We start from the raw sequence: 72,089 nt of genomic DNA, 5'->3' as shown, positions 1-72,089 counted from the left end.
TACGTCAAACATAACCCAGAAACCGTGTTCACTTCCCGGACTCCGCCGAGAAGAGACCATCACGGCTACACACGCGGTTGATGCGTTTTAATTAAGGTCAAGTGTCAAGTTATCTACAACCGGATATTAACAAATTCCCATCTGCCACATAACCACGGGCACGGCTTTCGAAAGATAATACCCTGCAGGGGTGTGCCAACTTAGCCCATTATAAGCTCTCACGGTCAACGAAGGATATTCCTTCTCCCGGGAAGACCCGATCAGTCTCGGAATCCCGGTTACAAGACATTTCGACAATGGTAAAACAAAACCAGCAAAGCCGCCTGAATGTGCCGACAAATCCTGATAGGAGCTGCACATATCTCGTTCCCAGGGCACACCGGATTGTCCAAGCTTCCGATAGGCCAGCCCAGAGTTGCCCCTGGTGGCCACCGGCGACTGACAGGTTGGACCAACACTCGGAGGAGCACTGGCCCCGGGGGGTAAATAAAGATGACCCTCGAGAGCGCGACTCCCAAGGGAAAAGAAATAGGCTGAGCAAATGGTAAAACCAAGGTTGGGCCTTGCTGGAAGAGTTTTATTCAAGGCGAACTGTCAAGGGGGTCCCATAAATCACCCAACCGTGTAAGAAACGCAAAATCCGGGAACATAACACCGGTATGACGGAAACTAGGGCGGCAAGAGTGGAACAAAACACCAGGCATAAGGCCGAGCCTTCCACCCTTTACCAAATATATAGATGCATTAATAATATAAGAGATATTGTGATATCCCAACATAAACATAATCCAACATGGAGCAATCTTCATCTTCACCTGCAGCTAGCAACGCTATAAGAGGGGCTGAGCAAAGCGGTAACATAGCCAAACAATGGTTTGCTAGGAAGGGTGACAAAGGTTAGAGGTTCATGGCAATTTGGGAGGCTTGAGGAACAAGTGAATAGGTAGCGCAGCAAAGCGATAGAATGAAGCAACTAGCATAGCAATGATAGTAATGAGATCCAAGGTGACGGTCATCTTGCCTGAAATCCCGCTAGGAAGAAGAACGAATCCATGAAGAAGAAGCCACGAAGACGAACGAATCCTCACGATCGCAACGACACGGGAACTATCGAGAAGAAGCACACAACAAGGTAAACACACCACGCATGAACAAGGCATGATGCTCAACCAAGAATGATGCATGACAAGGCTAAACGAAGCTACTCATGACAAGAGATGATGCATACAAGAACAACACGTCAAGGCAAGTTTAAATGAGGCCGGAAACAACACATAACAATTCCGGTAAGTCCTCATATGCAAATTTCGAAATTGGTCCAGAACTGAATAAACCTTATGTTCAAGTTATTAAACAGCAAGTTAAAGAGCACCATGATGATCTACACGAAATTCTAGTCAAGTCACATATAGAGTTCATTAGATTCGGAGTTACGGCCTAGAAGATATGAGCAAGACAAGATAAACATGGCATTGATGCAAAATGCATACAAACATCAAGCAAACACCTCAAAACAAGAATGCAACATGATAATATGAGACTACATGCAAAATTAAGCAAGTTTCATATAGAGCATGCTCAAAACGGAGCAACGGTGCAACACATACACTCCAAACAAGACATAGCAACAATCTGTCCAAAACAGCAAATATGCATCTAGCAAACATCAAATCAATATGCTACAGCAACTCAACATGAAAACAAAAGGCATGGGCATGATGTACAGGTAAAGCACAACAAAACATGAACACTGAGCTATCTCCAGAAATCACTAGAACATGCTCAAAAGGACATGACAAGATTGCAAATAATAACAGGTTCACAGACTTACTGAAATTACTGGACATGGCAGAAATAACATCAGGTTGCAATGTTCAGAGCACAAAATCAACATTTTACAGGAACTTAACATGGCAAAAAAAGGCATGGCATGAATCTACTCAAAGCATATAACAAAAGTCCCTTAGTGACCATAAGCCAAAAAGGACCAGAAGATATGATGGCAAGCAAGTAAACATAGCAAGTTTCGTTATCAGGTTTCAGACTTAGCAGAAAACAGAGCATGGCAGAAATAATAATATGTAGGCCTCTTTGTGAGCTTGATGCACTCACTACAGAGCAATGCACTACAAACCAAGCACACCTAAAGCAAGATGGCATGTTTATGAAGCTATCCATGGCAAGAACAAAAGCATACCATGTATGGATCAACTACAATAAGCTTGGCAAAATTGCATATCATGTTAAGAATCTGCCAGAAATATTTTATAGCAGAAGTAGAGCAAGATTTAGTCATGCTATGGCACTCCATAATTGCAAACAATTGTAGGAATGGATCAATTACAACAATATCTACAAAACATACTTACTGAACATCTTCAAAATAAGCATGGATCTCTCTGTAGCATCAAGTTTACATGGCAACAAAATTACAGCAGACAAGGACTTAAGAGAAATCACAAAGTCCCTGAAATCAGAAATATTACGGGGCCTACTTTGCATGCTTGTGCTAGTCACCACAGAGATCACAAAAATACATGGACTACACCAATGGAAAGATGGCATGGCATACTTCAAAACACATGTAGAGCTCATGCTCATAAGATGCACAGATTTAATGATACAAAAATGACAAATCTCCAAGTTCTGTTAAGAACCAGAGAATAACAGCAACTAGCCCTCTTCCAACAGAGATTTGGGCATCAATATGACCTCTAATGAACATAGTGCAATTGAACAAAATGAAGAGCATCACGAGACGAACAATATGACATATTACACGCACGAATCGGAGCTACATGAAAGAAGTTACACACAGTTGAACATACACACATAATAATAAAAAACTGGGGACTTGGGAATATTTTCGGGGGTAAGGGAAAAAGTCAACGTACGGGCTCCGTTCAGATCGGGCTCGGGGCTCGTGGCTCGTCTCGCCGGAGAGAGGCCGGAGCAGAGGGAGGCGGCCGGGGATGGCGCGGCGCCGGCGAGGGGCAGCGGATCCGGCCGGGGCGCGGTCGAGGGGCGGCGAAGGGAGGCGAGGAGAGGGCCACCGGCGGCGGGGCGGGCGGCGCACGCCGGCGGGGCGGCGAGGAGCGGCACGGCCGGGCGGCGGCCGGCGCCGGCGAAGGGCGGCGGGCGCGCGAGGAGGCGGCGGGGCTGGAGCGCGGCGGCGCGGGAACCAGGCGCGGCGACCGCGGGCGGCGGCGGCGGCTCGGGCCCGCGCGGGCCCCGGATGGGCTCCGCGGGCCGCGGCGGCGGAGGAGAGAGAGAGGCCCGGCGGGGCTGACGTGGCGCCTCCGGATTGGCCGGGAGCGGCGGCGCGGACGTCCGGCGGCGGGTCGGACATGTCCGGCGCGGAGAGGGGAGGATTTTAGGGTTCATCTGCGCGAAAATCTCGGGAGAGACACACATATATAGGTAGAGGGAGCTAGGAGAGTCCAAACGAGGTGCGGTTTTCGCCCACACGATCGTGATCGAACGACCAAGAGCATGGCGGAGACTTAGAGGGGTTTTGGGGCTGTTAGAAAGGGGGTTTTGCTGCAACACCCAAACGGACTTCGCGGATGCCCGGCTAACCGTTGGAGTACCAAACGACCTCCAAATGGAACGAAACTTGACCGGTGGTCTACCGGTAGTATACCAAGGCCACTAGACAAGCCTCGGCCCATTTCGAGAAAGTTTGACGCCCGCACACGAGAAGAGGCAAAAGGGGGCGCCGGGTGACAACGGAGTGCCGGATTGCAAAACGGACAACGGGGAAAATGCTCGGATGCATGAGACGAACACGTATGCAAATGCGATGCACATGATGGCATGATATGAAATGCAGATGATGACATGGCAAAATGCAACACGCAAGCAAAAGACATGGCAACGACAGCGAAAAACTGGCAGACACCTGGCGCATCGGATCCGGGGCGTTACATTTCACCTAATGATTTAACAACTCATTATAATGTAAAACAATCACTAAATTAAATTGAAAACACAAAAATAAAGGAAAAATAAAAATTAAAACCAAAACACACCCAAACATTTAGTACCGGTTGGTGTTACCAACCGGTACTAATGTCCTACACGCACCCGGGCCTGGCTCGTGCCACGTGGTGGCACGTTAGCGCCGGTTCGTGCCAAACCGGTACTAAAGGGGGGGCTTTAGTCTCCACTCCATAGTGCCGGTTGCAGAACCGACACTAAAGGCCCTTACGAACCGGTGATAAAGGCCGGTTCTGCAATAGTGTGAGTTCCCCCACCACGTCATCTTTCAGACCGGGGCAAGAATAACGGGGTCATTTCCGTCTTGTTCCCTCCATGGAGAAGATGATCGAACAATGGCAGAAGGAAGGGTGAAGGCAAATGGAGGAGGGAGGAAGATCGTGCGACAGCAGTTCCAAATCGAGAGGGAAAGGCGAAGAGTCGGTGGGCGGTTGCCAGTTTTCCACGGTAAAGAGGCGCCCCGGCCTACACGTCCTTTCAGAAATTGTACAAAAGGACTCGCCGTCATCTCACAGACATGTTGGAACGGGACCACATGTCAAAGAAACATGGTGTGTAATTTCTCGTGCAAAATGCGATCTGGCCGCGTTGGCCCGAGGTGCCGCATTAGTTATCGACCTTTATTTTTTTTAATGGCGTGCCGTTCAGTTTTGAAGCACGACTAACTGGTACTGTTTGCAGAGAAAATATAAACTACTCTACCACTACTCCACCTCTAGTACTAGTAGTATAAAAGAGATATATTGGCTGGAGCTTCAGAGCTTTCTTGCTAAGGGCTGCCCACTTGCTTCTCACACTATCACCCTCTCTCCAGATCTAAAAAAGACGGCCTCTCTCTCCCTCCTCACCGGTGGTCACTGATCCGCCGGGGAAGAAAAGGACACGCAGCGTTGACGCACTCGTCATCGGCGAGCGAGGTCATGCACTGACGACAAGGCCGTCCTCTCAGACCTAGCGCCCGCACGGGATGGCCTCCGTCCCCAAGCTCGATGCCGTAGTGCGTGCGGAGGACGACGACCACGAGCGAAGCCACTTCCCGCCGACCCTCAGGTATGCTACCTCTTTTCGAACCATACCCTTGTTCTATTGCCCCATCTGCCACGTCGCTGCATGTGGATCTTTTTCCACTCCACCATCTTCCCAATTTGCTATCCTCTGCTCTACTGGTCACGCAGAAGAAAACCTTAATTTGCACTATTAAAGGAAACCCTACTTCATGCCGACTAATCCATGTTTGGGTTGAATAAGGAAAGGAAGGGAGACTGTACTGTCCAAGAGAGTAGGCATCAAACCCGCATCTAGGTTGAAAAGGGGAAATCAGTAGCTAAGGAACGAGTCTCGTGTCTCTTGGTTGAAGAAGGGTAGAAAGGCATGACAACGCAATAGAGAATGACCAGGTCGATCGGTTTGTTGTCCTCGCATAGGAAAAAGGTGGCTAAACAGAACAAAAATGGGACGTAATCCACATATGCTGCCTGGATATTTGTTGCTCTGGGCAACCATACCTCCCTCACCACTCTATGCGTCCGTGGAGGTACATCGTACTGGTGCGCCCACTATCCGAATGGGCCTCCCATGCTCTTATTGTCACTTTTTTGCTGTTAATATAACGCCAGCAGTCAAGTCAAGCAATGCTACTGCTAAAGTTATGCCACATTTAACTGATGCCGCACTCAGTCTAATGCCACCGATAAATTTAAGCAATGCCATTTAATGTCATTGGATTATTTCAGGGTTAGTTGTTGATTGTGGATGTATTAAAGATTTTTCAGCTAAGGCATTCTAATGATGTTGCACAGCCAGTATACCAACGATGAAACTTGTTACTACCTTCAGGTTTTTGCACTGTTAATGCTTATAGATTACATACCTCACTTTCATGAGATAAGTTAATTTTTTATACAGTGTCACCAAAATGCCAAGGCGTTGATGTCATTTTATTTTGGTTAAACTGCACAAAAAATTATGAAGACAAGAGGAAAGGTCAAGAGTGGGCACCTCCTCCTCCGGTTGTTCTCTTGATTCGTTCGATCAAGTTTTTATGTTTGATCAAATATCAAGATTGGGATAGCAATTTTTAAGGTCCCCCCGAGTTCGAAATGATATTTACCTTGGAGGTACATGGTTTGCAATTTTTTATACTGTCATTAGTTAATAATGCTAGTTACCTTCAGACTTTTGTATTTGGTTTAAGGCTCATGCACAGCTAGTATACCAATGCTGAAACGTGTTACCTTTACATTTTTGTATTGTTAATTCTTATAGTAATCTTCCAGTGCTAGAGTTTATTGAAATCTGTTCAGTAAAACCATTGTACTGTACCCTGTAATAAAATAACTACTCTACTATTGCACTAGCCACTGGATTAGTGTATATTTGTAGTATTCGAAATTTCGAATGGTGTTGCAGTAGCGTATGGACATAAATAAAGTGTGGCAAGATTTCCCATATATGTGCTCAAGAAAACTACTACCTGTTTTTCTAAATACTAGACGTTTGGGTACTTTAAATTGAACCGCGAAAACGTCTTATATTAAGGAACAGAGGGTGTAGAGTTCACTCAAATTATCCTGGTAAAGCTAGTCACACCTTTGTTAAAATTAATGTTCATTATGTTATCGGAGGAGGTCTGTAAGTTTGTCTCTAATGCCTGTCGACTACATACCTAACATCATGATGTAATGTTAAGTCATTTCCTTTTGTACAGTGTCACTGAATTGTCAAGGCGGTGATGGCATTTTATTTTAGTTGAACTGCACAAAATATGCTTAAAAGAAGAGGAAAGGTCAGGAATCGATCATTCTTTCAGAAAGAACTATATATGCCTTTCTGACTTCAGCCGCCGTTGTCTTATTTATTCCTTCAAACAGGTGGTTAGAAACAGTCTTGCTACCTTTTCCCATTAAGAAATTGGAATGCTTATATTTGTGAGTCTATGCTTCAACTAGTGCCACTTTTATAGTAACCACACTTTCAATATTTATGCAAATAGGGATGCTCGATTTTAGTGGAACTGCACAAAAAGTCCAACTGGTTCAACATTAGGAGCATGTTTTCTTCCAAACCTTTATATCCAATTGGTGGCCCTATGAGCTGTTCATTACGAAGGTACATGGTTTGCTACTATCTTGCTACTCTTTTTGTACTGTCATTAGATAGTAATACTAGTGGTTTGCATGTGAATTTATTGACAGGGTGGACCTACATTGGAGGTGCAGGACATGATTCAATGATTGGATGCTCAATTTCGGTTGTATCGATTTCACCTCTTCCATCATTGCGAACATGGATATCCTTGGTCTAATGAAGAATAGGCACTATATTTCTGCTCTGAACCAGCAAATCAATTCAGTATGAAATTTTCCAGGGCAAAACATGACTGTATCAAATTGTCAAGTGCAAAACATGACACATGCTAACCGGAAGAGACATGTTTAAACTGAAAATACAAGGTGGGATATATGTTTACTAGCTGCTTGATATTTGTGCAGACAGAGATGTCTGCCCGTTGCTATTTGGCAAACACACAAAGTGACCACAATTTTGGTTGAACTGCACAAGAGAATAGTATAGTCACTGCATGCAGTGCCATTTGAAAATAGACACAGAAAGATTGGATAGTCACTTCATGGACTGCAGAATAGTAGTACTGTACTATTTATTGGACAACACTAGGTGCTTCATTGCTTTGGTCTGATTATATAATGGGCATCATTTTGCCTAAGTTAAAGTTTGTATTCCGAAAATAGTCTCGCCGTGTGATCGAGAGAAGACCAAATCATATTGCAGTGGATGTTCCTCCATCATGTGTGGTTCATTCTCATGGTTCCAGATGTTGGTGAAACCACTTACGTTTGCAAGAGGAATTGTAGACTTCACAAACAAATTTGTCTTTCAGTCTGTACTGAATGTGCCAAGAGAAGCATCCATGTTAGTAGGAAGAACAGATGTTTTTTCTAGATCTTTGCTTTTGGAGCTACATATTTGTATATGATTTGTGAATCATTGAGATGAATTAACATGTTGATCTTATGTATGGGAATTGTACTAGTTGGTTTTAGTTGCGACGCAAGATCCGAAGTGGCTGATCTTTGCTTTTGGACCTACATATTTGTATATGATCTGTGAATCATTGAGATGCATTAACAGTTACTTATTTCTGTTCGCTCAGTGTTTACAAGTTACTGATCGATCACTAGCTAGCCTACTAATGCGCTCCTGGCAGTTTTAGTTGCGACGCAAGATCCGAAGTGGCAGTTTTTTGAATAAAAATGCCTACCTCTGAAGAAACTGACAAGTTGCTCTGAAGAAAATGCCATGCGAATCTGAAGAAACTGCCAGCGAAAACGTTCGCAAATGCCTTATCTCCCAGCTAAAGTTCATCAACTAATGCCCTCGGCTGCGACTCGTTGCATGCTGCTCCGCGTACTAGCTGCGAGCGATTTTGAGTGCCTGCATGCAGCCGGCCGTAATTAAGGCAGCTAACCGATGCGAAAAAAGATGCGCTTTAATTGTTGCGGGCCTTTAAATCCGTGGAATCATTATTGACAAGGAGGGAGATGATTCGAGTGAACTCGTTTGACCGTCATGCCGGCGTGCGACCCAGCACGGACGGGACGGGACGGCACAATCATAATTTCAGTTTCTCTAGTTTTCCACGGCAAGCTGGCGCGCTAAGCCATGCTGAAAGTGCGTTATATCGACTAGAGGGGGTGAATAGGCGATTTTTATGAATTCTTCACTGAGGAATTTGCTGGTGAGGAAATTCCTTAGCGAAGAACTACTTGCAGCGGAATAAGTACTCAAGAGTAAGCATATCATAACATAGGCATGGTCATCATGATGAAATGAAGACAAACACAGAGTACAGAAAGCATAAACACGGGATAGCACAGGATGATGACAAACAAACTGAATAAATTGAACTGAGGAAATTGAGAAAGTCTTCAGTCAAAGTCTTCAAACACAGATATGACAAGCACACAACATAGTAATGAGGAAATGAAAGAGTTGAGGAAATAGAACCAGTAGGCTTGGTGAAGACAATGATTTGGTAGACCAGTTCCAACTGCTGTCTCAGTTGTACATCTGGTTAGGGCGGCTAGGTATTTAAACCTGAGAACACACAGTCCCGGACACCCAGTCCTGAACACACAGTCCAGGACACCTAGTCCTCACCGTATTCTCCTTGAACTAAGGTCACACATACCTCGTCCAATCACTCGTGGTAAGTCTTCAGGTGACTTCCGAACCTTCACAAACTCGGTCACTCGGCGATCCACAATTTCTCTTGGATGCTCTAGACCATGACGCCTAACCGTCTGGAAGAAGCACAGTCTTCAAAGGTAACAAGCATCGGATCCACGCAAGATCAATCTCTTTAGTGATGCTCAATCACTTTGGGTTTGTAGGTGTTTGGGTTTGGGTTTTCCTCACTTGATGATTTTCGCTCAAAGCCCTCGGAGGATGGGATGCTCTCAAATGACAAGTGTCAGTTTCTGTCGGATCAGCCAACCAGCTAGTGGTTGTAGGGGGCGGCTATTTATAGCCTAGGGAGCAGACCGACATGATAAGACATAAATGCCCTTCAATGATATGACCGTTAGGTGGGTAGATATTTTGGGACAGCTGGCGCATAGCGCAACAACGGTCGGAAATTTGAGTATCAAATTCCTCAGGGCTATCATGTTCCTCACTGTGTAGGTAATCCGCACTGGCGAATTCCTAACTCCTCAGTCAGAACAAATTCCTCAGACACCAGAAGAACTTCGTCTCTATCACTGAAGAATATGACTGAACTGTATGAGATTTCCAATGGCTTCACTCGAAGGGATTGGTAGGTGTAGGATTTTGAGTTGAGCATCACATGGAAATTTTTCCTTAGTATTTCCTCGACCCCCTTTAACAGTACGGTGTTTCCTATGACTCAAGAAAGGGAAAATGAAACTACGAAAACAAAAGTCTTCACGCTTCATGTTCCTCAAACGAATACCAAGTCTTCAAGGTCACACCAATTTCTTCACTTTCAAAGTCTTCAGAAAGTCTTCGGAAATCCAAAGTCTTCAGTCGAAGAACTTCATTTTTAGGGGTCGACTTTCTCTGTAAATATCAAACTCCTCGTAGACTTATAGACCTGTGTACACTCATAAACACATTAGTCCCTTAACCTATAAGTCTTCAATACACCAAAATCACTAAGGGGCACTAGATGCACTTACACATGCCTGCTTAATTATGCATTGAATTCCGATGACCGTCGTGCTACCTTCCGCCTATAAGTATTGTTTCCCGGACTTCTCCGGTGGCACCATGACCCAACTCGCCCTATCCTCATAAGTCCCCACCGGCCCGACGTCGCTCGCCACTTATCCTCGCTCTCGCCACGTCCGCCATGCCCCCGCCCATCCGCGATAGGCGAGGCCGGTGAAAGTGCGTTATATCGACTAGAGGGGGGTGAATGGGCGATTTTTATGAATTCTTCACTGAGGAATTTGCGGGTGAGGAAATTCCTTAGCGAAGAACTACTTGCAGCGGAATAAGTACTCAAGAGTAAGCATAGCAGAACATAGGCATGGTCATCATGATGAACTGAAGACAAACACAGAATACAGAAAGCGTAAACACAGGATAGCACGGGATGAAGACAAACAGACTGAAGAAATTGAACTGAGGAAATTGAGAAAGTCTTCAGTCAAAGTCTTCAAACACAAATATGACAAGCACACAACACAACAATGAGGAAATGAAAGAGTTGAGGAAATTGAACCAGTTGGCTTGGTGAAGACAATGATTTGGTAGACCAGTTCCAACTGCTGTCTCAGTTGTACATCTAGTTAGGGCGGCTAGGTATTTAAACCTGAGAACACACAGTCCCAGACACCCAGTCCTGAACACGCAGTCCAGGACACTTAGTCCTCACCGTATTCCCCTTGAGCTAAGGTCACACAGACCTCGCCCAATCACTCGTGGTAAGTCTTCAGGTGACTTCCGAACCTTCACAAACTCGGTCACTCGGCGATCCACAATTTCCTCTTGGATGCTCTAGACCATGACGCCTAACCGTCTGGAAGAAGCACAGTCTTCAAAGGTAACAAGCGTCGGATCCACGCAGGATCAATCTCTTCAGTGTTGCTCAATCACTTTGGGTTTGTAGGTGTTTGGGTTTGGGTTTTCCTCACTTGATGATTTTCGCTCAAAGTCCTCGGAGGATGGGATGCTCTCAAATGACAAGTGTCAGTTTCTCTCGGAGCAGCCAACCAGCTAGTGGTTGTAGGGGGCGGCTATTTATAGCCTAGGGAGCAGCCCGACATGATAAGACATAAATGCCCTTCAATGATATGACCGTTAGGTGGGTAGATATTTTGGGACAGCTGGCGCATAGCACAGCAACGGTCGGAAATTTGAGTATCAAATTCCTCAGGGCTATCATGTTCCTCACTGTGTAGGCAATCCGCACTGGCGAATTCCTAACTCCTCAGTCAGAACAAATTCCTCAGAGACCAGAAGAACTTCGTCTCTGTCACTGAAGAATATGACTGAACTGTATGAGATTTCCAATGGCTTCACTCGAAGGGATTGGTAGGTGTAGGATTTTGAGTTGAGCATCACATGGAAATTTTTCCTTAGTATTTCCTCGACCCCCTTTAACAGTACGGTGTTTCCTATGACTCAAGAAAGAGAAAATGAAACTACGAAAACAAAAGTCTTCACGCTTCATGTTCCTCAAATGAATACCAAGTCTTCAAGGTCACACCAATTTCTTCACTTTCAAAGTCTTCAGAAAGTCTTCAGAAATCCAAAGTCTTCAGTCGAAGAACTTCATTTTTAGGGGTCGACTTTCTCTGTAAATATCAAACTCCTCATAGACTTATAGACCTGTGTACACTCATAAACACATTAGTCCCTTAACCTATAAGTCTTCAATACACCAAAATCACTAAGGGGCACTAGATGCACTTACAATCTCCCCCTTTTTGGTGATTGATGACAATATAGGTTAAGTTTTCAACGGGGATAAACATATGAAGTGTAAATACTGATATTGAGGAATTTGATTGCAAGATATAGAAGAACTCCCCCTGAAGATGTGCATAGTGAGGAATTTGCTTTTGAAGCAATGCACACTTGAAGAGTTGAATCATGGAGATCTCCCCCTATATCTTGTAATTCATACACGCATTTGACATAATATATGAAGAATTTGAAATGCATGATGAAATATGGTGACTGATGTAATTCAGCATGCGTGCAATAACATTAACGAGGAATAAGCATGCAGAAGAAACAGCAAAAGTATCAGGCCACCATAGAGTTTTAAGTTTACAACTCGATCCAACAAAGTCATCAGAAGAACGAGAGTTGTAACTTAGAAAAAAACACCCATATAGATAGACCCGCTTGAAGACTAACTCAAATTTCTCCCCCTTTGTCATCGAATGACCAAAAGGTTCAAAAATGAGGACTAACGCCCCTGAAGAATATCAAGTTGATGAAGGAGCGCCAGCGTTGTTGGGGTCGTTTGTTGATGTAGGGCCTGCCGCAGTGTCGTCCAAGTCTTCATGCTCGTCGGTGTCACACGATGAAGAATAGGAGCTGGTCACCAAGGACGGAACCTTGACCTTCTTGTATTTCTTCGGTGGAGGAGCAGACCAGTCATAGTCCTCCTTGAGACCCATTTTCTTCCGATCTTCTACTCTATAAATGTGCGACAGAACAGGCCAGGTGCGGTTGAGGGTTTCGTGAAGGTAGTAATGGTTTTTCTTCACTGCATTGTGGGTAGCAGTCATGTTGTGAAGAATTGAACCAAACTGACGCTTGACCCATTTGTGATTGCGATCAACCTTCTGGAGAAGATTGAGGAGAAGCTCACGGTCAGTCATCACCCTGGGAGCTGTGCCTTGAGGATTTGGCTTGGTTGCGTTGGCAGCAGAGTCATGGGTGGCAGAGTCGTCATTGGTGGAGTAGGATGCATCCTTGCAAAATTGACCATCCAATGGACGAATGCCTTCATCAATAATTGCAGTAGCCTTGCCCTTTTCATCAGCTGAGGAAAATGTCCATTTGAGGACTTCAATCGGGGGCAAGTAGCTGCAATGGTTCAGTGTATCAGCTTTGTAGTTGAGTGAAGACCTTGTTCTGATGAATCTCATAATCCACGGAGCATAAGGCTTCAACTCAAACGGTGACATTGCGACATTGGCCAGAGTCCTCATGAAGAAATCATGGAAGTTGACGGGAACGCCATGAATGATATTGAAAAGCAGATTCTTCATCATGCCAACGACTTCTTCTTCATTCGAGTCGTGGCCCTTGATAGGACTCAATGTCTTCGTCAGAATGCGATAGACAGTCCGAGGCAAATATAACAATTCCTTCACAAGAAATTTAGTTCTTGGGGCCTGACCTGGCTTCAAAGGCTTCATCAGCACTTGCTTATAGTGATCTGTAAGCTCAGGTTCACTGTAGACGCAATGAGCAGCTTCAAGGGGAGGACTGAGAGGCAAAGCACGAAGCAATTCAGTAGCCGGTGCCTTGTAGTGAGTATTTTCAGACATCCAGTCCAGCACCCATGAATTCACATCTTCAGAGTCTCCGGTGATGTGCAGAGTTGCATAAAATTGAAGAATGAGCTCTTCATTCCAATCACATATATCAGTGCAAAAATTTAACAGTCTAGCATCGTAAAGAACACTGAGGACTGGCATGAAGCACGGCAGAGATTCCATATCCACGTGAGGAATGTGCTCATGATCGAAGACTTTGTCTTTGTTGAACAGCACTGAGCAATAAAAATTTGCCTGGCTGGCAGTCCAGAAACGCCTCTTCCTAATGCGAGCAGAGTCATAGGGGTTGTAATCAGTGAAGAATATGTGCTCGCCGAAGAAATCATTAGCCTTGAATTTTTGCTTCCTTGAGAATGGATCCTTTGGTTTGGGCAGAGGAGTGTCAGTCGGTTGCATTACAACCTCTGGAATCGCAATCTCAGGTTCGTCAGGCTGAGGAATGTCTGGTTCCTCTTCAGTGGCAGCCTGGGTCTTCAATTCTTCATTTTCATTTTCTTCAGCACTAGTGGCTGGAATTTCTTCATGAGCTTCATCAGATCCCATTTGAACTGTAGTTGCTGGGGACTGAGGAATTTGTTGCAATGGTGTGAAGAGTGGAGAGTTGGGGTGCTGACTTTCCCAAAAGTCATCATTCATCACTGGTGTGGTACAGCCAATGTCCACGTCTTCGTCTTTTATTTCTTCAACGCCGGCCTCTTCAGCAGTAAACTGAGGCATAGGCGAGGAAACTGTGGGGGTTGAAGGGATTTTATCCACTTCAATTTCTTCATCCATCTGCTCTGACGAAGCAGCAGAAGGATTTTCTTCATCAGATCCGCTAGGGATCACATATTCTTTATGAAAAGGGACGATTTCCTTTGATGGCATGGAGGAAACAGGAACAGCATCAATTGGATTAGCAAATGAGCTTGTCAATTTCTTCATCTTCTTTGGTGCTGAAGAATCTGAAGGAGCTGATGCTTTCCTTTTCTTTACTGCTGCACGCTCTACAGCCTTGGTCTTCTTCACATCTGATGCAGATGGAAGGATTGGAGTTGGAGTAGGCGCAGGAGGAGCAGAGGAATGTGGTTGATTTTCTTCAGGCACAACTGATGCAGTTGCCCTGACCTCTTCATTTTCTTCAGGCGCACCACTAGTGGATGCCCTGGCAATTTCATCAGCGGCTGGAATGTAGTCATCAGCCCTGGAATTCACATTTTCTTCAGCAGCCTGAATGTCACCAGCGGTGCTGGCATGTTCTTCAGTTGGCGGAGCAGATGCTTCAGCCTGAGAAATTTCTTGTTGCGATGGGGCTGCAACATTGGAGGTGAACTTCTCAGTCAGTTTAACAAACCTGACCTTGGCTCCTTTCCAATCAGCATAGTAAGCATTGAAATCATTCGCTGAGGACTTTGATTTCAGACTGGATCTTCACAAGTTCATCGGTTGTCATAGAGACAACGTTGTTCTTTAGGAATTTCTCCTTCCTATACTGCGCTTTCTTGAGCTGCCTGGCCTTCTCAAATTTCCATTTCTCTTCTTGGATGAAGGCAGTCATCATATGACTTTGGCCAGGAGTCAGCTTGAAGTTAGGCATAGGAGTGTTTGGGTCCTTGTGCCAGAGATCAATGTAATCGAGGATCAACTTTGGATCCAAAAGCAGAGGCACATTTGTGCCCTTGGCTCTAGCGGCCCTGACTTGCCTATCTCTGATGATTTCAGCAAGTTCTTCATCATCAGCTTTGTCTTCTTCAGACGACACTTGGAAGGCAACCTGCTTCTTGTGAGGACTTTGGCGAGAGCCTCGTCCAGCAGTGGTCTTTGTTTTCAACAGAGAGGGTCCTGTTGAAGAATTTGGTGCAGCTGAGGAACTAGCTGAAGCTCCTGAGGCAATAGAGATGCTTGTAGTCCTTTGGCACGTGGCAAGATGGACAGGTGCTGAGGATTTGGTCGGAGCAGCTGAGGACTTTGGAGGAGCAGGAGCAGCGTGAGGAATTGGCCGTGAGGACATTGACGGTGAAGCACTTGGCTTACGCGCAGGCTTCTTTGCCATGGATTTCTTCGGCTTGACAGAGACCTCAGCGGCAGGAGCAGCAGCAGAGTCTTCATTGAATTTCCTCACTGCTTCTCTAGCTTGTTTAGCCAGCTTGGCCTGGTGCTTGGCCCATTCATCAGGATAATCCTCACCATGCTTGAGGCTGGTGAGATCAGCTTCTTGGCCAGGTGCCAACGGAGGTCTTGAGCATGGACGATTGAGTGCGAATTTCTTCATGTACTTGGGAGTCACATACCTGTACTCCCTCCACTCTCTTTCCCATCTCCTCTCTATCTTCTGAATGCGCACCTTGCGCTGATTTTTTTCTTCCTCTTGGAGTGTGCAGTACCCAGCATAGATGTCCTCAGGGATTTCAAATGCAGTGTTGATCTCAGGCCTCTTTCCTCCTTTATGTGGCTTCTTTCCATCAACCATTTTCTTCAGATGATGAATTTGAACAATTGAATTCTCTGAAGAAGTATGCAACCTTTCTTCGAGGAATGCTGCAAATGAGTTAAGTTGATGAGAACCTAGTGATTCAGCAGCGGACATGAGTACCTGTGAACAGAGTATAGTTGCGATGAATTTGAAGAGGTCATATGCGTTCTCAGAAGATTTTTCAAAAAGAACAAGTTTGAGGAATTTGACCAGATGAGTCTTGAAGAATTTCACTAAGCGTTCTTTGTCTTAGGTTCCAGAGTTGTATAGATTAGAAATCCACACAATTGAGGAATCTTGAAGAAAAACGTAGCTTAGGGAAATGAATCAAGAACAGATGACATGTGAGGTGTTTAGTGTGTGAAGATTTGGAGAAAAACACCTTTGAAGATTTTGTAGAAATCATTTGAAACAAGGAGGGCAGTAAAAGTAACTTTTAATTACCCTGAATGAAGAACACGACGAACTGTGAGGTGGAGAAGTGAAGTTCGTGTTTGCAGATCTTCCACGCCCTAACTTGGCGGAGGAAGACGGCGGCGGCGGCGGCGGAGTGAAGATTTCCACGGCCGGCGCGAGTACGGCGGTGACGAGGTCGAGGCAGTGAAGCTCTTCCTCACCGGCGACGATGAAGTAGCGGCGGCGCTAGGGTTTGAGAAGCTCGAGCTGGAGAGAGGTCGAGCGGAGTAAAGGAAGTGAGGAAGGGGAGAGGGGGTATTTATAGCCACGGTAAAAAACTGTTCGCCCGAAGAAATTTGACAAACGTACCCCTGACCCTTCTCATTCGCTTGACATGTGTCACCCACGTATTGAGAAGTGGAGATCATGTTAGATCATGGGTGAATAGATAAGTATTTCATGGGATGCGGAACGGTTTGAGCGGCAAAGCCAAAAATTTGGATAAGATAAGTTAAAAGTTTCATTCGCAAATTCTTTAGCTGACAAGGACACAGTGAAGATTTTGAACGAGTTTCAAATAGAACGCACATGAATAATTTGTGAATAGATTGGGTTGAGTATAGCATAGAGGGGGAAGGGTCCGATCAAATTCACTAAGCAAAAAAACCAACTTGAAGAATTAGCCATAAGTGAATGTTGTAGAGGACATAAACTCACATATATATATAGCCAATGAAGAAAAACGATGGAGAAGGTGAAGACAATGCAAAGTTGAAGAACATGAACATCTGAGGAATTTCATCTGAGGAAAAACTCAAATTGAAGATTTTCAACTTTTGTGGTGGCGTGACCCACCGTATAAGAATGATGATTTCAGACACCGCGTACAATTGTCGTGGGGCTCTGAGAATCAAATTCTTAATTAATTTCTTCACACTTAGAGTGTTATTCTTCATTGATTGCAGAAAAACGTTTCTTCATGTGTTGCACATCTAAGTCATCAATTTTGCATAAGTGTTAGGATGAGTGTCCTTTTTGATTTGAAGATTCTAGGATATTTAGCTCACACCGCAACTTGCTAAATCTCTTCTCATCCAAGGGCTTTGTGAAGATATCGGCTAGCTGTTCTTCAGTCTTCACATGCTCAATAGAAATGTCACCCTTCAACACATGATCGCGAAGAAAATGATGACGAATCTGAATGTGCTTTGTCTTCGAGTGCTGAACTGGGTTATGAGAAATCTTGATGGCACTCTCATTGTCACAGAAGAGAGGCACATTCTTCACGTTGACGCCGCAGTCCTTGAGAGTTTGCTTCATCCATAGCAATTGAGCACAGCAAGAACCAGCAGCAATGTACTCAGCTTCAGCAGTAGACAGTGATACGCAGTTCTGTTTCTTCGAGGACCAACAGACCAAAGATCGTCCGAGGAAATGCCATGTACCAGATGTTGACTTGCGGTCCACACGATCACCAGCATAGTCAGAGTCAGAATATCCAATGAGATCAAAAGCCGAGCCCTTGGGGTACCATAATCCAAGTGTTGGTGTGTGAGCTAGATATCGAACAATATGTTTCATAGCCTTATGGTGTGATTCCTTCGGTGTAGCTTGAAATCGGGCACACATGCAAACACTAAGCATAATATCTGGCCTAGATGCACATAAATACAATAAAGAACCAATCATGGAGCGGTATACCTTTTGATCGAAGTCAATACCATTTTCATTAGTGCACAGATGACCATTTGTGGGCATCGGCATTTTGACGCCTTTGCAATCTTGCATGCCGAATTTCCTCAGTACATCCTTGAGGTACTTCTCCTGAGATATGAATATGCCATTGCGCTGTTGACGAATTTGAAGACCTAAGAAGAATTTCAACTCTCCCATCATAGACATTTGATATTCTTCACTCATCATATAGGCAAATTCATCACTATAATGTTGGTCAGTACAGCCAAAGATAATATCATCAACATATATTTGGCACACAAACAATTCACCATCATAAGATTTAGTGAAAAGAGTACGGTCGAGTGAACCGGGTTTGAAGCCTTTCTTCAGGAGGAATTCCTTCAAAGTATCATACCATGCCCGAGGGGCCTGCTTTAGGCCATAGAGGGCCTTATTGAGTCTGAAGACTTTGTCAGGATGCTTTGGATCTTCAAAACCTGGGGGTTGAGCAACATATACTTCTTCCTCAAGCTTACCATTGAGGAATGCACTTTTCACATCCATTTGATATAAAGTGATATCATGATGGTTAGCATAAGCAAGTAATATGCGAATAGCTTCAAGTCTAGCAACAGGTGCAAAAGTTTCATCGAAATCAATTCCTTCAACCTGTGTGTAGCCTTGAGCTACAAGTCGTGCCTTATTCCTCACCACAAGGACATTTTCATCTTGCTTGTTGCGGTAAATCCACTTTGTGCCAATGATATTGTGCTTGCGAGGATCTGGACGTTTAACCAGTTCCCAGACGTTGTTGAGTTCGAATTGATGTAATTCTTCTTGCATGGCCTGAATCCACTCAGGCTCCAGAAATGCTTCATCTACCTTAGTGGGCTCTGTGATAGAGACAAAAGCATAGTGCCCACAAAAGTTAGATAAATGTGAAGCTTTTGAGCGTGTGAGAGGACCTGGTGCTTCAATGTCATCGATGATCTTTTCAACTTGCACTTCTTTTGCAACGCGAGGATGAGCTGGTTGTCGTCGAGGAATTTGATCAGCATTTTCTTCAGCACCATTTTCTTCAGCATTTTCTTCAGGTGCATTAGCTCGACGTTCTTCACGTTCTGGAATGAATTCTTCAGCAGATTCTTCGGTAGGAATGACATCCTCAGTAGCCTTGAACTTGATAGTTTCCTCAGGTGCTGGTTCATCTATCACAGAGGGTAGGTGCTCTCTTTGCGAGCCATTAGTTTCATCGAACCGCACATCTACAGTTTCAACAACCTTGTGAAGAACGTTGTTGAAGACTCTGTAGGTGTGCGAGTCCTTTCCGTAACCAAGCATAAAACCTTCATGTGCTTTCGGTGCAAATTTAGCATTGTGATGAGGATCTCTAATCCAACATTTAGCACCGAAGACTTTGAAATAACTCACATTGGGTTTCTTGTCAGTGAGGAGTTCATAGGCAGTCTTCTTGAAGAATTTGTGAAGATATACCCTGTTGATGATGTGGCACGCAGTATAAATTGCCTCAATCCAGAAGTGACGAGGCGTCTTGTACTCATCAAGCATAGTGCGAGCCATCTCAACAAGAGTTCTGTTCTTGCGCTCCACGACGCCATTCTGCTGAGGAGTGTAAGGAGCAGATAACTCATGAGTAATACCAAGTTCATCAAGATAGTCATCAAGACCGAAATTCTTGAACTCAGTTCCATTGTCACTTCTGATGTGCTTGATCTTCACACCAAAGTTGGTTGAAGCCCTCGAGGAAAATCGTTTGAAGACTTCCTGCACTTCATGTTTGTAAGTAACAATGTGTACCCATGTGTATCGAGAGTAATCATCAACAATAACAAAGCCATAGAGAGATGCGTCATTTGTGACTGCTGAGTAATGGTTAGGACCGAAGAGATCCATATGAAGCAATTCAAATGGTCGAGTAGTGGTCATGATAGTCTTCGCTAGATGCTTAGCCTTGGTCATCTTTCCAGCTTCACAAGCTCCACACAAGTGATCCTTGAGGAATTTGACATTCTCAATGCCAATGACATGCTTCTTCTTCCCAAGCGTGTGCAAATTCCTCATGCCTGCATGACCAAGTCGTCGATGCCATAGCCAGCCTTCTGAAGCTTTTGCAAGTAGGCACACGGCTGGTTGCGGTCCTGTAGAGAAATCAACAATATACAAGTCTCCTCTCCTAAAGCCTTAGAAGACTTTCGAATTGTCAGCTTCCATAACCACAACACAACGATACTTGCCAAAGACAACAACCATATCAAGATCACAAAGCATTGAGACAGACATGAGGTTGTATCCTAAGGACTCGACAAGCATGACTTTGTCCATGTGTCGATCCTTTGTGATCGCAACCTGTCACGACCGGATTTTCGGGATATAATTTCCCAAAAAACGGCCTTTGTGCTCACCAGCCCCAGGATTACTGTTAGCTGATGAGGCACCAACTTGATACAAGAATTCCAAGCAGGGTACAAAAATATGTAGTACAAGACCATTGTGGCCTAGGAGTACAACACTTGGTTTCTAATGGTTGAGGGCGGAAGCGGTTGGGTACATCTGTGTCTATGGGACTCCATTTCCCACAAGAACAGCTGACCAGGATAACTCCTATCTTCGCGAGGCTGCTGTCATCAACACGTAGGTTCCGAGGCTGTCATCGCGATGCTTATCTCCATGCGCGAGAATCTGGCCAAGACAATAGCCAGGGACAAGCCAGTGAGTACGTTTGAATGTACTCGCAAACATTAAGAACACGGGTATAATATAATAAGGGACAATCATGCTCCGAAATAAATATGATCACAACGTCTGCCACGAAAGTCTGCGTTACTCGCATGCAGAGATAATATGAACATGCAGTACGTGGGTGAGTATTATGAAAGTACTCGCAAGATAGTTCGAACATAAGATATAACAAATGTAAACACGATGCATGAGGACAGATTTACAAGTGCAATCAGACATAGAGGTAATGATGCATGGGAAAACAACAGAGAAGTCGGGCGGTAGTCCTCCCGAAATCCCAAAAATAAATACTGGGTGCCAAGCGAGGGTCTGAATGACTCCTCGAGAGGAAAATGCAAGAGTAACCATGCCGCAGTCGGGCGTCTGAGCGACACCACAGAAAGGGCTTATAAAAGATAAATAAACGACAAGCATGCCGCAGTCGGGCGTCTGAGCGACACCACAGAAAGGGACTTATAAAAGAATAATCACAGTGAGTATCTAGGAGGTAGAACCATCCCAGGGATACTCAATAATATACATAATGTAAATGTTTAGTCCATAATAATAACAAAATTAAAACATGATCCTCAGATGTCACAGGTCATAAACACAAATCTAGTCTAGCCGTTTCTCCATCCGAAGACCGTCACTGAGATCTAGCTAATTCGTTCTCCATCCGAATACCGTTACTATGATCAAGTTAGCCGTGTCTCCATCCGAAAACCGTCACTGAGTTCTAGCTAATTCGTTCTCCATCCGAATACCGTTACTAGATTCAACTCAGACTGTGGTCCTTACTCAAGAACATGGCTATCCAACAGGATATATCCTCTGCAGAGGGAGTACTATTTTCCCACGAGTAACGGATTTACTTAGTCCATCGGGACTAATTCCGCCTACGGCCTTTTAATTGAAAACACGCCTGACCTGCACACACCAGCTTAACTCACCGATGTCTAGAATCACCCACGACACCTGCCAAGCAAAACTCTAAGTGGGGAGGCTACAACCTCGACGTAGCATGGGATCAAATTTCTATGTGCACGCTCTAAGGGGTGCCCCCCTCTCGGTCCCAACCGGAAACACCCATGCCCCCGGACCAAGTGGCATGCCTACCGGAGGCCTCCGGTATCTTCCACTATGGCCTCTCTGTACGGTGTGTGCTTTGGTAAGGGGTTGACAACTTACTGAACCATACCCCGTCTGCGACAGGGACAAGTGGTGGTACCAACAAATAGGGAAGCTACTGACCAAGACTCGACCTACGACCGACTCAGGTGGTCCAAGAATCCTCCGACAATATTACCATTAGTGGAACAAATCACCACTCATCAGGCCTCACCATGCCATACCAGACATACTCGTCTCGACGAGGGACTAGGGACAAGCTCGTGTCTACCCAAGATCGCGACTTTCCCGGCTTCCTTCCGGTATGCATGAGGAGCTCACGAGGGTGATACAAATCACTAGTGTATCTGACCACAAAAAATATCTCCAAAAAGCACTCATGCAAGAGACTTTATCGTTACATAGAGATGACACATACTCCAAGTCAAATGGTGTTGTAATCGTATCAGAACACCTCAACAAAATATTATGCCAGAGTTCAGAAATGCTTTCCTTCAAGAGTATGCAAAGGATGCACTTTTTGAAAGCTTTCTCCCCTCTCCAAATTCCTATTTTGGAAAATATTCAAATAACAAATATTTTAAACACAGTACAAAAAGTTGCCTCAAATATTTTTGAAATAAATCTTAAAATAAACTAGATGAAATTTGAGAGAGGTAGGAAAAGGAATCAACTCATTTGGAGTTTTATTTTAAAACTTATAGCCAGTCAAAGATCAGTCAAACTTATGTTTTTAAAAAAAACCATAAAAGAAAACACTTCGGGGGAGAATACGTTTTCGAAGCAGAGAAGGCGTACTTGGGATTTTGCGTTATCCCTTAACCAGAGAGGGTGGGCGTGCGAGTCACTGACAGTGGGTCCAGGGGCCCACTGGTCAGGTTTGACCGTTCTCCCTCTCCCTCCTTTCTCTCTGCCCGAACGGTGGCGGGCCTCCGGCGATCGCCGGCGATGGACGGCAGCTCCCCACGGGGCCCCGAGGGCAGGGATGGATCCGCCAGACCGGGGCGGTCCTCTCGGTGGGCGCTAGGCAGGTGGGGACGGAGGAGGTCACCAGCGGCGAGCTTCGCGGCGGACGGAGGTTCGGTAGCAAAGTGAGTTTTGGGCTCCGGTGGTCTCCGATCGAGGTTGGGTTGCTGGGCAGCTCCGCAAGGACCAGGGGAAGCTACTGGTGGCGTTGGTTGGGCGAGGGGGTGGCTGGCTGCGACGAATCGCACCGGAGCTCGGCGGCGGCCGAACTGGCCGGAGTTGGGGAAGATGGCTACTTCGGGTCGATCCACTGCTTGGGGAGAACTAGGGGGGAAACCTGGGGTCGCCTGAGTGCTCGGAGGGGCTCGGGGTTCCCTTTTATAGCGTGACGGGGCTGGCTCCGCGGCGGAGGATAAGAACGACGACGAGTAGCCGTTTCTGTAGCTGCAGGGCGTCGTGGCGGCGACGAACGCGTGCCGACGAGCTTCGGGATAAGATCGAGCTATTCACAGGGGCAGCTGGCGCGCTGGTGTGGTTTGGGCGGTGCCGAACATGGCAGAGGCCGCTGCCGATGCCGGCGTGCCGCCAAGGGCTCTGCTAGCGGCGCTGCAGGGCGCCAGAGATGGCGTGGAGAGGGGGCGAGCTAGTGCGCGGTTCAGTGGTGGCGCAGGGGCCAGGGACGGGTCGCGTCGAGTGCGGCAGTGCGGCGCGGCGGCTCAGTGCGCGCGCGTGCAAAACGTGCGCTCTGGGCGCGCCCAGAGCACGCACGGGACCTGCTCGACGAAATGCCAGGGCGGTCTAGAGCGCGAGGGTGGGGCTGGCAAATAACAGGACTAGGATAGAGGCAGCTAGGAGTCCAGTGGACAAGGTTGTTGGGTCATTGGAGCAAGTTCACAGTGCAAACTAGGAAACATGCCCAAAACTGACTGTGCACACCAAGTGCTTGACAGAATGCCAAGTGCACTTAGGCAACTCTTGGAGTGGCCAAAATCTCCAGATCAGGGTCTCTTTAGATGCAGATGATGAAGGCAAGATCATAAGTGCAAAACCAGAAACTTGTTAGTGCAAGTTTTGCAAAACTCCAGTTTTGGACAGAAAGAAAAAGGGTTTATTGCATGCACTTAAAAACCTCCAATGAGTCCACTCTCCTGGACTTAAGGGTTTTGAAGGGAGGGCTACAAGTAGGGAAAAGCTCAGGGTCACTAGAGCAAAATAAAATAAGGTTGCAGTACAAATCACCAAATTGGACCAGAATGCAAAAGAGGTTGATTCACTCAAATTTTTCAAAGAACATCACTGGGTTTTTGCATAGAGTTGAATTGTATGCATCCACTGACATCTCCAAACACTTGGAAGAATTTTTAAAGAAATATTTAGATGGGTTGTAGTACAAAAGTGCCTACTGGACCAGATTGGAAAAGTTGGTGTAGAGCTCAAAATCTCCAATGTCCAAGAGATATTTTTGCATAAAAGTGATGTGGAGACATCACATGACATCCCCAAATTTTGGTGGAAATTTTAAATGCATTTGTCAAATGGTTGTAGTGCAGAACAGGCTCCAAATTCAAAAGGAATCATTTTAAAAGAATAAAGCTCTGAGAAAACAAATCTTGCAATTTAAATCCACTGATAAAGAATTGTTTTTATAAAGAGGGCATATAAGTCCCAACAATACTCTTTGAAGGTTCTTCCCACTGGAGGTAAAAATCCATAATAACAAAAGGGTAAATCTTGACAAATGGAAAAAATTTATTTCCTGGCAAAATTTTAAATCAATAAATCAAGGTCAAAATTTTGGGGTGTCACACAACCTTACCTAGACCCAATACCTGACTTTTTCCTTTGTTAGCGAAGATGATACGCTTCAGATGCGATGGTGATAAGGGAGCATCCATCAATAGATTCTTGTCACCAGTCATGTGATTTGTACATCCACTATCGAAGACCCACTCAGTGGCTTTGGGTTGATCATCCTGCAGATGAATTAGTGCAGCTTACGAACTTCATATACTTCATCAGTGAAGAATATGACATCACAATTCATCAGACCAATTTCATCAAGCAATGCAACAGTTAAAACAGTATGAGGACGTGAGAAATGAAAGTTCATTTCTTCATGATTAGCCTGCGTCCTTTCAGGCACTTTTCAGGTCTCCAGCAAATTCCTCAGACGTTAAAGTACGTCTGGAGACCTGACCCTGCACAAAAGATCAGTTCTTTTTCTTCACCACTCACATCTGAAGGGGTGGCAAAGAGTTCATCACTCTGCGAGCTCCATACGAGAAAGGTGGCATAGAAGCCAATCCATTTTGTTTCACATAAGAGGAGTTAGGGTAAGCATATGAATAAGCAAAGAAATTCTTCGAGGACTTATGAACATAATGATTAGAAGAATAATGCTCATATTCATAGCCCTTAGCTCTTCCCTGCGAAACAGAGTTGTTAGCACGATGATGTTCATATGAGGACTTTGATCCTTTTGAGGAATATGATCCACGTGAGGAATTCGATCGTATGAGGACTTGGATCCATATGAAGAATTTGGTCCATATGAAGAATTTGATCTGGAGTTCCTATTCTTCACAGGTGGTGTCATGAGGACATTCACCTGAAGACTTTCAAGGCACCTTTTGGGAACCCAGATTTTCTTCATAGGAGAACAGTTCCTGCAGTTAGTGCCAACATATCTAGCAAATATTTCACCATTCTGATTTTTAAACAGTTTATAGTTGGAGTCAAATGACTCATCAGAAGAATGAGAAGATTCACATGTAAAGCCAGATAAATTAGATGGATCAACTGGAGGTCCCTTTGCAGCAACCCATGAGGTTTTGGGGTACTGCTCAGGCTTCCAATATGTACCATCAGCATTGAGTTTCCTCTCAAAGGCAATACCCTCTTTCCTAGGGTTCCTGTTGAGGATCTGCTTTTTAAGCACATCACAAAGAGTCTGATGCCCTTTGAGGCTTTTGTACATGCCTGTCATGTACAATTCCTTCAGCCCTGCATCGTCAGTGATACTAGCAATGTCCTCAGATGAGGAATTAGTGATAGCAGAGACAGTTGAAGAATTTGTAGCATTAGAAGCATTTGAACATTCAGGTGAAGAATTAGCAGATTCACGTTCAATGCATTTCAAACATGGAGGAACAAATTCTTCCTGAGCAGCGCTGATTTGTTGTGCAAGTAATGAATCGCGCTCCTTCTGAAGATCTTCATAACTCACTCTTAGGTTCTCAAGATCTTGCTTTCTTTGAAGAAATTCATAAGAAAGCTTCTCATGATCAGATAAGAGAGTGTTATGATGACCTTGAAGGTTGTCAAATCTAGACTGAAGTCTCTGAAGATCTTCAGTCAAGGTTTTAGAGCGATCCATTTCTTCACCCAACATATCATCACTTTTATCTAGCATGTTTTGAAGCTTTTCCAAGGCCTTTTGTTGTTTAGTGGCAATACAAACAAGCTTGGTATAGCTAGGTCCAAAATCATCATCCGATTCATCATCACTAGACTCGGATGAGGAACATTCGGTTACCTTGGCACCTTTTGCCATGAGACATGGTGCAGAAGATGATGGTTCAGGTTTTGAGTGATTCCTTGAAATCCTCAAACCAGGGATCATGACAAGTCCGATGACCTTCATAGACGTTAGAGATTCGGTCCCAGATAAGCATCACATTGCAAAGATGCATAATGCGCCTGAATTCATCTCTGGACAGGCAGGAACAGATGATATCCTTCGCCATGATGTCAAGTAGAGTGTACTTGCGAATATCATCAGTGTCCGCCATCTTGCATAGATCGGTAAGACCAATCTCAGTGACGGTCCACAACTCGCTGTTCATGGCCATGAGGCGCTTCCTCATCATGGCTTTCCACTTGGGATAGTCATGACCGTCGAAGATGGGGCATGTCACTTTCTTCATACCTGCGGTCGACATAACTAAAACTCCAGGCGGTTAAACCAAAATCACACAGAACAAGGGAGTACCTTGCTCTGATACCAATTGAAAGTGCGTTATATCGACTAGAGGGGGTGAATAGGCAATTTTTATGAATTCTTCACTGAGGAATTTGCGGGTGAGGAAATTCCTTAGCGAAGAACTACTTGCAACGGAATAAGTACTCAAGAGTAAGCATAGCAGAACATAGGCATGGTCATCATGATGAAATGAAGACAAACACAGAGTACAGAAAGCGTAAACATAGGATAGCACAGGATGAAGACAAACACACTGAAGAAATTGAGAAAGTCTTCAGTCAAAGTCTTCAAACACAGATATGACAAGCACACAACACAGTGATGAGGAAATGAAAGAGTTGAGGAAATAGAACCAGTTGGCTTGGTGAAGACAATGATTTGGTAGACCAGTTCCAACTGCTGTCTCAGTTGTACATCTGGTTAGGGCGGCTAGGTATTTAAACCTGAGAACACACAGCCCCGGACACCCAGCCCTGAACACGCAGTCCAGGACACTTAATCCTCACCGTATCCCCCTTGAGCTAAGGTCACACAGACCTCGCCCAATCACTCGTGGTAAGTCTTCAGGTGACTTCCGAACCTTCACAAACTCGGTCACTCGGCGATCCACAATTTCCTCTTGGATGCTCTAGACCATGACGCCTAACCGTCTGGAAGAAGCACAGTCTTCAAAGGTAACAAGCGTCGGATCCACGCAGGATCAATCTCTTCAGTGATGCTCAATCACTTTAGGTTTGTAGGTGTTTGGGTTTTGGTTTTTCCTCACTTGATGATTTTCGCTCAAAGTCCTCAGAGGATGGGATGCTCTCAAATGACAAGTGTCAGTTTCTCTCGGAGCAGCCAACCAGCTAGTGGTTGTAGGGGGGCGGCTATTTATAGCCTAGGGAGCAGCCCGAAATGATAAGACATAAATGCCCTTCAATGATATGACCGTTAGGTGGGTAGATATTTTGGGACAGCTGGCGCATAGCACAGCAACGGTCGGAAATTTGAGTATCAAATTCCTCAGGGCTATCATGTTCCTCACTGTGTAGGCAATCCGCACTGGCGAATTCCTAACTCCTCAGTCAGAACAAATTCCTCAGAGACTAGAAGATCTTCGTCTCTGTCACTGAAGAATATGACTGAACTGTATGAGATTTCCAAAGGCTTCACTCGAAGGGATTGGTAGGTGTAGGATTTTGAGTTGAGCATCACATGGAAATTTTTCCTTAGTATTTCCTCGACCCCCTTTAACAGTACGGTGTTTCCTATGACTCAAGAAAGGGAAAATGAAACTACGAAAACAAAAGTCTTCACGCTTCATGTTCCTCAAATGAATACCAAGTCTTCAAGGTCACATCAATTTCTTCACTTTCAAAGTCTTCAGAAAGTCTTCAGAAATCCAAAGTCTTCAGTCGAAGAACTTCATTTTTAGGGGTCAACTTTCTCTGCAAATATCAAACTCCTCATAGACTTATAGACATGTGTACACTCACAAACACATTAGTCCCTTAACCTATAAGTCCTCAATACACCAAAATCACTAAGGGGCACTAGATGCACTTACAGCCGGAGGCGGTCACCGCCGGAACTAGTGTTTGGTTTTTCACCGGAAGACAGACGGAGGGAGGAGGCATTCTATTGGTCTTTAGATGGCAATGCGGAGATCGAGGACTTGTTGGAGCGCGACCGCCTGGCGGAGGAGCAGGAGTTGTTGGAGCGCGACTGCTTGGCGGACGAGCAGCGTATCGCCAATTTGCGCCGCCAGCGGGACATGGAGCAGCAGCGCACCGATGCTTTGAGTCATGAGCAGAGCGCCCACAACTGGGCCGACTACATGGAGGCTGGCGCCCGGCAAATAGCCCTGGAGGCTGTCGGGCATGCACGCGTTTGCGACGCCGATTTTTACTACCAGCTCGTCAAGTGGGTTTCCCGCTTAGAAGCCGACGCTTCGGTGGACCACGCCAGCATGGAAAGGGCCAACGCGCGTGAGCAACGCGCCCTATCACACCTTTGGCAAGTCCGAGGCGAGGCGGAGGACGCCGGTGCCTGCTTTTAGCGTGTACTGCAGTTGGCGGCCGGCATCGTCTAGTTAGCTAAGAGTAAGTTAGTACTTGTACGCTACTAGAGTATTAGTGGGAGTAGATAGTTAACTTGGCTATGAAGGTTGTCAACGTGGAAGTTCAGTACTCTATATGTGGATCAGACCTGTTACTTTGCTCTGAATGTTGAACTTTCCGTTTGAACGTATGGAATAGGCTGTTATTTTTTTAAATGGGTTGTATTTGTCCTCCACGGGTTTAGAGGCTGACTTGTGGGCCTACCAAGTTGACGCGTACACAATTAGGAGATGATTGTACATGGAGAGGATGACAGCAGGGACCCGCCAAGGTCATGGCAGTACGCAAGCAAGTGCCTCCTTATTTCAAGCCAATAAAAAAATGGCTCCTCCTAATGGATTTCTGACATCTGGGTCCCATGCCATTGTCAACGTAGTCAATAAACGAGAGAATTGCACAACGAGCGGCTGACACACGGGACCCAGCAGCTCGCCCAGTTATTTTTGTTTTGGGTTAATTTGATAAATGCCAGTCCAAATCTGGTGTTTCTGAGAAATTCCACTACAATTTCCAAACTTTAAAAAATGCCATTTCATGCCATTTCCTGTGGCATTTTTCGAAGTCTGGAGTGGCGTTTTTCAAAGTTTGCAAATTGCAGTGGCGTTTTCCAAAGTTTGCAAAAATTGCAGTGGCATTTTCAAAGTTTGGAAATTGCAGTGAAATTTTTATGAATCGCCATAATTGGAGTGGTATTTATCTAATTTGTTTTTGAGACGGAAGCAGGGTGTCAACTGGGCTGTGCGGGGCACTCTGGCCTGTCTAGACAGCCTTCTCTTTTATGTTTACCACAGACCAGGCGAGTAGTTTTTTTTCCTTTCTGAAAATGGCTAGCCCAGTTTTTTGTGATTTGCCAAGTAAGTCGCTTTGTCAGGCCTGTTGGGCTGCCAATTTTCCAAGACGAGGAGAGCTTTATTCGGCTGGCCGAGAAAATGGCCTATCAGTAATGAGAAATGGGTTGTACATTTTTAAAACACGTCAAACCGGCAATTAGTTTCAAATTTCTTTTTTTCATTTTGATATTTTAAATTGCATTAACTTTTATGCGTGGACAATTTCTTGGATTTTATAATGATATACATTTATTTTAAAATCAGTTTGAATGTGACTCGAAATTTCAGGATTAAAAACAGTTCGGACCGCACCGAAATATCCAAAATTTCGTATAATTTTTTAACCATGGCCACAATATGGGTTGTAATGCTAAAAAAAGAATATGGGCTCCAAAAAACCTTAAGAATTAGCAAATGGGCTGTAAATTATTAGAAATAATGGTAGATGGGTTGTATGTTGTTTTCCACAGATTTGTGGCTTTCCTAAAAAAAGGTTGACGCACAAGCAGTGACTGTTGGATGTCCATCCAACGGCCGTCGTGCTTCTTCAATCTCTGCTCTTCCTGCTCCAGCCGCTCAAACAAGCGCCGGCGGGACTGCCTGCTCCCTCCTCCCCGCGGCCGGCTGTGCTGCCGCGCAGGCCTCACCGCCCCACCGTACTCCCATCGCTGGCCTAGCCATCCCTCTACTCACCCACACCTGCTGTTATTCTCCGGCGACGGTAGACGAACCAGTAAACCCTCGTACAGTCGTACTCCCCTTCGCGTGGGAAACAACTGCCGAGTCTTCCCTGGCTTCATGTCGTTCCCTTCCTAGGCCTCGCCGTCGTCCACCGTCCTGGTGCTCTCGGCGCGGCTGGTCAACGTGGTCAACGACCGACATGCATCTGAAGTGGATTGTACGTGGAGAGGCTGACAGCTGGGTCCACGGCCGCACGCAAGGAAATGTCTCCTTATTACGCGCAAAATAATGATTCCTCCACCTGACAACTGGGACCCACCAAAAGGGCCTCTGTATTTCACGAAAAAATGTTACCGCCGCTGATAGCTCGGACCCACCAGCTATATCTTCGCACGCAAGGAAGTGCCTCCTTATTACGCACCAAAAAAGTGAATACCCCCTGCTAGCTGGGACCCAGTATAGTGGGAGGCTGACTTGTGGGCCTACTAAGTTGACGGGGATGGAGGGCTTTGTCAACTTAGTCAATATGCACGATTCTAGCTCCAGTGACCGTACGATGTCCATCCAACGGCCGTAGTGCTTCTTCAACCTCTGGTCTTCTTGCTCCAGCCGCCTAAACCAGCGTCGGTCGTGTCGCGTGCTCCTGCCTCCCGTGGCAGGCTGTGATGTCGCGGAGGCCTCATCGCCCCCTACTACTCCCACCGCTGGCCAGGCCATCCCTCCACTCACCCACACCCCCTGTTATTCTGCGGCGACGGCAGCCTCACACCGCAGCCGAACCAGTGAACCCTCGTACTCCTCTCCGTGCGGGCTTCCACTGCCGCGTCTTCCCCGGCTCCGTGTCGTCCCCTTCCTAGGCCTCGCTGTCGTCCACCGCCCTGGTGCTCTCGGCGCGGCGTGGTCAACGTGGTCAAGGAACGACTTCCATCGGAAGAGTACTGTACGTGGAGAGGCTGACAGCTGGGTCCGTGGCGGCCGTAAGGAAGTGCCTCCTTATTACGCGCAAAATAATTATTCCTCCACCTGACAGCAGGGACCCACCGGACGGGCCACCATATTTCGTGAAAAAAGTGTTTCCCCCCTGACTGCTGGGACCCACCAGCTACATCTTCGCACGCAAGGAAGTGCGTCCGGGCAAAAAAATGATTCGCCCCCCTGACTGCTGGGACCCACTAGCTACATCTTCGCACGGAAGAAAGTGCCTGACAGTCGGGACCCACCTGGTCGAAGCATACGTAGCATTGTCATTCTGGTCGCGAACGTGTACGTACATACTAGTCGATGTAGAGGCGCGCGCGTGTCGTAGTAGAAGCGTGCACGTAGCGTGTACACGTACTTACAGCGGCCAGGGTGCAAGAAAGAAAATACGGCCACGTACGTACATACGGGCGGGGTCTCCAACGCCTACTCGCGCATACGTACGGCCAGTGCACGTGTACATGGATGGGTCGGAACGGAGAAACAACGTCATCGTCGTGTTCATGGGGATCCAACCGGCTGGGTCGGAACGGAATGCGTCGTCGTGTTCATCGGGAGGGCTTGGACGGAACAGCCGATGGGAACGAGGCCTGGCGTACCGCAGAACGGAGGAAACGGCATTGTGTTCGACCGGACACGTTCGAAGCGGGATCATGTTCATCGGGAGGGGTCTGGCGTACCGCAAAACGGAGGAAATGGACCTCCTATGGTCGAAACGGGGGTCCTCTTGATCCGGAGGGTGTGGCGTACCGCAAAACGGAGGAAACGGACTTGTGTTGGAGCGCTACAGTCGAAACGGGGGTCCTGTTCATCGGGAGGGGTATGGCGTACTGCAACACGGGACTCCACGGGATACTGTCATCTCCACCGTCGACCCCCTCCAGCCTCCACGGGCTACTGTTCATCCACCGTCGACCTCCTCCAGCCTCCACCCGTGACTCAACCTGGCAATCCGACCCATGGGCGGTCACGCCCATGGGCACCCGACCCGAATGGGTAGGGTATGGGTCGCCATCTTTACCCATGGGTAAGCCCAATGGGTAACCTGATTAGTCATGGGTAGGGTATGGGTGCGAGTTCGTGCCCGTGGGTTACCCATGGGTCGCCCGATTAATAATAATTACATATATGTTTTATTTTACATGACTTGTGAACATTTTTGGTGAGATTTTTTAGGACAGCATGCACCCACGTTGCTTTGTTAGTGCTATAGACAGACAAAAACATGAAATAGAAAAAGCTTATCTCAATAGCATCAAAGCAACATGTTCGGCTTGTTGGGCCTCCAAAGCCAGCCCATGTGCTGCTCTGCATGCACGTAGCAAGCAATATACGCAACTTGCCAGCTGGATTAGTACCACCTCGCCTAGCAAGTGTAGAGGAAGTGGGGCGCTGCCTATATAAGTCAATAGAAGAAGTAGTTGGCCAGTAGAAATCCTTGGTTCCGTGGAAGTGCATGGCCCGACGGGGAGCATATAAATTAAATAATAAAAAATGAATTACGGCCGATGGGTGCCCGATTTAGTCGGGTAACCTGATGGGTTCGGGCATGAGCATGAGATTCGACCCATGGGTAGGGTCGTGGGTTTGTGGCAGACTCGATAAGTGTTTCGGGCATGGGTCTGGTAAAGGTCGACCCGACCAAACCCGACCCGATTGCCAGGTTGACCTGCGACTGTTCATCCACGGGCTCCTGTTCATGCAGCCTTCACCGTGCACTACTCCACCGGCTACTGTTCAACCAGCCCTCTCCACGGGCTCCTGTTCAACCACACCTCCACGGGCTACTATTCATCCAGCCCTCCACCGTCTACTGTTCATCCAGCCCTTCACGGGGTGGTCCTGTTCATCCAGCCCCAACTGGCTCAATCGATCGGGGTCCTGTTCATCCAGAGGCAACACCACGGGGTCCTGTTCATCCACCCCCACCGGGAACTGTTCATCCAAACCCCACCAGCAACGCTCACTGTTCATCCAGAGGCAGCATCGATCGGCTTCAGTTAGCAGCAGTAGCGAAGAAATCGCTCGATCGGGTTCAGTTAACAGCCATCAATCGATCGCTCGGGTTCAGTAACGCGTAGCCTGCAGTGCAATCGCTCGGGTTCAGTTAGAGCCCAACGCCTCGCTCGGGTTCAGTTAGAGCCCAACGCCTCGCACCCACGCGCGTTCTTGTATGAGAGAAACGCGCATCGCTCGGCACCGACCACCCACCGTAACCGGGAACACCCCGATATTTTCCTCGCCCTCGCTTCTACCATGGTTTTTTCCGTCATGGACGGCCCAAAGAATGTCATGCAGCTGCGTCTCCGGCCCGCCCAGGACGAAAAGCCCATTTTCTGTCATGATATTTTGTCATAGTAGTAGGAGCCCACCACAACTATGATGATACTGGGTTTTGTCACAATTATCGTCATAGAAGTGTCATAAGTATGACAGAAAAAAATTCATTTGGCTCAAAATGTCACGGATGTGTCTTTTTTTTGTAGTGATGCCAACAGATGTGGGTCACTCGAAGAAAGGTACTTTTAAATATCTAAGTGATAGAGTTTGGGACAAATTGAAAGGTTGGATGAGTAAGTGCTTGTCGGCAGGCGGTAAGGAGGTACTCATCAAATCTGTGGCCCGGGCGATCCCAGTATATTTGATGTCCTGTTTCGAATTACCAAGGAGTTTGTGTGACCATATTAAATCCATCTTACGGAAGTTTTGGTGGGGATGCCAACAAGGAGAGCGCAAACCGGCGTGGGTATCATGGGACGTCATGACCAGACCGAAATCTTTGGGTGGACTGGGATTTAAATACCTTGAGCTTTTCAACTTGTCTTTGCTAGCAAGGCAAGCATGGCGGCTGTTGCAGGAGCCGACAACATTGAGTGCTGGAATCTTAAAAGCTTCTTATTTCCCAGAAAGCACGATCCTTGAGGCCAAGCTGGGATCTTGTCCATCCCAATATGGCGAGCAATACTAGATGGCAGGGATGTGCTGAAACAGGGAATCATTCGCCGCATTGGGAACGGTCAAACCACAGACATTTGGGAAGATAATTGTATCCCTAAAGAGACGACACCAAGGCCAATTACCTCGATGGTACCGGACCCGCCCAGGAAGGTTTCCGCGCTGCTATCTTCAGCGACGGTGTCATGGAATGAAGGATTGGTCCATTCAGTGTTTCTACCCATTGATGCCAATGCGATTCTGGACATACCCGTGTGTACTCGTAACATGGATGATCTTTGGGCATGGTTTTCGGAGAAAAAAAGGGAGGTTTACAGTAGGTTCGGCCTATAAGTTTTTGCTCGAAACTAAGCTGCAGAGGGAGGATTGGCTAGAAGGAAGAAGTGAAACTTCAGCGAATGCCAGGGAAGAAAAGGACTGGACAAAACTATGGAAGTTGCCGGTGCCATCAAAACTCAAAGTCTTTTTGTGGAGGCTGGCTCGGCACTCAATTCCTATGACGGATGTACTGCACAATCGGAATATGTCAACTGAGAGTGCATGTCCGTTGTGTGGATGTCATGATTCATGGAGACATGCTCTACTGTCATGTACGATGTCTAGATGCATTTGGGCTCTTTCCAAGGAACCTCTAGTTTCTAAAATGGCAGAACACGGAGACGAATGCTAAGATCTGGATGTTTGAGCTGCATGAGGAACTAGAACAAGCAAGTTTTACAAGGATGGTGGTGAATTTGTGGGCAATTTGACATGCGAGGCGCAAAGAAATATATGAAGGCATCTTCCAGAACCCACATCATACTGCTTCCTTTGTTAACTCATATCTTAATGAGCTCAAGCAGATTACTACAAGGGTAGAGCACGTTACTGTTCCTACTGCACCGGTATAGCAACAGCGTTGGCTGCCTCCACCGCCCGGTCTCCTAAAAATTAATGTGGATGGTGCACTAGCAAAGAATAGATATGGGGGTGCAGTTGCAGCTCTATGCCAGGATGAGCATAGCACCTATTTGGGTTCTTCTACAGCGGCCTTCCGAGGAACTCGTCATCCAATGATGCTCGAAACTTTTGCATGCAGGGAAGCTCTTGCCCTAGCAGATGATCTTGATATTCAAAATATGGTAGTAGCATCAGACTGCCTAGAAGTGGTAGAGGACATCAACGAGGGGACGGGAGGTCCTAATGCGGCTACCATCCAAGAGATCGCGGCACGTAGATCTTATATGTCCCGCTCTTTTATTCATGAGCGTAGAATTTTAATTTTGAGGCTCATAATCTCGCCAAGTTTGCTTGTAATTTAGGATTAGGTAGACATGTGTGGTTGGGTAACCCTCATAACCCGAACCGCGTACCTATGAACATTGTTATGAATCAATAAAAGTGGGCGAGATTTCTCAAAAAAAAATCAGGAATGGGCCGGCAGCGGGTGCTATGTATCGCTTATAACGATCACACCCCTCCGGAATCGCTCGCAATGATCGCTCCCATCGCCTACAACACTTGACTGTGGGCTAGCCCATTATAGCACTAGAGCTAAATATCAACTCTTCGACCGTCCTGTAGTGTTTTTTCTGGTGTTTCTTCAAATATTCGAACTTTCTAGAGTTTTCAAATTCATGGATAATTTTAAAATTCATGAACTTTCTCCAAATTCACAAACATTTTTTGATGGGCAATTTTGAAATCTCGTCCACTGAACAATTTTCAAATTAGTGAAGTTTTTCACTGATTGTAAAAACTTTATGAACATCTTTCGCTGAACAATTTTTAAATTTTCAAAAACAATCAATCAACATTTTTTCGAAAATCTCGTTCACAAAACATTTTTCAAAATCATGAACAATTTTCACATAATATTTTTTAAATACATCATCAATTTTCAAAATTCAACAAACTTTTCCAATTTCAGGAACAATTTTTGCTTCATAATTTTCAAATTCATGAAGTTTTCATGAATTTGACAAAAACCATGAACATTTTTCACCAAACAAACTTCCTATATCGTTCACAGAATTTTTTTAAAATTCATGAATAATTTTCAATGTCACATAACATTTTTCAAAAATCTCTTTCATTGAAAAAATGTTAATTTTCTGAAAAGTTTTACTAAACTATTTTTGAAAAGTGAATGAGTTTTGTAATTTTAACTATTTTGAACAATTCTAGAAATTTGTGACTTTTTGTAAAAAAAAAGAAGAAAAGAAAAGAAAAAGAACACGTAAAATTGAAAAGATAAAAGAAAGGAAACGTATTAAACCAAAAAGGAAACATTATAAACCTGTAAAGAAAACAACTGAAAAGAAAGAAAAACAGCCGGAAAGCTTCCTGAAGAAGCTTCCCAAATCTTCCCGAAACAGTTCCCAACAAAAATGTTTGTATCAGTTAAATGGGCCGAGCGCGCGTAGGCGATTGGACGCTTAGTGCTCGCAGCGGGCAATACACAAAATTTGCGGTATCACAGGGGAGCCCCTATTTGACGCGCTTTGCGTCAAATTGGTGGCCTAACGCACAGAGAGGGACCTGAATGGGCCGGCCCATTGAGTTGTACCGCGGGACGAAAAATTTAGCACCTAAAAGGAAACGCGCGCGGCACAGGAATCGAACCTGAGACCAACCGCGTACTACCACGCACTACTAGCCACTAGGGCTAATGAGTAGTCCTAAGCACTAGGCAGTGCGCTACCTAAAGAACTAACCATAGATGTGCGATTTTATTTTGAATGATTTTATTAGAAAAAGCTGAGTGTTTTGTGAAAGCAAACACTTTTCAAATTGGCGAATTCCTTTAAAAACTGATTTTTTTTTAAAGCAGGAAATTGAACTTGCGACAAAATTTGAGAAAACACAATGAAATTTTAAAAATTCTGAATATATTTTAATTTTCAACAAAAATATGACGCATGTGATCAATTTTTTTGAATTGTGAAAAAAAAATTGAAACTGCGAACATTGTTCAAATTTCTAACAAATTTTGAAACATGAACAAATTTCAAAATCGTGAACAAAATTATAAAATTGTGAATATTTTTCGAATTCTGAACAAATTTGGAAACCGTATTTTTTTTATATTGTGAACAAATTTTAAAACATGTATAAATTTCAAATTCGTGAACAAAATTATAGAATTGTGAACATTTTTTGAATCAGCGATTTTTTTGAAAACCGTGAACATTTTTGAATTGTCAACAAATTTTGGAACATGAATAAATTTCAAATTCATGACCAAAATTATAAAAACGCAAACATTTTTCGAATCTGTGAACAAATTTTGAAACTGCGGACATTTTTAAAATTGTGAAAAAAATTTGAAACATGAACAAATTTCAAAATGGTGAACAAAATTATAAAATTGTGAACATTTTACGAATTCTGAACAAATTTTGAAACCATATTTTTTTATATGGTGAACAAATTTTAAAACATGAATAAATTTCGAATTCGTGAACAAAATTATAAAATTGTGCACATTTTTCGAATCAGTGAACAAATATTGAAAACCGTGAACATTTTTTATTTGTGAACAAATTTTGGAACATGAAAAAATTTCAAATTCATGAACAAAATTATAAAATTGTGAACATTTTTCATTAAACCGCGAACATTTTTTGAATTGTGAACAAATTTTCAATTATGATGCAATTTCAAAATTCGTGAACAAATATTAAAACCGTAAACCTTTTTTGAGTTGTGAACAAATTTTGAAACCGTGAACATTTTTCGAATTATGCACAAACTTTGAATCCGTGATTTTATTTTGAATTGTGCACAAATTTTAAATTAAGATAAAAACGAAATAGAAACAAAAGAAAAAACAGAAACAGGAAAATGAGAGAAAATAAAGAAAATAGAAAATAGAAAAAACAGAATAAAGAAACAAAAGAAAAAACAAAAAAATGAAAAGAAAAGAAAAATGTAAATAGTAAAAACGGAAAAAAGAAAAAACCGATTCAAGGAATCTTCTAGAAGTTTTCGAAAACCAGAAAAAACCAGCTGGGAACATCTAGAAGTTTGCCAAAACCGGGGTCGTTTGAACGGTTAAACGGGTCGGCCCGCTGCGCCGCTGCTCGGTCGCTCGCCTGTGCGAAGCACCGGGAGTTTGACACAGCGAGCGGCAAATAGGATTTTCCGTATCACAGAGCGACCAATAGGATTTCCGACCTCTAGTGGGCTTGGAATAATTGGGCCTGGAGGTCCTGGCCTATGAGAAAGATGAGTCTGGATGAACATGAAATTCTCAGGGGGGCATCAATGCATTAGGTGTCCTAAAAAAAGGATAATGCATTAGGTTCACGAAAATTCCCTAAAACCAAATAAGGTTCATAGAAAAAAGATGCACAAGATTCACAATTCACACTGTTATGTTAGAACCCGAGACGCATGTCGATTGTCGATCAACGAAGGACCAAGCAATCACATGAGGCACGACACCAGAATTTGTTAACGAAGTTCACCGACATGGCTACATCCCGGGACATGACTATGGGTGCTCCTTCACGTTATTCCTGGCCATCCCTCGGGCCGGGCCGGGCCTGACCAAGCCCGAAGAAAAAAATCCAGGCCCGAGCCCGGCCCGGCCCAGGCGTCGGGCCTAAAAAACAGGCCCAAGCCCAACCCATTACTGCAAAAGCCCGTCGGGCCTCAGGCAGACATGACAGGCCGGCCGGGTCGGGCCGGGTCGGGCCGACCGGGCCAGGCTGCCCATGGCCAGGTATATTTCCCGTTCATACCACTACAATACCACACCCGGTCACGCGAGAGCCGGCACACGCCCCTGGCTCTCCCTGCGTCCATGTGCTATTATGTTGGCATATGTTACATCATGTGTGTAAGTGCATCTAGTGCCACCCCTAGTTGGTTTTGCAGTATTAACAAACTTGATTGATGGACTAATGTGTTTGTAAGAATTGCAGGATAACATAGATAGTAGTAAGAGTGGACGTTCTGCACGCAGCGGCATCTGGACGCATGTATCCAGCCGCACGCTGGGCGAGGTGATGCACTCATTAAAAAACGCTAGAAATGACAAAAGGCAGCATACATCAGTATATACAGCAGTGCATGGCTGACACAAGGACCAGCCGGTTCGTACCCCTCCCTCATGTGGAAGCTGCCTTCCTGTCACGATTTTGGGCGGATTTTTTTGACCTCTGGGCCACTTGCATGGGCGTCAGACGTCAGTGCACGGCTCGCTATGCATGAAGCAATAATTGATGCGTGCACCGCATTGCTGTTTTTATCGTTTGGCATGAAAAGATAAACCCAGAGATCGTTTGATATTTTCTGAATGAACCATTTGATTAAAACGTGGTAACCAACATCCGACGGGTCCTACCTTCCGAGGTAAGCTTGCGCACGTGGCTCGCGGCAGCCCAGTTCGTGCATTAAACTCTCCTGACATGGGACGTAAATTGGGTTGGATTTTCAACGTAGGGTGTGAGAGTTTCCTTTCTGACAAAATGTTGTAAGTCTTTCTGACAAGCCGTCCTTAGTGTCATGCTGTACTGCCAGCATGTTCCATATAATACGCATATACGTTTCCAGCCGAAGTCCACCGTTCCCTATACTCTAACTAGCATTCTATTGTGATGCGGATCGCCAAGGACCACGCGCCGTCGATGCCCTGCGTTCAGATGCCGCTGCGTGCAGCGCTGCACTTCTCAGGTAGTAATCCTATATTGATTCGGTTTACCTACCAGAGATGATCCCTAAAAATGTGTGAATACATTGAAGACAATGGTGGTCTGTGAAGAGATTCACATTGAAGGCTATGACATGAGAAGACATCGCATGAAGACTATGGAGTACGAAGACATAGTTGTTTTGTAGTTTTTTTTCTTTGTTGAGTCATAGGAACCACCGTACTGTTAAGTGGGGTCCAAGTGAACAAAGTCAGAGTGACTGATGTGATGCTCAACTAAATCCTATGTCTTCGAGCGAAGACAATGAGAACAAATCTTAAACAGAGCTGGATGAGTCAGCTTTACTCGTAGCCCAAGTCAAGCTGCCGCGTGTATTTGAAATCTGACCGTTGGACACGTGTCAGTTCCTTAGTGACCCAGGATCATTTTGGACAAATCAGGTCGGGTTGCCTCCTGGCTATAAATAGCCCACCCCCTACACCATAAATTGGTGGTTGCTCAGAGTTAGTGCACGACTTTTGTCGTTTGAGAGCAACCCACCTCCGAAGCATTTGAGAGAGAGATCCTTGCGAGGACAAAGCCCAAAACACCCAGAGCCAAAGAGTGTTTGGCATCACTGAAGTCTTTCTGTCCGCGTGATCTGAAGTCTTATTATACTTGAGGACTGTGAATCCTCCAGCCGGTTAGGCGTCGCGTTCTGAGCATCCAAGAGTCATTGTGGATTGCCGGTGAACGAAGTCTGTGAAGGTTTGGAAGTCTACCTTGAAGACTTACCAGAGTGATTGGGCGAGGACTAAGTGTCCTTAGCTCAAGGGGAATAAGGTGAAGACGCGGTCTTCTGAGTTGAATCTCAGCCTCCCTAACCAGACGTACAGTTGTCACAGCAAGTGGAACTGGTCCAACAAATCCTTGTCCTCATCAAGGAACTGGTTCTATCTCTTACCTCTCCTTACTTACAGTTTGTCTTCGTGAAGTCATTGCCTGCTTGCATGATCTGATTGACTTCACTGTGTGAAGACTGTGGTTGTTTGGCTTCATACTATCTTCCATCCTGATCCATACTACCTAGCTGCTAATAGTCTTCGTGCTTTCACTTCATTGCTTACTTGACTATGGCTTGTCTAGTGTAGTCTACCTTCCGCTGCATATCAATAGGTTGATTTTTATTGTTTTTCTTCAAAGCCCCCGTGTTTTGAAGACGTTGATAAAAATTGCCTATTCACCCCCTCTAGTCGATAACTAGCACTTTCAATTGGTATCAGAGCCTGGTGCTCCCTTGTTCTGTGTGATTCGGTTTAACCACCTGGAGTTTTAGCTATGTCGACTGCAGGGATAATCAAAGTCTCCGTTGTGTGCCCTGTCTTCGATGGCACAGATTACCCCTACTTGAAGAATAAGATGCGCATGCATCTTGAAGGCATTGATGTCGACCTCTGGTATGTCGTCAAGAACGGCGTTCCCAAGACGGTGAAGGTGTCACCCCTGCTGATGTCAAGAAGTTCATTCAACTGGACTCTACTGCCAAGAACATCATCTGTGGTCATCTGACCAAAGGACACTATGGTCGTGTGAGTGCTCTGGAAACTTCGAAGCTAGTCTCGGACTGGCTCTCCAAGGTCAACGAAGGCGTCTCAACCCAGAGAGACTCAAGGATCAGTGTTCTTCGCAACCTCTTCAACCGCTTCAACAGAAATGACAATGAGAATGTCCAGCTCACATTTGATCGCCTCACTGACATCACAAATGAGCTTCGCGCACTCGGCGCCACTGAGATCACCAAGCATGAAATCGTCAAAACACTTCTGAGATCGCTTGACAGCTCATTCGACACCCTGGCCCTGATGATTCGCCCTGACTTCAAGACTCTCGATCCGTCTGACATACTTGAGAGGCTCAACACACATGAGTTACAGCAATCTGAGAAAAGAGATATCTATGGTCCCAAGTATGGCCGAACTCGCGCTTTGAAGGCAAAGGTTATTTCCTCTTTTGAAGAAGAATCTGACAGCTGTTCTGAGGATCCTGAAGACATTGGAAAGGAGCTTGCTATGCTTGTGAAGAAGTTCCAGAAGTTCACCACGAAGAAAGGCTTCAGAAAGTCTTCAAGATCCAGCTCAAGAAATGATGAAGCTTCCACTCGTGATCACAAGAAGAGAACATGCCACAAGTGCAAGAAACCTGGTCACTACATCTCTGAGTGTCCACAGTGGAATAATAAGACCAAGAAGAAGAAGAAGAGCAAGGAATATGATTCTGATGACAAGAAGAAGAAGAAGAAATCCTCAAAGTCTTCTTCCAAGTCTTCGTCCAAGTCTTCATCATACAAGAAGAGCTCATCTGGCAAGGCTCGTGCTTTTGTTGGCAAGGAGATGGATTCAGAGGAGAAGTCTGCTTCTGAGGAGGCAGAGGTGGAGTCTGAGGAGGAGTCCGACTCTGGCGTTGCAAGTCTGGCTCTAGCTATAGCATATGTTGCCAAGTCCATCTTCAACACTGAAGACATCACCAACGCTGATGCTAATGACAAGGACGACTCTGCTCCCACCTACTGCTTCATGGCACGCGGTGACAAGGTAAACTCACGCGTTGCTTACTTTCAAACATCAAGTGAAGATGACTCTGAATGTGAATCTAAACCTAGCTACAAAACACTTGCTAAAATTGCAACTGAACAACAGAATGCCATGGAACATATTCAAAAATTGCTAGACAAAAGCGATGACCTATTGGACGCAGAAATGCCCCGATCTTAGTCCTTAATTGAAGACATCAAAAATCTTCATGTTAAGTACGAGGAACTTGAAAGTCGTCATGCAACGCTCTCAACAACTCATGAAAAGCTTTCCTATGATTATCTTCAAAGGAAGCAAGAACTTGAGAACTTGAGAACGGCTCATGAAGATCTTCAAAAAAAGAATGAGTCACTCCGCGCTCAATAGATCAGTTCCGCTCAGCAAGGATTTGAACCACCATGTTTAAAATGCCTTGAGCGTGATAACGCTACCTCTGTTGCTGAATGTTCTACTGCTGCTACTGTTGCAATATCTTCAACTGCTGATATGGTAACTAGCACCTCTACTGAGGATGCCACTACTATTGCTGATGAGAATGCCAGGTTGAAGACATTGCTTGAGACAGGGATGTACAAAAGTCTCAAAGGGAATCAAACACGATGTGATGTCCTCAAAAAGAAGATTCTGAACCGAAACCCTAGGAAAGAGGGTGTTGGGTTCGAGAGGAAAATGAATGTTGATGGTTCCTACTGGAAGCCTGAGCAGTACCCCAAAACCACATGGGTTGCTGCAAAGGGACCTTCAGTAGATCCATCCACCTTATCTGGCTTCACTTGTGCTAACCCGATTATTATTGATGAATCCTTTGATGCAAACTATAAACTGTTTAAGAATCAGAATGGTGAAGTGTTTGCCAGGTATATTGGTGCTAACTGCAGGAATGGGCCACCTATGAAGAAGATCTGGGTACCCAAAAGTTGTCTTGAGAATCTTCCTGTGAATGTCATCATGACACCACCTGGGAAGAAGACAAACCCCAGACCAAAGGCTTCATATGGTCCAAAGGCTTCATACAGACAGAGGACTCACCAGAGTCACCCTAACGCCAATGTTTTGCAGGGAAATCATACTCAGACTTATGAATATGAGCGTGTTTCATCAAACCGCTATGTTCATAAGACCAAGAACTATTCTGCTTATTCATATGAGTATTATTCACCTCCTGCAAGGCTATTTGCTAGGGATCCAAAGCCGAAGTTCTCAGATGCTGCACTTAGACTCATTGCTCCGAAGCCACCCCTGAAAATGTGGGTGGTTAAGAAAACTTAACTCTCTTTTGCAGGGAAAGGTCTCCAGCCGAAAATCAAAGGTGTCAGATGCTATTGCTGGGGACCTAAAACATCTTGTGGGGCGCAAGATAAAATGCCCAAATGGTCTTACTATGTATTTTGCTCCATATTTCCTTGACAGTCATCCTATCTACGCTAACCAGGATCTGAACTTTGATAATATGCTTGTCCGTCAAATGTTTATGCTTCACATTTCCCTTGGTGAAGCCTATCCCCCTAACTGCACTGTAGGGTATGATACCAAAGGCTTCTGAGTGGATTATGGATAATGGATGCACTAACCACATGACTAGTGATCGAAGTCTTCTCATGGACTCATCCTTACGTCCATCTGACAAGAGTCACATCACATTTGCTGACACTTGTAAAAGCAAGGTATTGGGTCCCGGTAGAGTTGCAATCTCAAAGGATCAGCACATGGATAAAGTGATGCTTGTTGAATCCCTTGGTTTCAACTTAATGTCTGTCTCGATGCTTTGTGATTTGAACATGATTGTGATATTTGGAAAATATCGTTGCCTTGTGCTTATGGAGTCTGACAAATCTCTAGTATTTGAAGGATACCGAAAGGATGATTTGTACATGGTAGATTTCTCAGCAGGACCACCGTTGGTCGTATGTCTTCTAGCAAAAGCTTCATAGTGCTAGCTCTGGCATCGGAGGCTAGGGCATGCTGGCATGAGGAACTTGCACACTCTCGTGAAGAAGAAACACGTCGTAGGCATCGAGGGCGTCAAGTTCAAGAAGGATCATCTATGTGGTGCCTGCGAAGCTGGGAAGATGACTAGGGCCAAGCATCCCTCGAAGACAATCATGACGACATCTCAACCCTTCGATCAGCTTCACATGGACTTATTTGGCCCTACTGACTACTCTACTCTTACTACCACTGCTTGCCTATAGGGCTTCGTCATTGTTGATGATTATTCAAGATACACCTGGGTTCACATAATCCTTTACAAGAATGAAGTGTAGGATGTCTTCAGACGCTTCGCCAATCGTGCCATGACGAACTATGGCATCAAGATCAAGCACATCAGAAGTGATAACGGCACAGAGTTCAAGAACACAGGCCTCGAAACTTATCTTGATACATTGGGCATCACTCATGAGTTCTCTACTCCATACACACCCCAGCAGAATGGCATCGTGGAGCACAAGAACAAAACACTCATTGAGATGGCTCGGACAATGCTTGATGAGTACAAGACTCCAAGGAAGTTCTGGCCTGAAGCCATTGATACTGCATGCCACGTCATCAACCGTGTTTATCTTCACAAGCTTCTGAAGAAGACATCCTATGAGCTCCTAACTGGTAAGAAGCCAAACGTCAGTTACTTCAGAGTATTTGGTGATAGGTGCTGGATCAAGGATCCACATCACACTTAAAAATTTGCACCGAAAGCACATGAAGGTTTTATGCTTGGTTACGGAAAGGATTCGCACTCCTACAGAGTATTCAACCTCTTTCACTATAAAGTGGTTGAAACTGTGGATGTGCGGTTCGATGAGACTAACGGCTCGCAAAGAGAGCACCTGCCAAATGTGCTAGATGAAGTCCCTCCTAGTGAATCAATTAAGCTTATGGGTATGGGAGAAATCATACCTTCAGAGGCACAGGCTGAAGAGGAACTTATCATTTCTGCACCTAATCAACCTGAAGACATTGCTCAGCCTGAAGCCAATGCTGAAGAAGAAGACAATGGTCAGTGTTGGGGATATTACTACTAGGTGTAAACCGGCCAAGGAAGCCGGGTTATCCCCATAATGGATTGTTTATACTTAAAAGCCCATGAAGACAAGGAATAAAGCGGTTTACTACAGAGTCGAAGGCCCAAGGCCCAAAGGTAGATTAGGGCCTGTAGCTATAAACCGCCATGTAGTACATGACTTGTATTGTAAGATATGACAAAGTAGAGACCGAGCCGGTATGTGTATAAACCGGCGGGCGTCGACCTGTGTATATAAAGGCACGACCCGGCGGCGGTTCAAAGACAGACAACAACTTGAGACCCAGGCAAAGCGTATTCGCTCCCTGGTCATCGAAACCCCAGCAATTCCATCACAACTAGACGTAGGCTTTTACCTTCATCGTAAGGGGCCGAACTAGTATAAAACTCTCGTGTCCCTGGTCCGGTTTAACCCCTTTAAGCTAACCCATTGCGATGGCTCCGCGACTAAGTCCTTTCGCTAGGACATCTGCCGTGACAATTCCTTGACAGTTGGCGCCCACCATGGGGCTATCGCGCGATGGTTTCGAGCTCTTGAAGGGCAATTTTGAAGGGCTCAAGGGATACGCCGTGGGCCGGATGACCAAGAGTCGTCGCGGCAAGCTCTACATCGACGACGCTGGCTGGGGTCCTGAGGCCGGCTCAATCGAGTACGGGTACCGGGTCCCCTTTGGAGGAATTCACGTCTTCATCGGCAAGATCGGCAAACCGGGCCCTGAGCCGGACATCTGCACCGACCTCGTCGAGACGGCTCAGCGTGCAAGCCCTGCCCGGGTTCAGCCCGCCGTGAAGCGTGCATTCGTAGGATTCATCAATGGTGCGGAACTTGAACCGGCGTCCGATGGGAGACCGTCGTCTACTCAGATGGCGAGTCGTCCACCGGGGAGACCGAGTCACTGTACCAACTGCAAGATGGCCAGTTTGGGGGCTATTCCGATGGCGACAGTATTCCGGACCCCTTTGAACCGGCGAACCGGGTTGCGATCTTCATGGCTGGAACTCAGCCCACGTTGCAATCTTCAACCGCGGCAGCAATAATTTCTGGATCGGCAGTTGGGGCGGGATGCCCCGCGCGCCGACCGGCCCAAATCTTGTCCGATTTATTGGACGCCTGGACGACCTTACTGACCACACGAGTTACCGCCGACACCCAAGATCAGCATAATGCGGAGGTGGCTAAGCTGCAGGATCAGATAACTCAAGCTAAGGAGGACTTAGCGGCTGAAGAAACCAGGATGGCTGAAGAGCGGGCCGCTTTAGAGGCACAAGCACAGCAGATTCAGGCGGAAAATTACCGACTCCTGTTGGATCAGAATGCTTCAAACGACGTGTTAAGGAGAAGGCATCGGTCATGACTACCACCGGTTTATGAGGCAATGAATCTCTTTGGCACGCCAGGAGCAGGAACCAGTAATCCGGCAGCGGTGAACCGGATTGAAGCGCCGAGGACCGGAGCACCGGATCAGCCACGGGTGACGGATCCCCCTCGACGGACCCATAACCCGCTGCAAATTGTACCGGCGCCGCCGGGTCACTTCTCCACCCCTTTGGATAATATGATCGTTGCCGCATCACGATTAGCCGCTATTCCAATGGAGGGTGAATCCCCAGCGACGGTTGAGACGTGGCGTGCTAGGGATCTTCTTCAGACGGCTATGGTGCAGCAGCAGGCTTACTCATACAGCCGAGACAAAATTCATTCAACCCCACGCCCGAGCCGGAGTTATAGCAGTCACATCAATGAAGAGAGGCGCAAGGCTATTGGTGAGGAGGTAGCCCGGCTCTTGGCGGCAGGGTTCATTGTTGAAGTTTTTCATCCGGAGTGGTTTGCTAATTCGGTGTTGGTGCTTAAGAAGAATGGCACCTGGCGTATGTGTGTGGATTACACGGATTTGAACAAAGCGTGTCCGACTGATCCTTTTGCCCTCCCCCGTATCGATCAAATCATTGATGCTACGGCGGGTTGTGAGCGTTTGAGTTTTCTGGATGCTTATTCAGGTTATCATCAGATTAAGATGGCAGTTAAGGACCAGGAGAAGACAACTTTTATAACTCCCTTTGGAGCCTTCTGCTATGTGTCTATGCCCTTTGGGCTCAAGAGTGCCCAGGCAACTTATCAGCGTTGTGTTCAGAATTGTCTTCATAACTAGATTGGGCGCAACGTTCATGCTTATGTGGATGATATTGTGGTGAAGTCCAGGAAGGAGGAAACATTAATAGATGACTTAAAGGAGACCTTTGATAACCTTCAGGTTTATAAGATGATGCTCAACCCGGCCAAGTGTGTTTTTGGTGTGCCAGCAGGCAAGCTTTTGGGTTTTCTGGTATCTAACAGGGGCATTGAAGCTAATCCGGAGAAGATCAAGGCTATTACTTCACTGACTAAACCGAAGTGCATCAATGATGTTCAGCGACTGGCAGGCCGGATTGCAGCATTGAGCCGGTTTATAAGTCGTCTTGGGGAGAAGGCCATCCCTTTATATCAAATGCTGAAGAAAACGGACAACTTTGTCTGGAGTGATGCGGCTAATGAAGCGTTTGAGGCTCTAAAGCGGCAGCTTGCCGAACCACCTGTTCTTGCTGCTCCCATGGACAAGGAACCATTGCTGTTATATGTGGCTGCTAATGCTCGAGCTGTCAGCGTGGCTATTGTGGTGGAGCGCAAGGAGGCAGGAAAGGAGTATCCGGTTCTACGACCGGTTTATTATATCAGTGAGGTGCTCATTGAGTCAAAACAGAGATATCCACATTGGCAGAAGCTTGTATATGGGGTTTTTATGGCGAGCGGAAGCTGAAGCAATACTTTCAGGGCCATCCCATTACTGTGGTCAGTTCTGCTCCTTTGGGAGATATCATCCAGAACAGAGAAGCGACTGGCTGGGTTGCTAAGTGGGCTATTGAGCTTGGGCCTCACGGATTAAAATATATGCCTCGCATGGCCATCAAGTCTCAAGCACTCATGGATTTCATCAATGACTGGACAGAGTTGCAGGTGCCGGAAGATAGACCGGATAACACATACTGGACGATTCATTTCGACGGATCTAGGCAATTGGAGGGCTCGGGGGCTGGAGTGGTTCTTACTTCCCCTCGAGGTGACAAATTTTGTTATGTTCTCCGCTTGATGTTTCCTTGTACTAATAATGCAGCTGAGTACGAGGCCCTGCTCCATGGTCTCCGGATGGCTAAGGAGATGAATCTGAGCCGAGTTAAATGTTTTGGTGACTCGGACCTAGTGGCTCAACAAGTTTCTGGTACTTGGGATTCCAAGGACCTCCTCATCGCAGCGTATCGTCGAGAGGTGGATATCGTTGCAGGTCATTTCAAGGGTTATCAGGTTGATCATGTAGACCGGCGAAAGAATGAAGCGGCGGACGCTTTAAGCCGGTTGGGCTCCCAGCGTAAACCGGTGCCGCCCAATGTTTTTCTTGATGTTTTGCATAACCCGTCGGTCAAGCTACCCACGGAGGAGGACTTAGCTATTCCTGATCCGGAGGCTCAGTTGGTGGCGGCGCTTCATGTCACCCCGGATTGGACGATCCCATATTTGGCGTATATGAACCGGGGTGAGTTACCAGAGGATGAAGTTCTGGCCAGGCAGATAATCCGGCGTTCCAAGTCCATGACTATTGTCAATGGCGAGCTACATCATTGCAGTGTCTCAGGGGCTTTTCAACGTTGTGTTTCTCCTGAAGAAGGTCGTGAAATTTTACGCGAGATTCACGAAGGTGATTGTGGTCATCATGCCGGTTCAAAGTCCCTGGTGGCTAAGGCTTTTCGTCACGGTTTCTATTGGCTGACGGCTCATGTTGATGCTGAGGACTTGGTCAAAAGGTGCGATGGTTGTCGGAAGTTTGCACGCCGGGCTCATGTTCCGGCTCAGGAGTTGAGGATGATTCCAATTACCTGGCCGTTTGCAACCTGGGGGCTTGATATGGTTGGACCCTTTAAGAGGTCTAAGGATAAGAAGACCCACCTCTTGGTGGCGGTTGATAAATTTACCAAGTGGGTGGAGGCAGAAGCAGTTAGCAAATGTGATGCAGCCACGGCGGTTCAATTTATGAAGAAGGTGATATTCCGTTTTGGTTTTCCACACAACATTATAACAGACAATGGCACGAATCTTTCCAAGGGTGCTATGGAGGAGTTCTGTCAAAGAGAGCACATCCGTCTCGATGTGTCTTCAGTGGCCCACCCCCAGTCTAATGGTCAAGCGGAGAGAGCTAATCAGGAAATCTTGAAGGGGATCAAGCCCCGGCTTATGGTTCCTTTGCAGAGGACACCGGGTTGTTGGGTTGAAGAGCTGCCTTCCGTTTTATGGAGCATTAACACCACCCCCAATAGATCTACGGGTTATACACCCTTCTTCATGGTTTATGGAGCGGAAGCTGTCCTTCCAAGTGATATTCGTCATGACTCACCACGAGTGGCAGCTTATGTTGAAGCGGATAATGAAAGAGCACGCCAGGATGCGTTGGACCTGTTGGATGAGAAACGGGACGTAGCGGCAGCTCGCTCGGCGATTTATCAGCAAGACCTGTGGCATTATCACAGTCGCCGGGTTAAAACCAGAACTTTTCAAGAAGGCGATCTAGTGCTCCGGCTTATCCAAGGTCAGACCGATATGCACAAGTTATCCCCGCCTTGGGAAGGGCCCTTTGTGGTCAGCAAGAATCTGAACAACGGATCATATTACCTCATTGATGTTCGAGAGCATAAAGACTCACGCAAGTCAGAGGAGGACACGATCCGGCCGTGGAACATAGCTCATCTACGGCCGTACTACACCTGAGCCATAGGCTCCTATCATGTACATATTTTGACGATGTATATATTATGATCAATATAATAAACCGGAGCCCCAACTAAAGCGGGGTATATGCTGTTCTTCTCATATCATGAGTGGTTACACGGAGGATTCAGTTTGGTTAGCGACATCCAGTTTACCCTTTGATTCAGCTTTACAGCTGTCTATTCAATCTAAGTCACTTGGGGGCTTGGTTGTATTCAAACCATAGCTACACCTCTTGGCTGGCTCAAAAGCCACGACAGTAAGTCACTTGGGGGCTTGGTTGTATTCAAACCATAGCTACACCTCTTGGCTGGCTCAAAAGCCACGACAGTAAGTCACTTGGGGGCTTGGTCGTATTCGAACCATAGCTACACCTCTTGGCTGGCTCAAAAGCCACGACAGTAAGTCACTTGGGGGCTTGGTTGTGTTCAACCATAGCTACACCTTTTGGCTGGCGCAATGCCATTACTTAGGGGCCAAAGAGTGTTGTCAAGAGCAACTCAAACATAGGCACCCGTTGAGCACATCTCAAAATGTTGCTTGGGGATTCTTTGCTATCGCAATGAACAAAGAAATCTACACTTGCAATAGGCTATCGAGCCGTGGCTTGGAAGCCTGGTATATAGACCTAAAACCCCGGGTTAACCTGCCTTCATTAAGTAAGTCACTCCACCCAGGTAAGCCTGGTATGACCCGCCAACTTGACAAGTCAATCGCATATGACCCTGAACTTGTCAATGATAGACCGGCGATTGGTTAAAGATGGAGGACCATCTTAAAAGGCTTTGTAAAACGGTTTAACTCAGTGGCCTGGCAGCCCATGAAAAGCCTCGCATTTGGGCCTGGCAGCCCTTGAAAAGCCTCGACGACAAGTTTTTTTCTTCTCTGGGTTTTATTGGTCAGTTTTGTTTTTCTCCCTTGTTAAAGTTTTGAGCTAAACCGGCGTCCAATGGCCCGGCCTGATTATAAGTCATCCATATAAACCGGTGTTTATTTAACCCGTCCTGGAGTTAACTATAAGTTGCCAGGATGATCATCCGGTGTTTATCATAACCCGGCATCACTTATTATATACCAGCATAACATGGTTTGAGTTATCAATACTCAGTATTTGGGTCGTCTCCCCTTATTACAAGAATGTTGGCAAACCAACAAAGTGATTCAATATCACAGGTATGATATGTTTCATATTTCATTATTTAAAGCTATGGTTATCAACCTTGGCTATATATATTGGGCATTATGACCCGTCCGGCGGTAAACCGCCAGGACAGTTTTCACTTTGTTTTATGCAGAAACAGTGCTGTATAAAACCGATAAAGATCATAAGCAAATATAGCATGACGGATTAACAATATTGTGAGCAAAAAGTATGCACGATGGCATATCAGATCAGCTGTTCAAGCTAGCCTATTACAAGGCGTTTCGACTACCCATAAGAATGATTGTTTTTCACAAAGACGACAATAGGCACAAGTTAAACCGGCTTCCGGATTATGATTCTGCCTCAGGTTGATGTGAAGGTTGCGGATCTTCCTGCGCCGGTTCATCCTCCTTCTCTCCACCCAGTGGCTGGAAGTCAACAGTTGTCCAATCAATTCCTGATAAGGCTTGAAAGACAGCTTCGTCGTGTATAAGATCAGACGGTTCAACATCAGGAGCGTAAGTGTGCTTATGGATCGGCGGGATCAGACTTTCAACGTCATAAGTTGGAGCACTTATTCCCTTGCCACTGGCGTCATATACATTCTGGTAAATTGACAAGTTAGTATCTTCAGCCAACTTACTTGCCAGTGGTCGCATCTCTCTTATGATAGCCCGGAGATCGTCATTGTTAAATTCTGAACCGTCCTCTTTTTGGCTTGGGTAACCATTTCCAACATCTTCCGGATCAAGGTCAGAGATCCAGGCCTTGGCGCGCGTCAGTGTAGTAAGGGCACCGGACCTAGCAGCGGATTTCTTCAATTCCACAATCCGGGCAGGCATCATAGACAATTTTTCCAGCGTTTCCTTGATTCGCGACGGGGGCGGATGGTTATTGGAAGTTGCGCAGATAGCTCGTTGCGCGCCGGTATAAAGCTGTTCTACCAAAGTGTAGACTGCCTTCAATTTTTTGCGCATATCTGCGCCAAGATGAGTAACACGGCTACCTGCAAAAGGATCATATTATTATTAAACCGGAAGTTTTTATAACTGGTGTTGTTACATATTGGTGAAGAGATTGTTACCAAAGATGGCAGAGGTCATGGCATCAATCTGCCGCTTCAGGCTGCTCAGCTCTTCTGTGGCCGGTTTAAGGGCATTTTCCGCATCTTCTGCCCGCTTTAACAAGGTGGTCTTTTCAGTTGCCCAATCTGCCCGTTCGCCTTTGAAGAATTCCTTCAGCTGCTCCATGGTTGTTAAAGCGGTGGTCAGCTCGCTCTTAACTTTGCAAGTTTCGTCTACCTGAGACTTGATGTTTCCTTGGAGATCAGTGATTTGGGAGTCTTTTTTGGACAACTCAGCCTGCGAAAATACAGATAATAAGTTAGCATTACAACATTGAAGTCTCAACCACATAACAAGTTATCTACTTGACACTTGGGGGCTAATGCGTATTCGTTCAGATTCAGATGGATTGTCATCATTATAAGTGGTGAGATTAATAGGATGTACCGGTTCATTCTAAAAAGATATAAGCCAGTTCATGGGGACTACACCAGCAAAATGCAAATATTGATTCAAGACCCGGTTCAAACCAATGTTATGCACCGGCCCTTGGGGGCTACTGGAGTTGATATGTTAGACCAGCTCTAACAAAAGGAATATTGGAATATTTATGCAAAGGGAAAGTGACATTTACCTCATACCGCTCCTTCATCAGGCCTACTAAACCGGCTTCAAAGTCGAGGCTTGTATACAGGCGGTTTAAAAAACCAGAATGAAGGTCTTCAGCGCTGAGGTTGGTATAATTGGATAACTCGGATTTCCATTTCCCTTTGTCCATAGCAGAACTTTCTTCTTTGGCGCTATGCTTTGATAACGCGACAGGACGACCAGGGGAGCTGAAACCAAGGCCAGTTACGACAACATCGTCGTCCGTAGTTTTGGCAGGACTTGGCGGTTTATCGGATGCTTTAGCCGGACTCGGCGGATCAACAATTGGACTTAATGGATCAGCTGACTGGCTTGTTGGATTATTTTCTACCGGTTCAACAGGCGTGTCGGTTGCTTGAGGTTCCGGATTATCAATAACAGTGTTAGCCTCCGGGTCAATAGCCTCTGGGGTTTTCTCCGGCTCGGTAGCTGGTTCATGGTCAGTTGGCTTATTCAATCTAGCCTTCTTGCTTGGTCTGGCTTTAGCACTAAAAAAGAGCAGACACGAAGATCGATATGACAGTATAATACAAGACCAAAAAGTTAAAAGTATGTTATGCTTACCCAGGGACGGTTCTCAGAGGAGGAAGTTGTGTCGCTGACGACTCGCCGGACGATGAATGGGAAGTTCCCTGATAATTTGAGTCAGACGGATTAAGAGGATATCGGATGTAACCCGCCTTAGGGTAAAGGGTGTCAGGAGTATAAGCAACCTCTTGGCGGCGTTTGCGAACCGGCGAATTTGGTAAACCGGAGGAGGTCACCACTTGGCCACTATGTCGAGTTGTGCGGCGAGCTTCATGCTGCTGCGTCTTTAAAAGAAAGTGCGAGTCCAAATAAGAAAGAGGGCATGAAAATTTTACTTTCCGAATGGCTCGACGGATTCTTGGTACTGGCACAGGATCAGAATCAGAAGAAAGAATAGTTACCTCATCAGCATGGCTGGCTTCCGCTTCATCCTGATAATGATCATTGTCAATAAGGTGTATAGAAAAATGAACCGAGAGAGTCAAGTTCTACCTCTGAATCCGGAATTTCCAGATCATCATCAATAATGGGCTCGGCCGGTTCAACATTCCTTCTTTTCATAGGCTTTTTTGAAGCCTTGGTCTTAAGCCGAGGATTCTTTACTGGTTTATCTTGTGATTTTTTCTTCCAGAATGGATCATCGGCCTGCATAATAGTAAGTCATCAAAGGAGAAATTTAACAAAGGATGGATAAAGGCAGAAATACGATAGATTATACCTTTGGCGGTTTATTGGCAGCATAGAAAGGACTGAGCCCGGTTTTGCTGCATACAGATATTGGCTCATTAAGCATCTTTTTAACAGCTTCGGTGACTTCATCATCAGTGAGCTGGATGTCTATATGGCATTGCGGGTCTTTCAGATCCCCTGTGTATTCACACATTAAACCGGGCCGCCGGCTTAAAGGTAAAATGCTCAATGAAACCCAGCATCGAACAAAATCCATGCCTGTCAGCCCATTTGCAACAAAGGATCTGAGCTTTGCCAGTTGAGGGGCATATTTTGCTTGCTCCTGGGCTGTCAACCGTTGAGGAAAGGGATGAGCTTGGGTAAGCCGGTGTGGACGGTAACCCGGCAAAGGATTTTCATTGGCTGGGGCTGTGTTGCGGCAGTAGAACCAAGTCTGATTCCAGTCCTTAGGATGACTATGAAGCTTGGCATGAGGGAAATCAACATCTCTCCTCTTCTTAATTGAAACCCCGCCTAGTTCAGTATTGGGGCCATCCGTAAACTCAGTACGGCGGTTTAGATAAAAGAAATCCCAGAACAGATCAACAGTAGGCTCCTCTTGCAGGTACACTTCATAGAATACTTGCCAGTCACAAATATTGGATATGGAGTTTGGACCGATATCTTGGGGATGGATTTGAAAGTCGGCAAGCACGTCACGGAATTTTTTTGATCCGGGAGGTGTGAAGCCTCGGCTCAGGTGATCAACAAATACAATAACTTCTCCATCTTGGGGTTTAGGAGGAAATTCTGGACCGGGGACTCGCCAATGAATAGTGTCCTTATTTGCTAAAGCGCCCGTTGCAACACAACCGGCCAGCTGCGCTTCCGTAACCCGGGAAGGAACCCAATTACAGGAATAGAATTGTTTGGCCATTTCTGGTGACAAGCTGGAAAAAAGCACGGTATCCGGGTTAAAGTTCATGGTTACAACTTACAAACCGGCGCAATAGTGGAAGACGATGATATTTCAAGCATTTGGGTGTACTAAACCGGATTTCAGCACTTAAAGGAGGTTGGCGGTTTAACAGAGGGCTAATGGTATATGATGAGTTATCAAAGTTTAAAGGATAAACCGCCCACAATGGTATAGAGGCTACAGATTTACAAAAATATCTAAGTATGGCGCAAACAGATTTCACAGATCGGTGGTATAAATTTGGATTTGCCATAGTTCTAAAAAGAGGAAATAAATTTAACCTAAAATGGTGGCAGTGGAAGAACACGTTTGTTTGATTGGATCTCAGGCCGTAAAAGGTGTTTTCTGAGGTTGGTAAAGGGCACTAGACTATCATCGCCTACTTCTACTATCAGTTGCAAATCAAGTTATGAGATCTAAGAACAGAAAGAAGACGAACAGGGAAGAACACCGACGAGCGGCGGAACCCTAATGCAGATCTGAGGTTGAAAAGGAAAGGAACTCACCGGTGCTGCGGAACAGCGGAGGAGCGCCGCGTTGCTCTGGTTCGATCAGGTTGATGCGGCGGCCTTGATTGATGCAGTTACGAAGGTCGACGGCGGCGGCAGAGCTCGGGTTCTGAGATGTCGCAAGGAAGAAGAAGGAGACGAAGAGAAAGGGGGAAAATGTAAAGGACCCTCGGCCATATTTATAAAGACGAAAGGATAAGGGTCAAGCGCAAGAATCGAGGAGTCTAACAAATGGATATGTGACAGATTTGTTGCCTCGATTGTCGGAGGCTCATTAATGAAGGTGAGGAATATACCATTTAAAATGACAAATGACGTCATGGCAGTTTATGATGATTCTGGATGATGACGTCATGGAGGTTTACAAGATTTATGTGAAGATATGGAAGAAGAAATTTTCTCAAGGTTTCGGAGATTGACATGAACCAGTTCAAATCAATCAGGGGCCTAATGTTGGGGATATTACTACTAGGTGTAAACTAGCCAAGGAAGCCGGGTTATCCCCATAATGGATTGTTTATACTTAAAAGCCCATGAAGACAAGGAATAAATCGGTTTACTACAGAGACTCGAAGGCCCAAGGCCCAAAGGTAGATTAGGGCCTATAGCTATAAACCGCCATGTAGTACATGACTTGTATTGTAAGATATGACAAAGTAGAGACCGAGCCGGTATGTGTATAAACCGGCATCGGGACTCTGTAAGCCGGCGGGCGTCGACCTGTGTATATAAATGCACGACCCGGCGGCGGTTCAAAGACAGACAACAACTCGAGACCCAGGCAAAGCGTATTCGCTCCCTGGTCATCAAAACCCCAGCAATTCCATCACAACTAGACGTAGGCTTTTACCTTCATCGTAAGGGGCCGAACTAGTATAAAACTCTCGTGTCCCTTGTCCGGTTTAACCCCTTTAAGCTAACCCATTGCGATGGCTCCACAACTAAGTCCTTTCGCTAGGACATCTGCCGTGACAATTCCACGACAGTCGGCAAGGGCAAAATCTTCATCCAGTTCATCCTCGTGTTGCAAATGAAGTACAGATTGAGAAGATAATTGATAGCATCAATGCACCTGGTCCACTCACACGTTCAAGAGCAACACAACTAGCAAATTTCTGTGGGCACTTTGCATTTGTCTCAATATCTGAACCTAAGAAAGTTGCCGAAGCCTTCATGGAACCTGAATGGATTCAAGCTATGCAAGAAGAGCTTCAACAGTTCGAGCTGAACAATGTGTGGGAATTAGTCAAGCGTCCTGACCCTCGCAAGCACAATATCATTGGCACCAAATGGATCTATCAACAAACAAGATGAGCATGGTCAAGTTGTCAGAAACAAGGCTCGTCTCGTTGCTCAAGGATACACTCAAGTTGAAGGGATTGACTTTGATGAAACATTTGCTCCGGTGGCTAGGCTTCAAGCCATTCGCATACTGCTAGCCTATGCCAACCATCACAACATCCTCCTGTACCAAATGGATGTGAAGAGTGTTTTTCTGAATGGCAAGGTTGAAGAAGAAGTGTATGTTGCACAAACACCTGGCTTTGAAGATCCAAAACATCCTGATACGGTGTACAAGCTCAACAAGGCACTGTATGGTCTCAAACAAGCCCCTCGTGCTTAGTATGACACACTCAAAGACTTATTGAAGAGCAAAGGCTTCAAACCTGGTTCCCTGGATCCCATTCTCTTCACGAAGACATATGATGGTGAACTGTTTGTGTGCCAGATCTACGTGGATGACATTATCTTCGGCTGCACTGACAAGAAATACAGTGATGAGTTTGGGCACATGATGCAAGAGCAATATCAGATGTCCATGGTGGGTGAGCTAAAGTTCTTCCTTGGTCTTCAAATCCGTCAGCAGAGCAACGACATCTTCATATCTCAAGAGAAATACCTCAAAGATTGCCTGAAGAAGTTTGGAATGCAAGACTGCAAAGGGTACACGACGCCAATGCCAACCAAAGGTCAATTGGGTCCCGACGACAATGGTAAAGAGTTCGATCAAAAGGTATACCGCTCCATGATTGGTTCTTTACTATATTTATGTGCATCTAGGCCGGATATCATGCTTAGCGTTTGCATGTGTGCCCGATTCCAAGCGGCACCAAAGGAATCGCATCACTTAGCTGTGAAGCGAATTCTTAGATATTTGGCTTACACTCCAACACTAGGATTATGGTATCCAAAGGGCTCAGAGTTTGATCTAGTTGGATTCTTAGATGCTGATTATGCTGGTGACAAGGTTGATCGCAAGTCCACATCAGGAACATGTCACTTTCTTGGACGATCTCTTGTCTGTTGGTCTTTAAAGAAGCAGAATTGTGTGTCTCTCTCCACTGCTGAATCTGAATACATTGCTGCTGGATCTTGCCGCGCTCAGCTTCTATGGATGAAGCAAACTCTCAAGGACTATGGCATCCATCTGAAGCAAGTGCCACTCTACTGCGGCAATGAAAGTGCCATCAAGATTGCCAACAACCCAGTTCAGCATTCGAGGACAAAGCACATTCAGATCCGTCATCACTTTCTCAGAGATCATGTCATGAAGGAAGATATTGATATCATTCATGTCAACACTCAAGAGCAATTGGCTGATATCTTCACAAAGCCCTTGGGTGAGAAAAGGTTTTGCAAGTTGCGGTGTGAGCTAAATATCTTGGAATCCTCAAATGTCATGTAATTGGACACACATCCTAACGCTTATGCATGTTGATGACTTAGATGTGCAACACATGAAGTAATGTATATCTTCAATCAATGAAGACATACACTCTAATGTGAATACATTAACGCGGAATTTGACTTCGGAGCGCCACGATAATTGTGCGTCGTGTCTGGGTCTAATACTTCCTATACGGTGGGTAACGCCACCACCAAACTCTTGTTTGAAGTGTTTCATTTGGCATCACATTTGCATATCCTTTGCATTTGGTTTGTCTTCAACATTGATTTGTTTTCGCGTTTATCTTCGCAATGTTGATTTGGTCTAATACTGATATATACATATATTTGTGTTCTGTCCTCTACAACATTCACTTATAGCTATGTCTTCTTGTTTGAATCTTTTGATCTAAGTGAATGTGATCGGACCCTGATCCCTTCTATGCTTCTACCTCAGATTCTGTCTATCTAAATCATATGCATTCTATTGAATCTGTCGAATGTCTTCTCTGCATCCTTGTCAGTAGAAGATATAGAGACAAAAGTTGAATATGTTTTAATGCTATATCCTTATTGCCTGAAACCCGGAGAAGCCGGAACGACCACCCGACAGTCCAGGCATGCGTGGGAACATGGAACAACTTCCAATGTGTTGCATGCATGCCACGTGTCCTTCTGATGTGAACCGCCAGGGGCACCTGCGTAATTATGCTGTGCTGTCCCTTTCCTTATATATACACAACTCACCGCGGTCACTATTTCTTCTTCCACCTCGCCACCTCGCACAAACCCTAGCGCCTCCGCAAGCTCGCGTCGACGCCGGAGACGAAACGCTTAGCTGCCGGCGACATCTTCGACGCCGTTCTCACGCCGGCCCGGACCTCGTCCTCTCCGCCGCCGCCGTAGGTGTCTTCCGCCGCCAAGTAAGGGCGCGGGAGATTGAACTGCTCGGCCTCTTCCTCGCCTCGTCTAGCAGTTCGTCAAGGGTAATTAAAATTTACTTTTTACTGTCTTTTTGATCCATCAGATCCATCCACTTCAACCAAAAGTGGTTTCTTGACTTCCAAAACTGGATCTGACTTCTTCTGCATCTCATATCTTGCCAAGAATATTCACTTATGCTTCATAACTAGTTAGATTCCTCACTTGTACTTATTCTTGGATTCGTACAAATCTGGAACCAACTCTCATCAAATAAGTGAATGTCTTCGCGCTATGAGGTCAATGTCTTCAAACTGATTTATCTTCAAAATCTTCTAAGAATGCATATGACCTCTTCCCTTTCCTTGCACCTCTAATGTTGTCACAGGCACATGTCCGTGGGAGAATCCCCTTGTTCTCATAGTCTGCATTCATTTGCAGAGTTCTTACAGTGACACATCAACTCTCCCGAAGCCAGTTCTTGTCTGACCAGCAAGAGGAAGCCATTCACAGTCTTGAAGCCTTTCAGTCTGAATATCATGGCTACTCACAAGTCAGTAAGAAAGGGCGGCAGGCAGTGCCGTGGAGATACAGCTAAGGATTTGCCACCAGATCTCTTCGATACGTACAAGACAGATCCTGAAGAGAACTATAATCAGCGCAAGACTCGAATCCAATGGATTCGAAGATATTGGGCATAGGAATGGTTCAAGTACAGATTTGTCACCGATGAGTATGCTAAAAAGAATGCCATCAAACGACCATGGGGAGATATTGTATACAGAGGTCTGCTGCCCAAGTCCCAGTCTGAAGCCATTGCTCAAGGCTTCTACCCTTGCATGGTCCGTGGACCGCAGCCAGACAATGCCGACCCATCATCTCTGCTATGGTGTCGTGAAGACAATCTCTTCAAGCGCAATTTCCAGTTTGCAAAGGAGTCTACTGCAAAGAACAAGAAAGCATTTGGACTCGACTTCAACCCTGGTCCATCTGCTCCAAGGGCTGATGGCACCCGCGATGCCAATCCTAATGTCATCGGCCCCTTTTATAACCTCGACGGCCTTCTCACCCACATAGCTATCCAGGGGCCCAACGTGGAGCACTCAGCTGATGACGCAAATTCTGATGAAGCGCCAGCTCCTCCTAAGCCGCAGAAGCAGAAGAAATCAAAGGCTGCAAAGCCCTCTGCCGCACCAAAAGCTTCGCGTGCGAAGCCATTGGCCACTTCACCTCCTGAAGCAAGTGTGCAATCTGAAGATCTCTCTCATGTCTCCAAGAAGACAGAGAAGTCCCAGAAGAAGAAGCTCTTGGGCACTTCACCTCCTGAAGCCAGTGTGTAATCTGAAGATCTCTCTCGTGTCTCCAAGAAGACAGAGAAGTCCCAGAAGAAGAAGAAGAAGCTCATCAAGAGTTCTGCGCAAGAACTGACCCCTGCTGCCGTTCTGCGAAATGAGGATGCCACCATTGATCTATCAAGCAATGATGATTTTGGTGATGATGCCCTTGAGCTACTGATCAAGAGCAAGCAAGAGGCAGAGATCTTCAACGATCTGCCCCTTTTTGATGTAGATATTCTGAATAACTTCATCGACGAATGGTTTGACAACCCCAGTCTCAGCATTGATGATCTTCAGCTGCCAATTGACATCAGTGTCACCTTCCACGGAGCCATTGCTAATGAGCTGGCTCTGGCTCAGAAGATTGTTGAGCTAAAAAACAAGATTGACTATGAGAAATCTCTCTTCAAGAAGAACATGGCCTAGCTCAGCGTGGCAGATGTTCAAAGCTTCAAGAAAATGCTGCATGATCTCAAAGAACAGTTTCACAAGAAACTTGAAGAAGCAAAAGGTTCAAGAGAGCGGATGAAATACTTCGCTGCTAAATGTGTTCAAGCTCACAATGAGGCAAAGAAGTGCAAGGCACTTGGGCGTCCTGGCATTGACCCCATGGTGGCTACCAAACAGAAGAAGAAGCGTGTTGTGACCCAAGCTGAAGCATCAAGGCAGGAAGCACCTCGCATTGTCTTCCCTGCCTGCATGACAGGCTCGAAGCCTAAGGCCCCCTCAGCAGCTTCAGAACTGAAGAAGACAAGGGCAGCTGAAGCCGAAGCCAAGAAGTGCAAGCACCTGAATACTTCTGATGATGCTCCATCAAAGAAGAAATTAAAGAAGTCTTCAAAGAAAGATCGTGCTGCGGCCTGTGAGCCACTTGTTGTCGAGCCCATCTCTGTTACTCGTCCTGCCTCCACCAACCAAGAGCGTCAACTTGTAGTCCACGAGCCTACTTTCACAGAGGCTCCTGAAGATGAAGAAGTTCCAGCTGTCGACCCCATCACAGCTGAAGAGATTTGTCATGATGACAATGTAGAAGATGATGAAGTCCTTCCTCAGATCGAGCATCAACTGGTATCATCGCCTGTTCTCACGAACAGCGAACTCATCATCATTGGTCGTCCCTTGACGCCAATTGCTCAGGATGATTCATGGGCTGATCGCCCCAAGCAAGACACCCCCGCTCATGATGAAACTCCCACAACACCAACACTTCAAGTCACCACTCCGGTGCTTGACGACGACTACATGGTGCAGACCACTCCATCACCACAAGCGTTGCTAGCTTTCCGCAGGCTTCGCAAAGGCCCTAGGCCTCAGGTCACCATGTCGAGCATTCCAGAAGGAGAAGTGCAACAAAGCTCAGTCGCACGTGAAGTGTTTCCTGAAGCCACTCCTACTGCGAATGTCTCTGGGTCCGAAGCAAAAGTTGTTGAAGACATTTCGTCTGCATTAGTCGATGACAATCAAGAACCACGAGAAGAAGAAAGAGTTGCCACACCCCCTGTCACTCAAGAAGTTGTTCTCGAGGAGAACGTGTCTATGCCCGACCCTCCTGCTCCTGAAACGGAGGTTGAAAACATTGAGGCGGCCACAAACAATTCTACTGAAGCCAATGACATTGCCATGGCTGAAGACAATGTGCCGCCTGAAGCTAATGTTGCGCCTGAAGCTAGTGTGCAACCTGAAGCCACAGTCAATGCCGAAGCTGCTGTTCCAACACCAAGGCCTCACACTATTGAGCAGGCATATGATCGCGGCCAACTTGTCACTGTCCGATGGCCTGTTCAGGTTCCTCCTCCTTCTCCCGGACCACAATATGATTATCATGTGGAGCAAAGGCCTCAGGTCCAGAAGCGAAAGCCCAGACTGCCAAGATTTCCCGGTGCTGCAACATCGCCAGGATCATTCAATGTCAACAGCTTCAGGGCACACAACACATTCTTTGACAGTGCCAAGAACCCTTACTCGAAGCCAAAGATCTCATATGATCGCTTCTGGAGCTATCAGCAGTGCAGTTATTACTCATGTGTATTATACAATCAATGGTGCATCTTTCCACACATGCGTCTGGATTGTGAAGCCATTGCTGGTCTGCCCTATTTGGAAGAAGCCCTAGACTGTTTCAGAGATGCTGGCCTTCTGCAGTTCGTCACTGACAAAGAGCATTGGAACGAAGAGCTTCTGCTGCAGTTCTATGCCACTCTTCACATGCGTGGCTACAACAGGGATCCAAAGACTTGGGTCCTTGAGTGGATGACAGGTGATGTGCACCATGAAGCCAAAGCTCAAGATATCATCGAGCTTACTTCCCTGCCCACTCCAGGTGAGCTCTATGAACCTGGTTGTCAGCTACACAGGAATGCTATGGAGAGTATATTTCAGAAACCTGAGCCAAACATGAGTCAGATGCTCAACATGATGAAGCCATTGCCAACAAGATGCAGAATATCCTAAGGAATTCTTTGTCGAGGACCTCGAGTATCTGCCCCGTACCATTTATCACATTGTGAGGCGAACTCTATTGCCTGTCAAGGGACATTCTCCTACAGCCAAACTTGAAGGCACCATGAAGACTTTGGTGTTCTATATTCTCAATGGCATCAGCTTCAATGCTCAAGATTTCTTCATCAGGCAACTTGCTGCATCTGGAATTGATCTATTTGGCTTAAAGTTTTATGCTCCATGGGTGATGCGCTTAATCAAGCTTCACTCTTCTGTCAACTATCAGCCCTCTGCGCGCAACCATCTTATCTTCTTGCCTGAGGTTGATATGTCTGTCGAAGCCATCTACCCTGAGCCTGCCAAGGAGCCACTTTATCTTCATAATGTTGATCGCCAAAGCTTCTCGCAACCAATTGAGGGAGTTCTTGCTGCAACTCGTGTGTATCCTCTGGCTGGAAATACACGTGCACCTCCACTGAAGCCACTGAAAGCACCATTGCTCAAAGGCCTCGAAAACGATCTCGTGTACTCAATGACCGAGAGCTTCTTATGGCCTTACAGTAGAAACATGATAGACACCATGACTGGCTAAAGCATCAGATGTAGAGCCTCTTGGTGGACGTTAATCGCATTCGCAATCTTGCCACCAAGAACGCATTCGTATCACATGAAGCCTGTCAGCGGTCTTGGAAGAGTCTGACATTGCTAAGCTCCGAAGACGATCTTCGCGAAGATCGCTTCACAGAGCGCTTAAAATTTGATTCCACGCCTCCCAGGAATGCCGTCTTGCGTCGGACTCCTTCCATAGAAGACTCTGAGTATTCATCTTCGGCTGCAACTATTGTTGCAAGAGTCGTCGATGACGAAGACGATGCCACTTCTCCAACCATGACTTCGCCGCATCTTGACACTGCACCAGGCCCTTCTGCACCACCGGACACCAACGTCGACCCTGCACCTTCTGCTACTCCTGATGGGAACGAGTAGACACTCTATGTCTTCAAACCTTTTTGGTCCTTACTGACAAAAGGGGGAGAAGCATATGAGTTGATAGTCTTCAAGCGGGTCCATATGGGTGGTTGCTATATTTTTGCCAAGTGGTTACAACTCTCGTTTTTTATACATTTGGTCCTTTGGGTTGTAACACTTAAACTTGATGGTCGTCTGCTACGTTTTCTGCTACTTTGTGATGTGATGATAAATTCCGCATGAAGTCTTTCCGCAGACGTCCATTTTTCATTATGCATGTCATTATCGTCGTTATATCTCTTTATGCATGATGAATTGTCTTCATAGGTTGAAGAGGATCTCCGCAAGTAAAACCTGCCATGTGCATTTGCATTCAAGAGCAAACTACTTATATGCACATCTTCAGGGGGAGCCTTTTGCTACTTATGAAGACAATGCCTTAAATCCTTAAACTTTCACATACTTTTATCCCCGTTGAAAACTTCAACCAGTTTATCATCAATCACCAAAAAGGGGGAGATTGTAAGTGCATCTAGTGCCACCCCTAGTTGGTTTTGGAGTATTAACGATAAACTTGGTTGAGGGACTAATGTGTTTGTGAGAATTGCAGGATAACACAGGTAGTAGTCCCATATTGATTTGGTTTACCTACCAGAGATGACCCCAAACATGTGTGAAAACATGTAAGACAATGGTGGTCTGTGAAGAGATTCACATTGAAGACTATGACATGAGAAGACATCGCATGAAGACTATGGAGTGCGAAGACATAGTTGTTTCGTAGTTTCCATTTCTTCTTTGTTGAGTCATAGGAACCACAGTACTGTTAAGTGGGGTCCAAGTGAACAAAGTCAGAGTGCCTGATGTGATGCTCAACTAAATCCTATGACTTCGAGCGAAGACAATGAGAGCAAATCTTATCCAGAGCTGGATGAGTCAGCTTTACTTGTAGCTCAAGTCAAGCTGCCGCGTGTGTTTGAAATCTGACCGTTGGACACGTGTCAGTTCCTTAGTGACCCGGGATCATTTTGGACAAATCAGGTCGGGTTGCCTCCTGGCTATAAATAGCCCACCCCCTACACCATAAATTGGTGGCTGCTCAGAGTTAGTGCACGGCTTTTGTCGTTTGAGAGCAACCCACCTCCGAAGCATTTGAGAGAGAGATCATTGCGAGGACAAAGCCCAAAACACCCAGAGCCAAAGAGTGTTAGGCATCACTGAAGTCTTTCTGTCCGCGTGATCTGAAGACTTATTACACTTGAGGACTGTGAATCCTCCAGCCGGTTAGGCGTCGCGTTCTGAGCATCCAAGAGTCATTGTGGATTGCTGGTAAACGAAGTCTGTGAATGTTTGGAAGTCTACCTTGAAGACTTACCAGAGTGATTGGGCGAGGACTAAGTGTCCTTAGCTCAAGGGGAATAAGGTGAAGACGCGGTCTTCTGAGTTGAATCTCAGCCTCCCTAACCAGACGTACAGTTGTCACAACAACTGGAACTGGTCCAACAAATCCTTGTCCTCACCAAGCAACTGGTTCTATCTCTTACCTCTCCTTACTTACTGTTTGTCTTCGTGAAGTCATTGCCTGCTTGCATGATCTGATTGACTTCACTGTGTGAAGACTGTGGTTGTTTGGCTTCATACTATCTTCCATCCTGATCCATACTACCTAGCTGCTAATAGTCTTCGTGCTTTCACTTCATTGCTTACTTAACTATGGCTTGTCTAGTGTAGTCTACCTTCCGCTGCATATCAATAGGTTGATTTTATTTGTTTGTCTTCAAAGCCCCCATGTTTTGAAGACGTTGATAAAAATCGCCTATTCACCCCCCCCCCCCAGTTGATAACTAGCACTTTCAGTGTGTCTACCCTCACATTGTATAAGAGTTATAGAATACAAGAGTCCTACTAGGACAATACTTCGTGAGAAATACACAGAAGCACCTGGGTGCTCCACCCCTCTATACGAATTTTAAATTCCAGAAATACCAGAAAAATTCAAAAGAAATCTGAAATCTTGGGATAGCAAACCTCGGTGCCCAATCTACTCCTTTGTGAAGTTTTGTGAAAAATAACAAGAAATGTATCTGTGACGAAGAAAATACAGTCCGACCTACGATCCATCTAAACAGTTTTTTTCTACACATGGAAATTTTTTGTCTTTTTTGACACCGATACATTTCTTGGTATTTTTTTTACGAAATTTCACATGGATGTAGATTGGACACCTGGGTTTGACATCCCACGGTCTTAGTTTTTTTTTTCAATTTCCAGATATTTTTTTAACTAAATGTTCATATAGGAGGCGGAGCACCCAGATGCAGATCCTCTTTCACTGCTTCATACCCTATCTTCACAAAATACTGCTCAGAACATAATATTCAACACAATTCCTACACACGCAAGGCTTTGCTAGAACGCAGTCGTGAAAGCAAAACTGATTTTGCTATAATGACAAGTCAAAAAAATTGCTATAATTTCCCGCAAAAAAAATTGCTATAATGTTGACATGATAACACCATGGTATGTACACTAGGTTTAAGAATTCTGGCGCCGGCGCAGCCGTGTAGGGTGTCCATGCATCGTTGTCCGAATGGACAGGCTAAACCACTGATAAAACACATCATTACAAGGTTTCATTTGCTGGCGATGTTAATTATTTATACACTTCCCAGATTGGCAGCTCAGTTTCTGTTTGGTTCAGAGATGGTGTTTTTGATCGGCAACGCAGAGTTCAGGCTGTCTGTTGTCTGCTCTGTCGACTGCTGCGCGTCTCCAATTTTCAATTGCTGGAAAGATACTTCGTGTTGGGCTGTGATCTGCACAACTATCAGCTCTGTTCCACGTTTTTCCGGTAGAACATGTTGTTAGGTTCCAGTATCTGACACCATTGGCTTAACAAATACATCCATCTTCACTTATTCAGATCATCCAACAGATGCTCCATTGTTCTTTCAGGTAGCTGATTGATCAGTCTGTTGATTGTTGGTCATTTGATTAGCCTATTGGAGCAATGTGCCAAAATTCAACAGGCTTTGCCATTAGAGACGAATCAATTATGCAACTGATATTGACGTCTTGGAACCATAGGAATAACTTAATTAGCAGCCGTTGAATTAACAGTATCATGCTTGCCTCAGCGGTCGTACGTGTCCTGGAAGAAACATCAAGAAACCTTAGTTAAGAAGTACTGGCCGGAAAGCAACTAAGATGCAGACATTCAGTCGGTGGGAAAAATATTCCTGTATATACAACTGAGTGACTGAGATGAATTGTTTGAAATGTAGTTTGCGTATCTTGAATGGAATTAAGTCCGGATAGTCAAACACGTTATCCATATGCCATGACCATGTGTGAATGCTCTGTTGTGAGCAATGCTGTTCCTACGTGTATTTTTTTAAAAGATCTAACGTACAAGTTCTAGCTAAACGGTTAGCTAAAGTAATGGATCTTACAATCTAAAATAAACCATTTGCGTAGAGTTTTTGTAGGATTTTTATGTAGGAATAGGATGTTTCATGTTTTCGGTTCCCAAATCGTTTTAGAAGTGAAAACTTACTGGCATTAAACATGAAATAATTTAGATTTGCCACAAAAAATTGAAGTCGGCAAATCCATGTAATAAGTCCTTCCATAGGAGGAGCGACTGTGTCGAGTGATGATCGCGCTCTTTCGCAGAAGTTGGAGCAACCTTTCATCATCACGTTTGGCGCCAGCGGGGATTTGGAGTATACATGTGTGGTACTACTGGGGTGGGTTTATTTGAACTATTTGCCAGCTACTGCAAACAGGCGAAGCCAGGGTCGTGAGATCACTGAGGGGTGATGATGATGGCATTGCATTGGTATTGACGTGTGTGGTTTCCTATAGTGTGTGTTCGAGTTCGGTTTTCCCGTGCCATCATGGGTGTGGTTTTCATCCGGTTTTCCTTATTAACGGGGCAACTCCTTTTGTTGTATAAATGATTGGTAGGACTCTCGCTTGCTTTGGTAAAAAAAAAGGTGTGGCTACGCAGATTATGTCTAGCATGACCTGGTGAGTGGTGTGTGACCGTAGCGGCATCGCTCTCACACCCACCCAATCCGGTATGCTAGTGGATGGGGATGGGTTCACAACGATTCTTGTGCCTATTGTGGCCCAGCCTAAGACCGTTTGTGTCGGGCACATTCTCACTAGATCAATCTCATGGTGGGGTGAAACACTTCGGAAAAAAATCCTTGTCCCAACGAGAGTCGATGCCAACCAAGATGGGACTTTGACATCATCTCCTCCTTGGAGGCATTATTGAAGAAGTTTTATCCTTTCCATTGGACGATGGCCGGTCAAGGTCCAAGGCATTTTGTGGTGGCTACTAGTGTAGCCATGTCTATTCTCCCGAGATTCAGTTGGAACATGGTGTGCAGTTCTTTAGACAAAGTTTTGGCCCGATGAGCATTGCTGCCAATGAAGAAGGCACCAATGTCCGTCATTTCTCTCCCATGGGGTGTCGTTGAAGACCTACATCCACACACTACTCCTCGAAAACATATGTTTGCCTGATAGTTGAGACTTCTAGGAGCATTGGTGCCTCCACCGGATAGGGTGCCGATTTATCACATATATTTTTGTTGGATGTATCTCGAGCCTAATTTAGCCAGGTTGTGTTTCGACGCCGTCATGATTTTCAATTGTTGTCCTTTAATCACGGATGGAACTAGGAATCAATAAATTGGGGGAGGGCAAACGCAAATTACCAATCACCAGAGGGCCAAGCACTTTTTTTCTACCCACCCCCTCACCGCATCTAATCAACTATGGTTGGATGATTTTAGCCCTAGTTTCCCTCAGATCGTGCCGGACTTTCTAATCAATCAACAGGAGCTCATTGTTGTCAACAAGATGTTCTTCGATACCTCTATGGTCTTATTCCTTTCGCATAAGCTTAAGTTAAAAAAACTAGTTTTAGTTTATTTTTTCTTTGGGGAAAATATTTTTTTTTTGGCAATCTTCGGGGAAAATAGTTGTTAAATGGGTGCATGCGTTGATGTCCAAATTGGCAAGATCAATAAATAAAGAGAAACAAAAATAAATGTTCGGAGGTCGTCGACTCCTCCGTGGGAAACCAACTGAACACTGTGGTAAGATCGTCTAGCACGTGCCTTTGACTAGCGGCCATACGGCACGATCTGATCAGCGATGGGCCAACGCTAAGCTTGATAGTTTCGGCACCCGAATCTTGGATCACCCTTTTGAGTAGTCAGCAGCGTCTTATTTTCTTAATTGGAGTAGTCAGCACTCAGCAGCTTGATACTGGGCCATTCCGTGCAGTTTCTTTCTGGGACCCCGATGGCTTTGTTTCTTTCTCCCGCGCCTCAATTTTCCACGGTGGTTCCGGCCACTAGACTCGTGCCGGTGTACATCAACACGGACACATTTGTCCGGAGCTGGTTTAAGTTCAGTGTTTCCTTCAGTTCAGAAAGGCGTACCCAGAAAAGGACCACGCAGAAAGAGGTGAAAAACAGCATACAAAATGACGCTGTCGCGGTTACGTAATTGAGTGAGGCCTTATCGGACTTACCGTGCGTGCGGCTCGTACACACTACACAGGCTCCAAGCAAAGCAAGAAGAAACGTTGGCGCACTGACTTGTAGTACGGCGTACAATATAATCTCCGTCGATCTCTCGTGGCCGACTGTTGCATTCACATCCACACCGCATGCACTCGCAATCCATCCACATGTTCCAAACACTCTTACAGTTGACCTGTTGACTCTCTTGCGGTGGTAGACTAGGTGAAAACGAAGTGTTCAGAAAGAGCCAAGCAAAAGAAAATCCTAACGTGTTGTGCACGTGAAAAGCGGGCTCAATGTATATGAAGTTGATGCACCTTTTCATGTGTGTTGTAAAGATCATACGTAACGTAGTGGATCTTTTTCATACGTGCAATTTTCCACATGATACACAAACTCGTCGTCACGGTGAGGTGTGACGAACCGCACAGACAGACAGCCCAGCTGCCCATGCATGGACTTACAACTTCACTTATCGTGATCCTAATCATCGACCATAGTATTAAATTGACTTGGCCACAAACGTGCGGCGCGTTTTATTGTCGTGTATACTACAGTATATTGTACCGACGGGGCGCCACGTCGAGCCCACTCGTGGGAGGGCGGGCAGCCTCGTTGAACCCGCAGTTCACGGTCAGAGCACGGCGCTGGTGGCAGACCTGCACCACAGACGAATCCGCTCGCATGTAACAGTTCACTTATAAACTGGCAGATATGGGCAGGTCCCTCGACCAGTTCATCAACCGATCACCGGCCGGATCGCCATAATTCGGAGTGGTCAAAGAGATGGACGCCGCAGCGCGGCGACAGCGACCGCGGCCTGCCGCCCTCTTGCGGTGGGTCGTCGCGCGTGGTGCGCCCGGGTCAAAGTCTCTGAAATCCCGGAAGAGAAATGAGGCTCACCGAGCGCGGCTCTCGCTGGATGGAGAGAGACCCGGGCCATTGCCCTGACTCCGAGGTGGCCTGAGCTCTGCAGTCTGCACTGCGAGGTTGCTGGAGCGACCGCGGCCACGCGACGGAATCGGGATGGGACCGCGCCGAGGGCGACGTCGTTTGGTTTTGGGCCCCCATTCCGTCCTAGCGAGTCAACGAGGGCAAAGTCTACGCGCGTGATGCCGACCTTCTGGCCATGGATGGGCAGCTCATGCATATATCTGTGCCTGCCTGCTGCTTGTAGCTTATAGCCAGCTGCTTGCTGGTTTCGGTTGGCTGATTCGTGCCTGGTGTGTACATACATAGCTGTCCGATCCGATCCGCTGCATGTTTTCGACCAGCTAGCTAGTGTGGTATGCTAGACGGTGAATAGGTATATATCTAGCTTTTGTCTTAAGTCAAAGTTTTAAAACTTTGATCATCTTTCTAGAAAAAAGTAAAAGCATTTATGGCACCAAATTAATATCACTAGATTCGTTTTGAAATGTACTTTGATAATATATCAATTTGATGTCATATATGTTACTATTATTTTTTATAAAGTTGGTCAAATTTTTTAAATTATGACTTAGAATAAAAGATAGATGTACACTTATTTACGAACGGAGGGAGTACACATCAAACTCTTATCGGGCGACTCTCTAAGCATTCGGCCAGTTTCTCACAGTGGATAGAAAATAACATATAAAGTGATGATCTTTATTCCTCAAACAGGCATAGGATAGTTTTTTCTTCCTCTTTAGGGCCTCCTGCAGGTCCTTTGTAAATTGTACTTTATTTTATTATTAATAGAAAATACCGTAGAACAATTGTTCTACGGTTGGGGCTTCAAAAAAAAAAGAATGTGTTTAGTTGAAGGTGCCATATGAATGGGTTTGGATCGCCTGGTTTATTTTTTGATGGAACCATTCAATTTATGTGTTTGGCTATGTATAAGAGATGAGCTAATTATTTGAGAAGGGGCAACCAATCATGCTCACATGATCATGCATGCAATGGATGGGCATATGGGCATATGATCGATCGATTTCTTGGGGTGGAATGGTTCAGCATCTTCGAAGTATATTCTCTTTTTTTATGGAATCACTCAAGTTCTTTATAACCAAACATGTCTATTTTTTGAACGATCCTAATTCATCTGTGGCCAGCCTTGCAACCAAACACATCCTAAAAAAAGCTTTTATCGGGCTATAAGTCCAAAACGAATTGTGATTGCAAATTTGCAATCGCTTCCACACGGCAGAGGAGCCTCCCTGGTCACGCCA

Source organism: Triticum aestivum, chromosome 2D, assembly GCF_018294505.1.
Source record: "Triticum aestivum cultivar Chinese Spring chromosome 2D, IWGSC CS RefSeq v2.1, whole genome shotgun sequence".
NCBI lineage: Eukaryota > Viridiplantae > Streptophyta > Magnoliopsida > Poales > Poaceae > Triticum > Triticum aestivum.
The sequence above is the reverse complement of the archived record's forward strand: the minus strand, read 5'-3'. Positions refer to the sequence as shown.